The sequence below is a fragment of the Pinus tabuliformis genome, chromosome 7 (genome assembly GCF_031772625.1).
Source record: "Pinus tabuliformis cultivar Carrire ecotype Pingquan chromosome 7, CPIR1, whole genome shotgun sequence".
Classification (NCBI taxonomy): Eukaryota; Viridiplantae; Streptophyta; class Pinopsida; order Pinales; family Pinaceae; genus Pinus; species Pinus tabuliformis.
Window position 1 is genome coordinate 546905062 of NC_142293.1, and position 72089 is coordinate 546977150.

A 72089-nucleotide genomic window follows, 5' to 3' on the forward strand; every position below is an offset into this window, starting at 1 on the left:
AGATGTTGTATGGGTGTTAATATGAGGATAATTTTGCCCCACAAGGATGGCTTTGTTTGGGGCCTTGGACATCATCTAAGGAGAAACACCATTATCATCCCAAGGCGTACGAGTGGTTTTGGTTGGTTTAGTAACCCAACACGACTACCTAAGAATAGTAAATCCTCCTTACTACTGCTGCGTGGTGATCCAGGAAACAAGATCTGGGTTTTTATTGCTTATCAGAGGGAAAGCATTCCTCCACTCAAGGAGTTTTCCTCCTATCCACTTGTACAAACAATAGGCTTGAGTAAGATAATAGGATTAGAAGAAAATCATAGGAAAACATGTGAATAATACGAGAGGTTCAGATTCCAAGATTTTTTTGTAACTTTGTTATCTTCAAAGTTACAAACAACATGTTTGTTAATTGAAGTGATATTTGATTTCAGCGCTTAGTTTAGCTTTCTTCTAAGGTTTTTAAGTTTCCTTGTGTTAACTTGGCCCATTGACCTAGGTGGTCAATATCCCTCTTGTATCATTTATGTTCACATATTTGTTTATGAGCAATTTTTTCTTACAACTTATCTTAACATTTGTTGATGATAGTTGTAGCACTCTTACATTAATTAGATAGAATTTTTACTTTGAATTTAGTTCATTTCCATTACTATTTTTAATTTTTTTGGTTCATTATGTGTTATTCATTAACCCTACCACAAATTGTTTTAATGCATTGGATATGTTCACTTTCCAATTTTCCAACTTCTCATTAGCATCATTGCCATCCAATACCACATTTAGCATATTCACCTTCACATTAGACTGTTTCTTGTAGAAAAATAAGGACACCTGTAGCAGTTTGCAACCCGACTTCCAAGCTTGCCCAAATTCACACGAAACATAAGATAATCCGTGATTCAACGATTTGGGAAACTTTTGAACAGACAGATAATCAGTGATCCGTGTGCTTTGACAATCCGTGATCCGTGTGCTTTGAGAAGCGGATGCACACATTATATCCAATATGGTCGGGGGTATCCTGTAGCATTAACAGGTGAGGCGCATCTGTCAACAACCCTTTCGGACGGCCAAGACATTTTTATAAGCTCTGCATTTAATTCCGTTTTTTTCTGTGAGGCCGATCTTCCATAGTTTTTGCCTAAAACAGGTATGTGTTTAGGCTTTCTGTTTGTTTTATTAAAAAATGTCTCTTTGGATAAATTATTATCATATCCTGTTGCCTGTTCAGATTGTTGGGGCTACCTTTAGATTATATCTTTTTGATTTTGCAGACTTTAAACACATATCTACTAAGCATAGGATGATAAAACGTTGCATTTTCTTGGATCGGATTCTAGCTTAGTTATTTCCTCTGCTTCTGGGCATATGTAACGTTAAGTGCATGTTAATGGAATTTGATTACTTGTTTCTTTGTGTTAAGTACATTGATAAGCAGAAAAACCTTTATCGCTTTCGAAACATCTTCACCATGCACTTTCTGGGTAGAAATGTTAGGACTTCTTATTATTTTCAATGGCATATTACCACAAGTCTTCTTATTTTCAATAGAATATTACCACAAGAACGCTTGAGATGAGAGATACCCAGATTACGTCCAGAAAAGATACAAATTGGTGGTTCTTTCAGTGACCTATCCCTAGCCAGTTTCTCAACAGTAACTTTCACCTTTTTCTCAGGAAGACTAATTTGAGAGGCTTCCATCTTTATACGAAACCACCCTCTTTCTTTTTCATAAATAGAAGATTTTGATATCATTGGGCATGGACTATCTGTTGTAACAAGTCCCAACATAAGTCGTCAAAATGGTCATATATTTTGTTCAATAGCACAATGACTAACCTGCAAAACATAAACCCCGTTTGTTAATAACATCTGGAGCATTAAAAAACACATTTTCCTTCACAATGAAGCAACATAGAAACCCTCAGAATTGAAAATATCCATTCTTACAAGTAGTGGAAAGACTGAACTGTAAGTCCCATCATAAGTCGTCAAAATGGGCATAGATTCTGTTCAATAGGACAATGCCTGACCTGCAAAACATAAACCCCGTTTGTTAATAACATCTGGAGCATTAAAAAACACATTTTCCTTCACAATGAAGCAACATATAAACCCTCAAAATTGAAAATATCCATGCTTACAAGTAGTGGAAAGACTGAACTGTAAGTCCCATCATAAGTCATCAAAATGGCCATAGATTTTGTTCAATAGCACAATGCCTGACCTGCAAAACATAAACCCCGTTTGTTAATAACATCTAGAGATCCTTCTATTAGGGGATCTCCCTTCTACTAATTATTTCCAAAGCTCATATTTCATCTCAAATTCTGGGCTGTTTATATATTGTGTCATCCTTTCTTGTCTTCCTCATTGCAGTCTTTTATTATCAGGTGGAAATGTGCTTCTGAATTGGGTCTACATGGTCTTCTAGCATATGAATGGGACAATTTTATTAAGAATCTTATTCTTAATGGTCTAATATTTTTTTTTTCTGAGTAAAGACTATTCTATTAGGATTAAAAAGAGAAAAAATATTTACAAAGAGGTTTGAACCTCTGAGGGGGCCGTAGCCTGCCCTCTGTCAAAGAACCATTGCAGGTAGCTTTTTTCCTTCTGTTTTCAAAACTGATAATCATAGCCTCAACACTGAACAGAACTATATGGACCAAGACTAAACAGAGCTAAACGCTCCAGAGTGAGCTGCCCTATTACAAAAAACTGTTCTTTACCATAATTACAAAAAAGGAAATCCAAAATTGTACCCTGGAGAATGAACAAATTCATATTGTTGGTATCAGAAGCCATGCACACTGAAAATGACACACGAGATCCAGAAAACCAAAACGGACTTACTGTCCTGTAGCTGAAACCAAAGGTAATTAAACTTGTCGTGGCGCATCTGTAGCATTTTCATTAACCTGATTAGGGGAGCTTGCCCAGGTTACCATCACCTCATCTTCAGCTTCCATCAAGTTGCCTTCTGTAGGAGGCACAAGGTGCAGAACACTGCCAAAGAGGCGCGCTGGCTCACAAACTATGGTCTGTTCTTGAGGAGAGTCCGGCGGAGGGCGAGAAGCCTCCTGTTGACCTTCTTCGTACACCGCAGCAGAAACATTGAGGACAACACCAGCCAAGCTGCTCTGAGAATCACTGGAATTCTGAGAAAGCGACTGTTCCTTGGAAATTTCGTTTGAGCTTGTGAGCTCATCTTCTTCCTCCGAGAAGATGACAGTTATTATAGCTGAGATGAGCGGTCTGTTAAGTTTGCTTTTGAACTTAAACCTTGAGGTATGAAGGGAACTGTTTAGGGAGGGTCCAGAATTGTCTGAGGGCGGAGAGGAAGGTGAAGCAGTAGCTAACGGGGATATACGACGAGGCGCAAAGCTACCACGCCCTCCAGATCCTCCACGGGATCCCGAGTTGCTCCCTCGCCTTGGAATACCCCGACGACGGGCCATAACAGAATACAACAGCGGAATGAAGATGCTAAAGGACTGGGTGTGAGGGAGAAGCAACGCGCTGGGCAATTGTAACCAGATTAAAAACCAGACCTTTGAATGAAAGACCCAGAAGCCCAGCACACATAAGCTAGACTCGGCGTCAAGAAAATACCCAACGGCGACTGAGAAAGCCCAGTACCCAACCCAGACACCTTTAACAAGGACAAAAACCAAATCCCTTCCCGAAATGAACCAGAGGACTGACTTAAGACACCAGACGCAAATGGAGAAAACAAACTTAATGCACCCGACGCTGTCTGAAAGAGGCAGAACTATATACCTGAAGCCGACCAAATGGGAGCAGTTATGAGACCAAGGAGGCTTCCAAATTCGCTGTGTTGCACTAAGACTCTGAGACCATGACCACCAGAGGAGACCTCTGCTAGAAAAAACCGGAAACACTACATTGATGCCTGAAAAGACCAGAACAAATGAACCTTGGAGAATGCGCGCCATCCTGATAACTTCCATCTGCGTACCTCGAGCTCGGGCCTTCATTAATGCGGATTAATTACCTGCCACGAACCGCCTTACCCTTCTTAATTACTCGCCAGTTGCCGACTTCGCGTGCTCCAGCATTAACACCTCTTAAGGACACCCGCATCTGGGTTTGAGTCTTCCTTCGACTGCATATCACTTGTTACTATAGTATGGAAGGTGGAAAGTTGGTTCTCAGAAGCTATGCAAGATATAGAGCCTTCATAGAATTCCCTTCCACTGTCCACTCCTAAATTAGCAAGAAAGTCTGCCAGTTTGTTCCCTTCCCTTCTGATGTGTTTAAAAGAAATAGCTTGATTGTGAATAAGCCATTGCTGTAGTAGCTCGAGTCGAGTTGCCATTCTCCAGCTGCTACTGACCTTGTGAACCGGGGATCCCTGCAGAAGTTTTAAGGCCATGTTTATGATTATTTGGGAGTCCCCTTCCACTATAAGAGGAAGGAGCCCTCGTCCTTGCGCTAGATTAAGCCCTCTCCATAATCCTTCCAATTCCGCTGCATTATTAGTATTCCAGCCTATTGAACCAAAAAAAGTGATAAGGGGAGTACCCTGGTGATTTCTGATGACTCCACCAAATCCCGTTCTCCCAGGATTTCCTTTTGACGCATCATCAAAGTTGAGTTGAAACACATTGACTGGCGGTGGAGTCCAGCTTGCTGTTGACTCTTGATACCTTGAGTTGTTGTCGATAGAAGAATTCGGACTCTGTAATTTTATCTGCCAGTTGTCCCATATAGCTTGTTCCTGCGGTAGTGATGGGAAGTCCTCTTTGGACCAGCCTTTGATGGATAAAGTTTCTTTGATGTTATGGTGCAACCCGGTCCATATCTGCTCAATCGTCAGTGATTGATTTTTAAAAATCCTTCTATTTCTCTCCTTCCAGATATTCCACATCAGTAATCCCTGTATGAGTTGCCATAGTGTGTTTAAAAGTTTGCTCTGATATGGCTCTTGGCTCCAGGTACGAAGGGTGCCTTTGATGTCCCCAATCACGCTGCCTTCCTTCTGACAGCAGAATGTAACCTTTTCCCACAATTTCCTTCCAAGCGGACAAGTTTGCATGAGATGTAGTGCTGATTCCTCTTCCTGTTTGCAGTTGAGACAAATGGATGGACCAGAGAAGCTCCTTTTTCTGAGATTGTCCCAGGTGAGAATTCTATTGTGTGATAGAAGCCATAGAAAAGTAGAAACCTTCGGCCATATGGAAATGCTGAAAAAAGTTTGAAGTAAATCCATCTGGTCCTGGCGCCTTCCCTGCTTTTAGTTGATTCACCGCCATTTCAACCTCCTGAAGACTTATGGGCTTGAGAAGAAGAATATTGTGCTCTTCAGTAATTAATCTGGGTATATTTCGGATAATTTTATCAATAGCCTCTGTTCTGTTTATGTTAGGTTCCTGATTCATCTTCTTGAAGTAATTGAGGAACTCCTGTTCGATTCCTTCGTGGGTTTCAATTTTGGTTCCATGCTCATTGTTGACATAAGAAATTTTATTGATCATTCTTCTTTGCACTGTGGTTTTGTGAAAGAATTTCGTATTCTTTTCACCCTCCTTCAGCCATCTAACTCTCGATTTTTTCCTCCAGAGAGTTTCTTCCTGTAGGTCCCTTTCGAGGATTTTATTTTCTATGGTCTGCTCTTTCTGGGCCAGCTCTTCCGAGCGTCCTTCAGAGATCATTCTTTGCTGAATATCTTTCATTTCTTGATGAAGGATTTCCTTGGCTTTGAGAATGTTGCCGAAGATGGATTGATTCCAACGTTTAATTTCCCCTTTGAGGTACTTTAGCTTCCTTTGGAATATAGACATTTTTGTTCCATCAGTTGGATTAAATTTAGCCAAGTTGTTCTGACAAATTCATAGAAGTCCGGATGAGTTAGCCAAAAAGCCTCAAACCGAAAGGGTCGCCTTATATTGCTACCAGGCCGATTCCAGTGGAGGGCGATCGGCCAGTGATCAGAGCCTGAAAAAGGAAGGATAGATGCTGTGAATTCTCCCCCTAGATGAACTGCATTATCAGAGATCAGAAATCGATCAAGACGCGAAGCTATTTGCATGGGTTCTGGCCTTTTATTGTTCCAAGTGTAGAGGCCGTTATTTGAAGGAATATCTATCAGCCAATTATTTTGAATGAAGTCTTTTAATATAGAGCCATCCCTGTTTATTTTGCAACGCCCTCCTTTTTTTTCCTCCATTGTTGCAATCATATTATAATCTCCTCCTGATATCCATAGCGGGTGTTCCCTCTCTGTATTAAGCTGATATCTGGACTCCTAATGAGTATTTTTTTTTAGCTTTATTAAGGACTGCCACCAGGTTGTCCACTTGTCTATCAGGTATTTTGTCGAAATTTCCTGTTTTACAAGCTTGTTCTAGGCCCAAGATATCTAGCTCACCAATATCTATTGATTCCGTGTCCTCCTCCATGATTTGAGGTTCTTGATGGTATCCATCGCTTTCCTTCTCGTTTTCTGTGTTGGGATCTGTACCATCTATATCCATTTCAGGGAAGCTCCAGGTGTTTGATGCAGTTTTAAGCTTATTACCCCCTTGTTCTACATTCGGTTCCCCTGTTATCGTTTTGGATCCTTCAATCTTCTCCTGGCTAGATCCTTTTTGATTGAAGGGCCTATTGTCTGGATCCGGCATTTCTTCATTGGCTAGGACTTCAAAGCTATTGCTAGTAGAGGGCTTTGATTGATCTACTGGGGGAGTCTTTGTAGAGATTACTGATTTTTTATTTCCTCTTCGGCGATTGAGCACCTTAGTGAAGCCATCCGGCGTTGGGTTTTCCTGGGTATTTTGAACTGAGGGTTTGCTGTTTAAAGGGCAATCTCTGTAGAGGTGTCCTAGGTCATGACATTTTCTGCATCTAAAGGGTACATGCTCATAATCAATTAACTGTATCCATTCCACATCTTCATGAAAAAGACTTACTGTATCAGGCAAAGCTTGTTTAAGGTCCATGTAGACGTAGATCCGTGCATATGAGGTGTATCTGTGCGTCTTTGTTTCTTCTGCTCTCTTGACGAAGTCGCCCAGAACATTGCCTATCGCTTTGAGAGACTCCTCTTCCCAGTATTCCAGTGGCAAAGAATACAGCCTGATCCACACCGGTGCGTAGCTTAGGTCTTCTTTATCAGGGTTGAATCTTTCGATCCATTCTTTGAGAAATAGCCCAGCAGAGTTAAAGAAATAAGGCCCTCCATCTAAAACTCTGTTTCTGTCTTCCAAACAGTTGAAGACCGCCGTAAAAAACCCCTTAGGCCCTAGATGCAAGGTTATGTGTCCTTTTGGATGCCATTTAACATTTATCCATGCTCTCAACGCTTTCTCGTTTGGCCATATTCCAATAAATTTGCCTATGAGAGCATGATCTCTCATATACTGAATCCTGGCATTGATGCGATGGCTTGGTAGCTCTACTTTTGGCCTATGCGTAGCTACTGGTTTGCATGTGGAAGAGCTGACCTTTGGCTTGTCCTTCTGTGCTTGTTCAGTTTGCGTTTGCTGACTTTTGTCTGCGCTTTCATCATTGTACTCCTTATCCCTGTCTGATCCCTCGATATTCCCTTGCTTGTTGTCGTTTGTTGGAGGAGGCGCCCCTCCTTCCCCCTGAGGGGGGCTCATTGTTGCCGCCGGCCAAGACCAGTGGGTTGTGACCTGCTATACTACCGCGTACTGTTCCTGGCGAGCTCTGTCCGGAGGACCTGCCGTCGCAGGTGAGTTCTGAAATTGTTTTAACCTCTATCTCACTTGAGGAGTTATGAGAGGAATATAAAGCTATCCAATGTGACCCATCTCCCATGAGCATTGGTCATAATGACAAATTCCTCATTTGCTCATTGCATAAGGTGAGAGGGTGAAGAAGTGGCATTGAATATAGTGAAATGAAATCACATGGGATCAATTGTCACCTATAAGGCTTATACCTAGTAACGAAGACTTCAGAGGAAGGTCAAATCACCATTGCAAGGCTTCTTGGCTCAAAGGACACTTAACCATGCAGTTTTTCACCATAATCAAGCCTATTTAGCTTTCTATCCCAACCTATTCATAGATCCCTTCTCTTTAAATTAATATTTGTTTATTGCTAAGCATCAGTGGGTGGCAGTAACAATAGTATTGAGTAGGCACTGACAAGTGCACTTAGTTTGAAAGTTGGGAAGTCAGATAATTTGGGGAATCATTATCTGTCAGATCATATCTTCCTCTGAACATCGGAAAATAATTCTTGTTCGGAGTATATCCATCAAGCTATCAGCACTCTGTTATTCATGTATGTATGAAAGTCACCTAATCATACTGCTTCATAAGTAACAAGAGTCATTAGACATCATATTATAACATCACATCTCCCTCACAATGTTTAAAAGGTAAGCTTACTTAAAACATAAGCATTGAGCTATATGCAACCTTCTCTTAATCATATGGTCCATGTGCTGGAATTATCCAATCATAATCATGCAGCTTATATCAAAATCAGTTATCAAGACATGCCTTTCATCAGGAATCATCGGACAAGAACAGTCATTGAAGATTTTATGGCTCCCTCTTAAGCCTTTCTTGAAGTCAGATGAGGCAACAACTTCATAAAAGGTCTGAGTCATCATAGTCCTAGTTGTATCATCCTTCATTGCATCAAATTACCCATTTCATGATGGCAAGGAGAATTTCTCATCAGGCATTCATATATGTAGAACCATTCTTCACAAAATCCTGATTTAATGCAATCAATATATCATGTTCTTTTGCTTATTTTGCTTGTATACTTGCTTCTATTTTTCACAAGGATTGATAGAGAATTGGTCAGAGTGCTATGCACTTCTTCTAGATGACCTTCATGATTGAAGGCTTTAGGTGAGGTTTACTTCTTATCAAAGGTGCGACAATTTCCTTTACTGACAGATCCTTGAGAGGTTTGATTTTGGCCTAGAATTGTTGTTCCTTTGTTGATTCTTGTTTCCACTTGTAGCTGCAAGCTCATAGTAATTAATGATTTTCAGTCGTCACTAGGATGTCATGTCAATCATGTTTCGTGATACAAGATTAATGTAAGGCAAATCAATGTAGGATCACAACCAAGTTCCATCATAGGTCAAAATTTTAGAAGGCTACTTCCTTTATTACAAAAATTGTAACTGTCTTATTTTTTCACAAAATCATTGTCCTGAAGGTCTTTGATTTACTGACAGAATGTGCTTTAAACAAAATCATTTTCTTCAGATGATTGCAAGAACCCTTTACTTTTTCCTGTTGATATTGGGAGCTGTAAAGATCCATACGTGATTTATTTTAGCTCAGGGTAGGCCAAATAACTCTACTGCTCAGATAATATTCTAATGATGTTGATGATCTTGAGGGCCAAGATTGAACATAAATTAAGAAGTATTTGGAGAGAAGTAAACTTAATCCAAAGGCTAAGTAAGTTTTTAAAGGGACTACTAGATTATTGATCACATTTTCACACTTCGAGCTATTGTTGAAAAGGCTAGGCAACAATTCTCAAAATCATTTTATTGTTTTGTGAGTTTCATGAAAGCCTTTAATTTCGTGCCATGGAATTCATTGTTCCAGAGATAGCATGATATTGCAATCTCTGGTCCTCTCATTGTTGCAACTTGATATTATGAGAGGAAATCTGAGATTGTTTTAGGTTGGTTTTGTAGAACTCAAGGACTTCGACTTTATTAAGAGAACTATTGGGCTTAAGTAGGGATGTTCCTGCTTCTTGACTTTATTTGGGATCTGTGTTGATGAGATTAAGGAGTACATTAAGGGGAACACAAAGTTTCATACTGATATTTGACAACATCCATTATTCTTGACAAGTTTCATAATGGAGGTTTGCTGACAAATAATGCTCCAAAATTTGGGGAAGTTTTATGTAATCAGGGTGAAGTACAGCTACAAGAAGAAATATAACTTATTTTCTTATAGAGTACTAGGATCCAATATTATTATAGTTTTTGTGTTTTTACAAAAGAAATTATCTAAGTGCACAAGAGTAGCATGGTACATTCTACAAATTGGATGGGAATGGCAGAGGTGGTGTCCGTGTAACACTACATTGAATCCAGAGCATGGACTAGTACATTTAATATGAGCATGAGTGCAAACCTATTCAAACCTAAGTACATTATGCACCTAGAGGTTATGAAGCTCAAGGATGCATATCATTAGTTGATATAAATGGATATTAGATATTAGAACATGAAATATGAAACCTCAAGATTCTGAACCTCAAGTTGCATATGAGACGCGGGTTTAGATGGGCCTTGGATAGTTATTTAATCATATGAATGAAAAATAGAGTACAACAACATGTGTTACATTGACGCCTTCAATTGTATAGTTCTTGAGGCTCAGTTGCAACTCCAAGGCTCATATGGTTTTGAGATTAGTACACAGTTTCTTAATCTATGTCTTGCCTTACAAGTGTTTGAGAGGGATCTGTAGATTCTTCTCAGTGGAATGCATATATTGTTTGTAAAATTGTTTATTATACGATCATCTAAAGAAAATAAAATTACAAGAATATGGGCTTTAATGCCTCACGGGTCACAAGTATAGTGTTGTTGTGGCCCAGTTTGCAACTCTGAGATATCAGAACATTTGGAGAATAGTATAGGGATTCTTCTCAATGCATGTCCTTTCCTTGTAAGACCTTGATAGGGGTATATAGATTATTGACAATAGAATGCATATTTTTCTGTATAGTTGTTTATTATGTAATCATCTAAAGGACAACAGAGTACATGAATATGGGTTAGACTGTCTCGTAACTGTATAGTTGTTGAGGCTCAATTGTGATTACGTGATCTTGGAAGATTTTGAGAGTATATAAACGCTTCCCAATGTATGTCCTTTCCTTACAAGACTTGGATAGGGGAATATAGAGTCTTATTATTGAAATTTAGATTTTTTATTTTTTTTTGTATAATTGCTTATTATCTACTAATCTGAAGAAAAACAGAGTTACAAGAATACAAGTTTAAATGCCTCAGAAATGTACAGTTGTTGAGGCTCAACTGCAACTCTGAGAACACGGAATATTTTGTGTGGAATATATAGACTCTTATCAATCAATGTCCTTGTATTGCAAGACCTTGATAGGGGTATACATATTTTCTCAATAGGACACACATGTTTGTATAATTCTTTATTGTCCTAATCATATGACGAAAACCAGAGTGCACGAATATGGGTTTCAATGCTTCACAACTTTTAGTTGTGGAGGCTCTATTGTGACTTGGAGAACTAGGAATACTTTTAGAAGAGTATATATATTGTCTTCAATCCATTTCCTTGCCTTGCAGGACCTTGAGAGGGGTATATAGATTCTTCTCAATGGGAAACAATTGCCATTTGTATGGTTGATTGTGATCCAATCATCTGCAGAGCATGAGAGTGCAAGGATTTTCAGGGGATCTACATTCAAAATAAGGCTTGAAGAGAATCTCCACTATCAAATCAACCAAGGGTAGACTTTCTTAAAATGTGCAATCAAAAAACACTTTACTTCTTAATCCTCCCTACAAAGGAATTTTCAATTGCAAAGACTAAGCACAAAGAATACTGTGTGACTAGCCTTTGACCTTGGGTAAGCTAGCTTCCATGACTGTCATGCCATATGTGTTTTTCCAATTAGACCTAGGCATATGTAGCATGAGATTCATGTGATATTATCCTTTGACCATTTTAGTCGCTTTTATGTAAAGTGATTGGGAGTATTAAGACTCCTCCATTCATTATTTAAATCATGGAAATGATACTAGTAGAATTGAGTGAGATTTTGGGTGAGATTCTGTAAATTAGACCTTCTTATCCAACTGAATGTGCTATTATTTATTCTCGAGCACCAGAGGATGTGCTTCCTAATGGATAGAAATAATACCTTGTGAATTTATTAAAAACATTCTCCCAGACAGGCCTGCTTCTACTTATGTTTTGGAAAAAACATATCATCTGATTGTTCTAAACATCAAAACCCAATAGCCAAACTCATTCCTATACCTCTTCAATATTTCTCCATTCCAACTAGGTTGAATGATCCTGAATTCAGAGGAAAAGTACCAGCCTTCTCTTCATGCAATCTCAAAACAACTTTGAGGGCTAACCCACCTTCTTTGGATGAACGGAAGGTATTAACACCTCTATTTAGGGTGCATATTTATGTGCAGTTGCGGCTTTTTCAGCACAAGCATACACCACCGTGATGATTCAGTTTTTTGCTTGGGCTGAGGTGAGAAATGGAATTTTATGAACAATGATGCTCAGTGTTCCTAGAACAGAGTTCAGATTATTATCATCCTTGTTGGCATGTGAAGGTTTGTCATGCCTTGTATATTCTCATGATCTATATGTATTCATTAAGTTAGTGAAACTGGAACCTCCCCATTGACATATTTTCATTGCCAAATTTCCAAATGCTATAAAAAAAAAAAGGTTGAGCAAGGTTGCAGTGAGTGAACTCCAGTGTTTTTGCTGAGGCAGAAGCCATGCTTCTTTCAAATCAAATGTCTAGTGCTACAATTCTCAAGGTACTTTAGGACTTGTGCTCTCTTTCTTCCCCACTTAATGAGGGAAAGGATGATTAGGTACCAACTTATAGATATCATGATGAAAGTGTTATTATAATCACGAGTCTAAATTTAGCTATTGAACTTCTATGGCAACAACTGGGTCTATGCATCAGTAAGATAGTAAAATTGGTCATCGTCTTTGCCTATTGTACCTTTGTCCTCTGATGCTAATGGATTTTTACTCCCTCTACGACCAGGCACATAGAATATCTTTCCATATATTGACCTATTTTTGTAATATGTGCAAAGTTGCAACCTCATCAAATGACACTTACACAGCTAGAATACACCAGTGCTACCTCTAGAGAGATAAGACCAGCTGCAAGTTCATCTGATTCCTTAGTGCTCAAGATACTGGCCCATTGTATACACATAATCAAAGGGAATATCCTTCACTTTGACAAGTGAAACAACTGGTAAACTCAAGGCAGCAATATCAAGATGAGTCCATACACACTACATTATTAGATTGACTTGGTAAACTGATATCCTGTTGCATGTTCAGATTGTTGGGGTTACCTTTAGATTCTTTCTTTTTTTATTGTACACACTTTAAACAAATACCCAACGCATTTCCTCGTAAGCATTAATAAGCATAGTATGATAATATGGGGCATTTTCCTGGATCAGATTCCATCTTAGCTATTGCCTCTCCTTTTGGGTAGATGGAAAGTTAAGTGCATTCTAAGGGAATTTGATTGCTTGTTTCTTTGTGTCAGGATACCTGCAAATGTCCTTGCTGACATCGTGACATCAATGTAAGAGAAGTCCTTATAATCAAATGGGTATTTATCCCAGGAGTTTACTCTTGTGCATTCTCACATTTTCAAGTCTTGCATATGTGCCAGAAATCATAGACAAGTACCCAAACTTGGAAGAAAACTCAAATTTACTATGTAGCTACCTAACCCAATTCCAATTCAAGAGCTACACAACTCAATCAATAATAGCACTCAAAGGGTTATGATGCTACTGAGCTCCATTCCATAGAAACAGAGATCTCAACGAGTTAAAATTCAAGCCATGGACCATTGAAGAGTTAGATCCAACATTCAGTATTGCAATGAGTGTATATGAAATACACCAATATTATCTATGCATTCATAAGCAATATCTGACAAACACCTTTGGCAACTAGCCTTTAGTTTTTACAAGAGATGCATGAGAATATATGAAATAAATCAATCTTATCTATGCATTCATAAGCAACATCTGAAAAACAACTTTGGCATCTAGCCTTTAGCTTTTACTAAAGATGCATGAAGCATTATATAAACAGAATGCAATCTTTTGGGAATTCCATTCAAATGTGGAACATTACTATGGAAGCCAAGTTAAGAATTGATATTAGATCTTACATGCACATTTCATGGATTGTTGTAGTAGTGACATAAAAATGGACTAGGTGAGTTATATCATATATGTCAAAGATAGTCTAAAGTGAAGTATGAAACTGCCAGCTTAGCTATAAACTTGGCTAAATGGTCCAACCTAAAATTGTGATCCTTCCTTTATTGCTAAGCATCAGTGGGTGGCAGTAACAATAGTATTGAGTAGGCACTGACAAGTGCACTTAGTTTGAAAGTTTGGAAGTCAGATAATTTGGGGAATGATTATCTGTCAGATCATATATTCCTCTGAACATTGGAAAGTAATTCTTGTTCGGAGTATATCCATCAAGCTATCAGCACTCTGTTATTCATGTATGCATGAAAGTCGGTCAATCATACTGCTTCTTAAGTAACAAGAGTCATTAGACATCATATTATAACATCACATCTCCCTCAGAATGTTTGAAAGGTAAGCTTACTTAAAACATAAGCATTGAGCTATATGCAACCTTCTCTTAATCATATGGTCCATGTGCTGGTATTATCCAATCATAATCATGCAGCTTATATCAACTTCAGTTATCAAGACATGCCTTTCATCAGGAATCATCAGACAAGAACAGTCATTGAAGATTTTATGGCTCCCTCTTAAGCCTTTCTTGAAGTCAGATGAGGCAATAACTTCAGAAAAGGTCTGAGTCATCATAGTCCTAGTTGTATCATCCTTCATTGCAGCAAATTACCCAATTCATGATGGGAAGGAGAATTTCTCATCGGGCATTCATATATGTAGAACCATTCTTCACAAAATCCTGATTTAATGCAATCAAGATATCATGTTCTTTTGCTTATTTTGCTTGTATGCTTGCTTCTATTTCTCACAAGGATTGATAGAGAATTGGTCAGAGTGCTATGCACTTCTTCTAGATGACCTTCATGATTGAAGGCTTTAGGTGAGGTTTACTTCTTATCAAAGGTGCCACAATTTCCTTTACTGACAGATCCTTGAGAGGTTTGATTTTGGCCTAGAATTGTTGTTCCTTTGTTGATTCTTGTTTCCACTTGTAGCTGCAAGCTCACAGTAATTAATGATTTTCAGTCGTCACTAGGATGTCATGTCAATCATGTTTCCTGATACAAGATTAATGTAAGGAAAATCAATGTAGGATCACAACCAAGTTCAATCATAGGTCAAAATTTTAGAAGGCCACTTCCTTTATTACAAAATTGTAACTGTCTTATTTTTTCACAAAATCATTGTCCTGAAGGTCTTTGATTTACTGACAGAATGTGCTTTAAACAAAATCATTTTCTTCAGATGATTGCAAGAACCCTTAACTTTTTCCTGTTGATATTGGGAGCTGTAAAGATCCATATGTGATTTATTTTAGCTCAGGGTAGGCCAAATAACTCTACTGCTCAGATAATATTCTAATGATGTTGATGATCTCGAGGGCCAAGATTGAACATAAATTAAGAAGTATTTGGAGAGAAGTAAACTTAATCCAAAGGCTAAGTAAGTTTTTAAAGGGACTACTAGATTATTGATCACATTTTCACACTTCGAGCTATTGTTGAAAAGGCTAGGCAACAATTCTCAAAATCATTTTATTGTTTCGTGAGTTTCATGAAAGCCTTAAATTTCTTTCACCTTGCAATATTTTTATTGGAAATGTGTTTGTGTTTGGGCTAGAAACTATGCTAGATTTCTTTTGCTTTGCAATAGTGTTGTTGTCAATTTGGTTGTTTATGATAAAAGGAAATCTAGCAAGTGTTAGATTTCCATCACTTTGGCAATGTTATTGGAAATGTTGTGCTTGTGTTTGGGCTAGAAGTTGTGTTAGATTTCTTTTGCTATGCAATGTTGTTGTTTTCAATTTGGTTGTTTATTATAGAAGGAAATATAACACGTGTTAGATCTCTTTCACCTTGGTAATGTGCTTTTGTTTGTGTTAGAAGGAAATATAGCATGCACTAGATTTCTTCTGACATAAAATGTTGTTATTGGTAGTATGCTTGTATTTATGCTACATGTAAAGCTAGCATGCGTTAAATTGATTTTACCTTGGGACATTGTTGTTGGAAATGTGATTGTGTTTATGATAGAAGTTGTTGGATTTTGTTGGCTTTTGTTTGCCCTACAATGTTATTGTTGCCAATGTGCTTTTGTTTGTACTAGAAGTAAATCAATCGTATGCTAGATATCTTCTACACTGCAATGTTATTTTTGGTAATGTGATTGTGTTTGTGCTACAATAAACTCTAGAATGTGTAAGATTTCTTTTACTTTGAAATGTTTTTGTGAGTAATATGCTTCTATTTACGTTAGAAGAAAATTTAGCATGTGGTGGATTTCCTTCGCCTTAGAATATTGTTATTGGCAATGTGTTTGTGTTTGTGCTAGAAGGAAATCTAGCATGTGCTAGATTTATTTGACCATGTAATGTTGCTTCTAGCAATATGCTTATGTTTGTAGTAGAAGGAATGATATTGATTGTTAGCTTTCATTTGAGGAAACAATGTTTCATTACATACAACATGACAACCATAATATTTTTATTTTTGCATTTATATTACTTTTTCGGAAGTTGTGTGTTTTTGGGGAAATATAAAGTCACACTTTACACGGTTCATTCTTTTAATTACAAGTTACGATGTAATTGTTGTTACAGAATTGATGCAAGCTACAATGGAAAATATAATTTTGGCAAAAGGGGACTATGTTGATATCCTTATTAATGATCAAGTCATTGGGCTAGCAAGGGTTGAATCTGCAGAGTTTGGAACTTATTATGTTGGAAAAAAGGTTAATGTTGTTTATGTTGCAATTTTGATAATTGATCTCATTCAACCACATTTGATTGATGATGATGTTAATGAAGGGGACATACATCCATGGAAGATTGTGGATTTGAGACACCACATAGGTAAATCAAAATATTGAAGCATGTGTTATATATTTTTGATACTATAATAAATGTTCTTTTTTTGAGTAAATACTAACATTATTTACATTTGTTTATAGGTACAAATGTTTCTTCTACATTTTCTATTGGAGACAAGGTAAATCTTCTACAACATGGAGTGAAGGTGGGTGAGGGCTCCATATTCAATACAGAGCTTGGGCATAAAGTGCATGGAAAGATGGTAAAGAAAGGATGCATAGTGGTTAAAATTGAAAATGTGTTAAAACATATTGTTCCTCTACCACATCCAACAGGGTTTGAGCATACACTTGGGGGTGCATTAGAATCTTATGAAATTTGGCCAGAATCAGATTTGGAGCCTCACTGTCATGATCATGCCATAAATATTCCCCAAGATAGGGTTAAATTCATATGTGCAAAGGTTTCTCTTACACATGAATGCATGGGAACAAGCATGTGCATTGCCAAAGGAATGCTAGTTCATGTCCGCGAGGATGACATTGTTGAGGGTGAAACACTAGGTGAAATGGATTTTGGTGTTTTTCTAGAAGAGATAGATGGAAATTGTGAGATATGCAAAATTGGAGATAAGTCTATACATTGTTTGGTTAGATGGCCAATAAATAAGTTGGTGGACAACAAAGGTGTGATATTAAGGGTCAAGGAAAAGTTCAAAGAACCAACCAAAGAAATGGTGATATGGGATGTTATAGAGGACACAAATCCCTTAAACAAATGGGATGGGTACCTTTGTAATGAAAAAGATAGAAACTCAATTGATATGAATGTAACAAGGCCATATAAAAGGATTAAACGAGTTATGGCTACAAAAAAAACTGCAAAATGTCAAACAAAAATAGATGAAGAGAAAGAAATTCGACTTTTGGCAGCAGATGTATGTTGTAGAAAAGATTGTCTTCAACATGTCGATAGGAAGGCCATTGCAGGTGCTAGAAGGGGTATGAGACAAATAAATACAAATTGTATTAGAGAATTTGTCTTGAATTCACTCATGTCAAACACAGTGATGTCAAGCGGCCATGGCCATGGCCATGGCCTACCACCTATTGCTAGAAATGTAAAGGACATGAGATTTAATGGGAATATTATTTGTAAGAAAGCATGGTATAAGATACATAAAATTCCTCAAAGCACATTCTATAACTACCAACATTATTTCCAACATGGACAGATCAAAGCTATTCATGGTAACACCAACACATGCAAAGCACGAGCTCACACAGTGGCAGCTATAGAAATATTGCACAAAATTGTAATGGATAATTCAGATTTTTCACCAAATCAAACACGTCAAGTTGAAGAAGATGGAACATCTGCTCCTTTAAGACTGATTCCTTCGACTTACACACAAAATTCTTTGTTAAAAGAGATCAATGAGGCTCTTCAAAAGCTCAATTACCCATCAATATCACAACCAACAATGAGCAAGATCTGGAATACTAAGTTTCGAGATGTGGCATTTTCAAAGAACACCAACTTCAGTAAATGCAGTGAATGTATTGTGTTGAAAGCACAAATGAAGTCAGCAACTACAAAAGAGTTGGAAGAAAAGGCACGAGGTAGGTTGACGAAACATAACAAGATTGTTATGTGTGGAAGATATTGCTACTATGCCCATAGAATTATGTCAGAGCGGTTTCCAAAGGAGTATTTGAGCATTATCCATGATAAAATGGACAAAACAAAGACATCAATCCCAAGGCTACGTGTCAAATCAAAATCTGTTGTAGGAACAAATTTGGGTTTGTCATTGACAGGTATGCTTACACATGGGCATAAGGCGGGAGGTTTTGGTCATTTCTCCTTACCATTTGTCCATATGGGATCACAATTTACTATTACATCCCTTGCAAAGTGCTTAAGGGACCTTGAAGACCCACAAATGGATATGTATGGTGATCTACTTTATGAAAGTGGAATTTCAAGAAACCCACTTACAAATGCATTACTTGACACCTCTATTTACCCAAAATGTCAAGGGTACAAGGATGATTTTATATCTCATGGAAGTTCAAAAAGTCAAAATGTTGATTTTAAACCTCTTCCTCCACATTTGTTGTTACAGTTGGACAATGCAGCAAGTGATAATAAGAATCGCTATCTTTTCATGTTTCTATCACTTTTAACTGCACTTGGTGTCTTCATCACTATTGAGGTTGGGTTCTTGCCTGTGGGGCACACCCATGAAGACATAGATGGAACCTATGGAAGAATGTCTTCCAACCTAAAAAGTAAAGATATTTATTCTTTACCTGAAATGATGGATACATATCGCATAATTGAAGAAAATAGAGTGTTTCCACCTACACTTATTGACAAGGTCTATGACTTCAAAAGTTTCCTTAGTGGATACATTAAGGAGGGAAAAAATGCACTAGTTGGACATCTTAATGTTCAATACTTCCAATTTCTTATACTCAATGATGTTCCAGTACTAAGGTATAAAGAATCAATTAGAGACTCTCAGTGGTCAGAACCAGTTGAGTTATGGAATATAGATGATGAAAGTCGACCTATAATTCCCATAGGGAAGCCATCTTTCTTAGCTTCCAAACAGAATGATGTCTATTTAAAAGAACTAAAGGAAGGGATAACATCATACATAAAAATGTGGAAAGACACTATTGGGAATGAGGATTCACCAATTGTTACAAAGGAATGGAAAAATAAAGTGGTGTATTGGGAAAAAGTTCTTGATACATTAGATGGAATCTATAATGATCATAGAATAATAGAAGGAAATGATTCATCTTCTGAGGATTTCTGGCCCAAGACAAGGCACATTGTTGATGTTGATCGTAATGCACTCCAAGTAATCTCAAGTATTATGGATGGAGATTTTGATAATGCGATAGATGAACCAATATATGTTGGACCCAAATGCAACAAGCCAAAGCCAACATTCAATCCGATGATTGATGTTGAGAAAGGAAAGATGTTGCTAGTTAGATCAGGAAATGAGGATGCAGGTGAGATGATTTGGATGGCAAAATCCATCTCAAATATCTTTAGGGATAATGAAAGTGAGAATCTTCATGTAAAGGTTGACTGGTGGAAGCTTATGTCAGGGAAATACAATGGAAAATTTTTAGAGCAATATTGGGTACCAAATCCTGATGACAAAGAACTTGGCTCTATTCCAATTAATACCATAGTGTGGGCATGGATGCCAAAGAAAGAACATTGCAAGAAGACCAAGATAAATAAATATGGTGTAGAAGCCATTCTTGATCTACTTGAGCGATTATCTTAAGAGTAGGTTTATATGATACATAAATGTAATCTTTTTTTGGAGGATCTATTAATATACATTCAGACACATTTTCCCATATTTGTTGTATAAATATTATCTTCATATTTTTTTTGAAGGAGTTTTATATTATTTAATAGTTCAATGTAATCATGTGTTATACAAATTACATGACAATGCCATAAAATATTTAAGTTTTCAAAGCTTTATTTGACCAGCATGACTTCTCACCATATCAAATATGCCTAATAAAATTCAATAATGCACCTAAAAACATCTTCTAAACTTGTTATATTAAAACAACAGTGGGGTACCTAATTAGTATTATATTTAATATAAACCATTTAAACTCTTAATGAATAAATGCTAGATGCTTGATATAATGTTTGAGGTGAGTTTTCCTTAATTTTCCTTATTATAATTGATATAATCAAATTCCCTATTTTGTTGCATGTTAATTTATAAAAAAAATATTTTGATCATTGAACAACACAACTAGAATTATAAAATATTTCTACTTATAGATTTTGAAGTGGTGCCAACATTATACTAGTATAATTAATTTGTACTCAACTTAGGAAAAGTAGTTAGTGTCAATTTAAAATGGTCAATAATAGTAAGAAAAACAATATTAATATATTGTTAAATAACTTTATAGGTAAGATTTTTTTTACACAATCTAGTATTCATGGTCATATTTAATACATAAATATAAATGTTAATGGTAATAGAAATAATGTAAGGAATTTAAGTTTTAGATGAATGTTAATATGTTCTTTTCAATATAGTATCCTTAAACATTACAAGGATAAAAACTAAACATGTGTAATAAATATCTTAATCATTTTTCTCTCTTTCTTGTTATATTTGAAAATAATCAAATTGTACTACTTCGTTACTATTCTAATTCATGATTGATTTTGATCATTAAAATGATTAGTAATTGAGACGAGAAGCTCATTTTACAGCCCAATATGGGGGGATGTGTAAGTTTGTCTATCCGTCTGTGGCCGTTTAAAATAAAAATTATGTTCTAAATAGAAAAATATAAAAAAAGAATATTTTGTAAAGTAATTGGAAGTAAAAAAAAATGTGTGAATCAGAGGTTTAAATCTTATAATTTTCAAAAGTAACTATTGAAGATTTATGTTAACTAATTTATGTCAATATCAACTTCATATATATCTATATATATAAAAAAAAAATTCTTATGGTTAAAATTATTATTTGTTCATATATATACTCTATTTAGCTTTCAAAAATGTAGTTTCAACAATTAAAAATAGCACATTGTATCTTTCACTCTAAATGTGTTTGCACTTGAAATTTGATCCCTACATCTGCACTTAAAATGGATCTATGATGGTATATATTGGACACATTACTATGATCATTTGTCATTGAATAACTTTATACTTAATATATAGCTTGCATATTAATATATTATTCATTAAGTAAGCCTCAACCAACTTCGTTTCTTACATAAAAGTACAAATAATAAATAAAAATAAACTATATTCAACATTTAATTTGATCCTAAAAAAATATTTTCTCCTTAACTCTAAAATGGTGCAAACTTCTTACAATAGTATGTAATGATGATGGTGATAATAATGATTATCATCCACTAAGACCAAATATGGTATATAAGAAGTTAAAAAGATATTACTAAAAGTTATTTTGAATTTTAAATTGTGCCAACATTGTTTTAGTAATAATCGTAAATCAACATATACATGATATTTACTATATCGGATTATCGGTTAATAATAGTTACACACACATCATTATTTTCATAAAATAACCTTAACAAACTTATCTTTTTAATATAAACCATAAAAATATTAAAATAGATAATGTAAGGAATCCAATATTAATATGTGAAATATTTTCTTTTTCAAGTTTATATAAATTTGTTTTATAAAGTTTATCATGATAATTTTTACACAAAAAATGGTGAATATCTATATAAAAATTAGTGAACTAAGTGGCTTTCTAATTCCTCATTTCGAAAAAATATAATCTAGTTAAAGTTCTAAATAATGGTATATATTGGACACATTACCAAAAATTTCATTTGTCATTAAATAACTTTATACTTAATATATATCTTGCATATTAATCTATTATTCATAAAGCGAGCCTCAATCAAATTCTTTATTAACATAAGCGTACAACTAATAAATAAAAATAAATTATGCTACTACTCACATTCAACATTTAATTTGATCATAAATTTATTTTTCTCCTCAACTCTAAAATGGTGCAAACTTTCTACAATAGTATGTAATTATGATGGTGATAATGATGATTATCATCCACTAAGACCAACTATGGTAAATAAGGAGATAAAAAGATATTATTAAAAGTTATTTCGAATTTTATTGTTATGCTGAAAAAGCATTAAAAGAAGTGTTTCAATATCATCATAATTTTGTTTAGTTAAACAATCAAAAAGGTTGGTACCGTCACAAATATATTGAAATTTAATTCTAATACGAGTATAAACTCGATGCTTTGAGGGTTTTTTAATCTTCAACCATAATATAACTAGTGTTGCAAAGGTGATAGACTTTTAAATTGTGCCAACACTGCCTTAGTAATAATCATGACTTTTCACATACATGATATTTACTATATCAGATTATAATTAAATGGATTAATAATAGTAACATATGCATCATTATTTTCATAAAATAACCTTAACAAACTTATTTTTTACTATAAACCATAAAAAATATTAAAATAGATAATGTAAGGAATCCAAGATTAAAATGTGAAATATTTTTTTTAGCAAGTTTATATAAATTTGTTTTATAAAGTTTATCATGATAATTTTTACACAAAAATGGTGAATATCTACATTAAAATTAGTGGATTAAGTGACTTTCTAATTCCTCATTTTGAAAAAACTTAATTTAGTTAAAGTTCTAAATTCTAGATCCACTGAATACTTCCATATTTAATGAAATATGTGTTCTATGCTCATCTCTTTATATTTCTATCATATTAGTCATCCATAATTGTTATGGTGATGTCATTAATTCTAACCATAGTATTATGGTGATATCATTAATGTATCTAGGAGATGAGCTTAATGTCTATGTAAAGCAACTTCACAAACATTTAATTGGGAAGCTTCAGATATAGTTATTAATCTATGTTTTCAAAGAAAAAGCTTCACAACTATTTAATTGGAAAGCTTTAGATATAGTTATTGATCTTGTTTTCAAAGAAGAAAGATTTTTGAATTGAGACTTCTATGATCCATAACAAGTTTATGGAAATGTTTTCGGCAATTTGTGAAAAAAATATAATTGTTTGAAATATAGTTTTACCATTTTTTAATTGACTTATACTACTGATCTGATCCTTTTTAACTTCAGCAGTTATCTTCACCTCAACCTCGTTGCAGCCTACATTCATTAATCAACACAATTTGTTATATGGAATTAAAAAAAAAATTGTTATATAGAATTAAAAAAAATAAAAAAGGGAGGAAGAATTAAGTCTAAGCTAAGTTGTTATATGGAATTAAAAAAAATGTTATATAGAATTTAAAAAAAAAAAAAAGAGGAAGAATTAAGTATAAGCCAAGTTGACCCTGGTAGATTTACAAAGCAAGGTATTAATGTGCGGTGATAGTGGACATGTGCCCAGAAATAATCCAAAGGTTATTATTCGTTCATAATATAGTAGATGTTACTTATAAAATTAATTATGAACCGTAAATCGAATAACTTACTTGTCCTTGATTTGAAGTGGTTTGTTTATCCTGCTCTATTCTAAGTGACACTTTTTAGTTTACAACACTGTTGGAAGCAATTAAGTTTTTGTGATTGTACTGATTTCAAATCCCATTTTTAATAATATAGCGGTTACTTGTCCTTGATATGAAGTGGTTTGTTTATCTTGCTTTATTTTAAGTGCCACTATTTAGTGTGCAACATTGCCTGAAACAATTAAGTTTCTCTGATTGTTCTGATTTCAAATCAAATTTTTAGTAATATAGGAGTTTGTATGTATTTTCTTTTTGCAAACCCACGAAAACTAATCGAAGGTTTGCATATGTTTTCAGTTTTTTAAACCATACAAAAAAGTTACATGCAAGATTGTTGAAACTTGACACTATCAACAAAGTATGTAAGATTGTTGACATTATCAACAAAATAGAATTGATCATTATTATACATGACCATTGATTTTTGAAAAGCTAAGAACTTCGGCCTTGCATAAAAAACTTCCTTTGCTTCTGCCATTCGTTGGTGCATAGATCCTTACTCTGTTATGTCGCTCCTGATAATTATAACGTGTGTCTGTTTATCGAATTCCATGACATGAATTTTGGTTCATGTTTCAAGTTCACTTTAATTCAAAACCGAAGTATTCGAAAAATTAAACAAATCCACATCCCAAAACTAAACCATTTGTATGAATGTAGCCTGTCAATGTCTACATCTGCATTTTAGAAAGAGGAATCTCGGGATTTATTATTAACCTTAACAAGACAATCTGTTACGTTTGTATTTACATGGAACTTCCCTGCAAATCACTCACAAATTTGGATTTAGTGATTTACATGGACGCGCGCGTTGACTTTTCTGAGATTTAGTCATGCTGCAATATTGATTTTGCCAAATTTGCCAGGTTAATAATATTTTATGATCGAAATCATTATAACATTTTTCGCAAATAGAATTTCAAACTTTTAGTTGTGGAAGCTTAATGATGAAGGTTACATCAAGCGTTCACTTATCTGAGACTAAGTATTAATGCATATTCCAAGTTCCAATGATTGGGAAGAGTGGTTTACATTGCTGGAGTTAACACCGATTTCATAATGCAGTTGTCTATAATGCGATTTTTTGGAAGCTTTTTTCGTGGGTTTTTCTGGTCAAAATTTGGCAGCAATTTATTGGAACCGCAAGTTTGATAGCTAGTTTCTGCACAATCAAAGCATCCCAAGGCTTTTTAAGGTGCTGAATCCAAATATGCAGTTAAAAAACGATTTTAACTGCAACAAATCAAGATTTAACCTCAATTTCTTCTGCCGGATTCCATCCCCGGAATCTCCAAAAAATCACATTATAGACAACTCCTTTCATAATATCTATATTTTTTTTATTGTTATTTGTCTTTTAGGGTGGGTCCGTACTCGCTTGTTTTTACATAACATACTTTGTTAGGGTTTGAACTAAAAAATATCATCATTTTTATAACACATTATTTATCAAATAATAATATCTAATTTCATACGTCATTTTTTTATTGATCAATATTATAGATAGATTTTGATTATTTGTTCAAGCAAACCCTTATATTATAGATTTTAATATATATTATAATGGATCTAAATACTAAATACATGATAGATGGAGACATCATAATGATAATTATTTTTTCAAAGTAACACGCAAATTTTATAATTTCAAAATTACTGATTACAAATTTTGAAAAAAAAACCAATGAATTTGTTTCACTACCTTATTTATTGGTCATGAGTATGAATTCATATACAAGATCAAAATAAATACTCTTATAATTGTCAAGAATAATTTTGATTTTTCAACTCCTAGTCTTTTAACAATTTTATGATTATTTTAACAAATTGTTAATAAATGATTTATAAAATATTTTTTATTGAGTTTGAAAATTAGTTTAATTGATCCTAGTACTTTTTATTAAAGTATATTTTTTAATAAGAGGTAAGGGGTTGAATTATTTCGATACTTTTAAGGTGAGACTCTGTAGCGTGATGTAGTAGTGAGTCCTTGTTATTAAAGTATATTTTTTATTAAGAGGTAAGGGGTTGAATTATTTGGATGCTTTTAAGGTTAGACTCTTTAGTCAGCATGATGTAGTAGTGATCAATCTCTTGGGTCGCTCAACCATATAGAAAACAAAATTCAATTATTTTTTTCACTCTTACTTAATGGAGAAATGAATCTTGTATGTTTCCTAATAAGTTTTTATACATTACAAATTTTTATTCTTTCATGTAGGTTTTGTGAATATATTAGTTAGCATCATTATTTGTATCATAGTAAATTATTATTTTTTACTGAAACTTTTATTGAGGTTGAGTTTCAATGAGCTTTGACCTTTCATTATAAATTAGATTTTTTGCCAATTGTATTCACTTCTGATGATCACATTTGATATATCTAGTTACTTTTTTTTCTTTCTCCCATGTCTTCAAGAAGCCATATTACCCAAATTGCTTCACAAGTAGCACCAAATACACTTTATATGTAACTTTAGCCATGGACAAAAAAATAGCCAGTTATTTCTTGCTACTCCAAGACACAATTCTAGATCATTTATTGAATGCATATCCAAAGGTTTTTCAGAGTATGAACAAGTTTATCAACTCAACATTGAAATAATTAGTATATTGATTACCAAAATATATCATCTCTTTTAAGCCTCAAATGGCTATTTTAACTTCTTTCTAGTAATTATCATGTGATTTAGACTGAATTGACTAAGTATGATAATTGAATATTTAATATCAGGTTTTATTGTAGTTAAATTGTTTAGACTTCCCAACAAATTTTTATACGAAGTACCATTTACTTGTTTTGTATTATCATTTAGATTAAATTCCGTTATATTGAACATTCTTTTTAGTTACTTTGTATACATATCGAGTAATCAAATTGTTACCATTTTGTCTTCAAATATCAATGCCTAAAAATTAATGCATCTAACCAAGACACTTCGCTTGAGATTCCTATGATAAGTGTCTTTTTATCTCATCAATAAATTTTGTAGCACTTATTATGATGAATAATCATCAACATATAATGAAATCTAAGAAACATTCTCACCTCCCTCATCTTTTATGTAAATATTTGGATCACTTTTACTTTTGATGAAACTTTTCTAGAAAAAGAAGGCGTCAATTTTCATATACCATGACTTGAGAGAATTTTATGATCTGAGAGTTCTTTAAGAGGATATAATGCTTTCTTTAGGCAAGGGGCAAGATGTTTTTGTCCTTGCTTTACAGAACCTTTTCATCAAACTCAACATACTTCTTTTAACTCCAATAAAAAAATGTTGACTTAACTTCCAAATGATCTACTTTCCTGTTATACTTAATAGCTAATGCAAGCATTAATATAATGGTGTACATTTTAGCTACAAGGAAAAACTTGTTTTTTATAATCTATTCCTTTTTTATTGAATCACTTTTTGAAACCAATATAGGTTTAAATTTGTCTACACTACCATCAACATTGAAATTAGATTTGAGCAACCATCTTAAACCTATAAGAATTTTATTTTCAAGCAATTCGTTAAGTTCCCAAGTTTCATTTTTCATTATTAAATCATATTCTTGTTTCATAAAATTCATGCATTCCCTTCAATCTATAACTTGATAAAAGTATTGAAATTTCGTTTACACTCATAACTTGAATCGCCATAGGATAATATTTATACCAAACATGTGTTTGAATTTTCTTTCTTTATCTTCATAATGTATCATTTCTTTTCTAAGTTACTCTACTCATGATTGGTGTACTTAAACTAATTCTATATTCAATGTCACTTATCTGGATGTGGAATATTAGTTTTCTATGCTAAGATCCTCATCAAAATACAAAAATGTGCTTGAGGTTTGTACTCTAAAATAGCAAGTAAAAACATGAGATTTTATGTGTGTTTTCTTATGTTAATTTCATGAAAAATTTAAACATGAATTCAAAACACTGAATGGAAGTATGAATCAATCAGTAATACACTAACCATTGTTAAAGGAGTTCACCCATCCTGGGCCACATCTCCTTGGATCAGCTCTAATGGCGTGACCCTTTCTCATTATGCTCAATGTTTAGAAAAAGAAGAGTACATAAAGTGCTGAGAAATGGAATGGTTAGTTTCTCCTTCAAAGAAACAACTTCTGTAAGAGTTATCACTCCATATACATGTAAACCTACAATCAAACATGTAAAATTTCAGCATAAAAAGACATCTTTCACCAATACTGCATACTCCAACTTCAAAGAGCATCAACAATACCACAGTCCACTTGAATTACATAAACAAGTCTCTCCTCCAAAACACATAGAGAAAAGAGGAATAAAAGATACAACACTGATGTAATAGCTATTTTAGAAAGCCCATGGAGGCTGGAAAACCCCTGCAAGGTCATCTCCATCTTTAAACTTCTCGATAAACTGATTCAACACTCTTGTTGACCATGGAACCCATAGAGATCAACCTGCAAAAATCCTATCTAGAAGTTCTCCTTTGATTCTAAGACATTCTCTAATGAGTCCAAAATGTCCAAAAATGGCTACCTAGCCTCATTTTGCACCAAATTTGGTCGAAAATTGGAGAAATTATGACTTTTGCTAGTTTCCCCACTATGCACTCCACAATTTGCATAATTTTTGGCACCAAACCACAAATTTGGCTCGAAAATCCACTAATTGGCCCACAAATCCATCGAAATCTAGTTGGATTTGTCGGGCAATTGAAAAGTCTTCCAACACCCAAAAAGCGTAGAAAAATTGGTCGTATCAGGCCATATGCCCTGGGGCTAAGGCCCTAGGCCTATCCCTGCGAGCTTGGATCCTTTATCCTCAACGCGCATTCACATGATTCAAACCTGGCAATTAACGTTCATCTGGTGGTTACAATTTATATGCTCATTTGCGTGTTCATATTAAACGGTTTTAGGGACCATTGGGCAAAGGCCTAGCGGTTAGCCTCACCTGTAGTCCCAATGAATTATAACATTAACTCGTTCAAAATATGTTTAAGACCCATGGTGTAGGCGGTGTGGTAAGATGTTGTGATGTGCGTTGGAAGGTTTTGGTTTCGAATAGCGTAGCCTCCACTCGGTCGTTGAACCAGCATTTAGTGGCCTCGTGGGTTTCCATGTAGAGGCCTCCAGCTGGGCCACATGTGAGCCCATGGTTGGCCACTATTCCAACTAATAAAAACCATAAATTTCTAAAAAATCGGAGTGTGCAACTTGGCATGATCTAACTCGCCATCAATAAACCCAGTCATTACAACCTCACCATGCCCTGTTAGTGCCACCTAAGCAGTTCAATCAATGCCACATCAGTAGCACAGACTGCTGACTGGGTTGTCCCTTTTTTCTGAAATTTCGTTGTTTGATAAAGTGAACAAAACTCGTATTCGGAGTCATATGGAGTTCGTTTTGCGCGGAATGCGTTGCGTCAGATTCAAGACGATAAGTACTACGCAGTCGTTCAAGTTGCACACCAATCCAATAACTTTCATTTTTGAGCATAATTTTGAGCACCTGATCACTCCTCCCCACTAGACAATTTTGGACCCCAAAAGATCACTTTCAATTGTTTACAATTTGAAGGTACAATTCCTTTACTTTTCCAAATCGATCCAATTTGTAGTGCCTTGACTTGTACTTGTCTTGGCTCTTTTACGGGCTGAACTTGAAATATAATCTAACCAAAGAATTCAAGTTTAATGTTCTTCTTGGCTTGTCCATGTCACTATGGCCATCCACAACAACATCCTTCCCAAGAAGAATTCCCATGGTCCTCTTCTACAAAATCCTTATCAAGGATAAGAACCCAAAAAGACTTTGACAAATCGACCAAACAAGTTTCACATAGTGAACACTTGTATAACTGAGTGCTTAACACATTTGCAATATACGGAATGTGCTGAAACTACTCATACAACAATTTTACAAGATGGAATAAACTTGACTTCCAAATCTTCCATTCAAGTCAACTATCAACAAGCCAAACTAGCATAACAATGCCAAAGAAAATCATGCTGCATATAAGTGATTTGTTTATGAACATCACTTTTAAAAATTTCCCAACTATGGGAATATGCAAGTAGTGCAAAATAAAGATTTTAGAAACTTTAGCTGGACAAATAGTTGGCCCATTTCTTACTCGGCCAGGTAGATGAACCCTCTATTTGAACTTTTTCTCCTTCTGGAGCTACTTCAGGGATGGTCGCATCTTGCGCCACTTTTTGTTTTGTCACTTCCTCTTCTGGTGCTTACATAATTTGCTTGCCCTTGCCAAGATGTAGTTGTGGAAACAATTTCCAACACTTCTCAACCCAATGCCCATTGATATAGTAATGAGTGCAAAACCTCCTTTGAGCTTCTCTTGGCTCACATGTCTTTAACCTTGGATGAGATTTTCTCTTTTCAGTGTCAATTCCATTAGACATAAACATCTTCTTGATGATTTGTTTCCTTTTATAACACTTATCTACAAGTTAGATGAAAGGAAAAAGGTGCATGGAAACACATTCCTCAACATGTTATTCCAATCAACGTTTTGTTTGCCATTATGAAAAGCATTTGAATTAACATGACGATTATACCTCTTTTTGTTGTCCTTTGGCTCACACTTCTTGAATGAGAAACTTGCATGGAAAGAAGAACTTAGCTCCATTTCTTCTTCAAGTTATTCATCTCTTTTTGGAGATGTTTTTCACTTCAAGTCCTCTGTATACTTGAGGAACCAAGCGGGCACCAATTCTGGATGCAAATCCAAACATCTTGCCTCCTCATGTACTCTCTTATGGCAAAAGGAACACGATTCACTTGAGTTGTCGCTAGAAGACCATTCTTCTTTTGCAACATAGACTAATCCTTCATATTTAGGCCTCTCCTTTTGCCTCAATTGGATTTTTAATGCCTTAATGGTTCACTCCAAGGCCTCCTCCCTTGTAACCCATATTGGTCAAGAGCTTGGATCCAATGCCTTTACTATGTTTTTTAAAGGCTGCAAATGAATTTACATCAACACTTTCATGTAAAGAAGAAGAATGTAAATGCTTACCATTTGCCTCATCTTTTGATTGAGATAAAATCAAAGTCTTGAGGACTTACAGAGGTGGCAAATACATCTCAAATTACTTCCTCCATTTTTTGCAGGGAGCATAGAATTCACAAGCAATTTATGACAAGGTATACACCTCAGTAAAATGGTGTCGTGGAAAGGAAGAATAGTACCATTATGGAAATGGAAAGGAGTATGGTGAAGGAAAAACATTTGCCAAATGATTATTTAGGTGAAGTTCTCTCTTGTGCAACATATATCATGAGTAGGTGTCCAACCAAAAGTGTTAAGAGCATGGTTCCTGAAGAGGCATGGAGTGGAAGAATGCATGGTGTCACTCACATGAGAGTGTTTGGATGTGTAGCATATGAACATGTCCCAGATGAGTTGAGGAAGATGTTGGATAACAAGGGGGAGAAATGCATATATGTTATCCAAGGCATACAAGCTCTACAATCCATCAACCAGGAAGGTCATAATCATCAAAGACGTGCAATTCATAAAAGAGGAAGCATGGGATGGAAGTTTAGAGAAGACATTCAATGTGACAACATGTATACAACATGAGGATAGAGAGGAATTGAGAGCAACAAGTAATTCCTCAACAATGACTGCCTCTACTCCTATTCAACCACAACGAAGTAGGCAACAAGTAACACCATCAACAAATAATAGAACAAAGTCGTGCAGCCAAGCAAGTGCTTCTCCAAGCACACCGTAAAGTGAAACACCAAGTGATATGTCAAGCCCATCTTCCACAAGCATAAGAAGACCAAAATTCAGACATTCAAATGAAATTTATGAGAAAGGTGAAGTTGATAGTAGTGTTGGTCTGAATTCCTTATTTGCATTATTTTTCCAGTTTGACGACCCAATCCATTTTGAGGATGTAGTCAAAGAAGAAAAATCAGTTGCAGCAATGGAGGAAGAAATAGAAGCAATAGAAAAGAATGGCACATGGGAGTTAGTGAACCTTCCGCAAGGAAAAGAATTCATTTGAGTTAAGTGGGTCTATAAGACAAAGAGCAATGTTGAGGGGAAGATTGAAAGGCATAATGCAAGTCTAGTTGTCAAATGATACAAGCACCAACATAGAAGAGATTATGCATAGACATTCGCGCCAGTCGTGAGGATGGAGACAGTGCGTAGAGTGGTGTCGATTTTCACGCAACATAAATGGAAAGTGTATCAAATGGATGTAAAATCAACGTTCTTGAATGGAGTGCTAAACGAGGAAGTATATGTTGTGCAACCACCTGGTTATGAGGTAGAAGGCCAAGAATACAAGGTTTATAGGTGGAGGAAAGCTCTTTATGGGCTGAAGCAAGTACCACGTGCATGGTATAGTATGATAAATGCTTACATGTTGGACAATGGATTCGACAAATGTGACAGTGAGCCTACTCTCTACATCAAAGGGAGTGATGGTAAGCTTCTTATTATTGTCTTATATGTAGATGATTTGATTTTTACAAGCATGGATGATTTCTTCATTGCTGATTTCAAAGAAGTCATGAAAAGTGAGTTTGAAATGATTGACTTGGGGTTGTTAAGGTATTTTTTGGGCATAGAAGTGAAGCAAACAGAAAATGGTATTTTTATTTCTCAAGCAAAGTATGTAGCAGACATTTTGGAGAGGTTTAATATGTAGAACAACAAGCCCGCACCAACTCCAACTGTCATGGGGTTGAAGTTGAGAAAGGAAGATTATAGCAGCAATGTCAATTCGACATTATACAAATGTATGGTGGGCAGCGTGATGTATTTGACTGCCACTAGGCCTGATATAATGTTTGTAGTAAGCCTCGTGTCAAGGTTCAAGGAGACATATTGGCAAGCAGCCAGAAGGATTCTAAGGTATGCCAATGGGACAAAGCAGCATGGTATTCTGTATACTGCAACAAATGATTTTAGGTTGGTTGGTTACACTAACAGTGACTGGGAAGGAAGTGTTGATGATAGAAAGAGCACATCGGGAGATGTTTTTCATTTGGGTTATAGAGTCATTTCATGGGCCTCCAAGAAGCAGATAACAGTGTCATTGTCAACAGCAGAAGCTAAATATATCGTCGCAATAGCAGCAATGTGTCAAGCTATTTGGATGAGAAGAATGTTTAGGGATTTATGCCACGATCATGAGGGAACAACAACTATTTTCTGCAATAACACTTTCGCAATTACACTATCAAGGAATTTTGTTTTTCACAAGAGGACCAAGCACATTGACACTAAATATCATTTTATTAGAGACTTGACTAACAATGGTTTAATTGTGTTGCAACATGGCAAGTCACAGGAACAATTTGTTGACCTTTTCACAAAGCCATTGCCATGTGAAATTTTTGTTTATCTCAAAGACTATTTGGTAATTATCAATAGTGGTAGTTTTGATTAAGGGAGAGTGTTGGAAAATTAGTTCCAACCACCATGTTAAACACATTGACAACAACCATACTTGTCCACTTGATTTTTATAGGTTGTGGATTTTGTTTGCAAGTTGAAAGACATAAGTTCTGAGTAGGAGTACGAGTTCTCCATTCCGCAACACATAAGACCATTCCACAACACACATAAAGCATTTAAGAAGGAATGTGTATTTAATGAAGGGTTGGTAAATATGTATGGTCAAACATTTACTGCACAACTCTTACTTACAGTCCGCAACCTCTGCAAGTTCAGAAAATCATTCATTTTGTACAAGCGCCCATACTATGTCTTAGTATTTTGCTCTGTCCAGTATTAATGAGTCAAAGATATATGTTTAGATAAATATGAATGTAAAATCCTTTTGCATAGTAGAGAGAGAGTCGAGGGTGTAAATCTGAGAAGTAGAGAGGAGAAAATGAGTCAAAGATATCTGTTTAGATAAATATGAATGTAAAATGCTTTTGGATAGTAGAGAGAGAGGAGGTAGGTTGGAGAAAATCGTGGAGCAAATTTTGAAGGCGCGTGAAAGTTTTACTATCTCTTACTTTGAAACCCCTGGTGAAGTGTAAATCGCGGTAAACTTTTATTTTATTGGTGAAGGAGCTGCACTCGCATATGTATGTATTTCACGCATTAGAAACATAATTCAATGTCTATATGTATGTATTTCATGCATTAGAAATATAATCCAAAGTCTTATTGTGTTGCTCCAAGCTTTTACTCTGTTTTTTCGCTAGTTAAATTTTTGTTGATTTTAAGCCTATGTCCACTTGCAATTTGTTCGCCACAACTGAAGATAGATTTGAACTCTGAAACTGATTTATTGAGAGAGACTCATCTCCTATGCCTCCTGAAATTTCTTTCGAGTGATATCAAAGCTCTTGCAAATTTTTTAACAAACATTACTTAGGCAGTACTTGTGCCACTCCTTACCTACACTTTAATATAAAAGTGTCACTCCTTACCTACACTTTGATATAAAAGCATAGAAAAAGATAAATCTATCGCACAATCTTATCCATTTATCAGAAAAATAAATAAATATATAAAATAAAAACCAAGACGTTTATAACTATGTTTTATAGTTATCAACCTTCAAAATATTTAATAATAATTCCTTTTCAAGAATTATCAATTATTTTCAAACAACTTTAATGGTTCATTTATAAAATCATTTCCATCAATTAGCTTCTTTGAGTAACTTAGCGTTATTCAAACCATTTATTAATAATTCATTTCTACTATTATCTATCAATTACTTCAAGACGACTTTAAGAATACATTCATACAATTATGTCTTATGAATTTCTTTCTATGCAATGTTATATTAATTTCAAAGCAACCCGAAATTTTCTGGGAGTTTACTTCAATTTTTTTTTATTGAAATACCTTTATTAAGCATATCACATGACTGTACTTGCGCTATAATTGTCTGGTTTACATCTGTTTGCCATTTAAATCTATAAATTTCCTGGCCTTATAATGGTACATGCAGCATCGATGCCCTTTACCTTGTGTTTCTGAAACCGTGCCAGAAGTTCCTATTTCTACCTCTATTTCTACCTCTATAGGTTTATTAATGCTCTCTGACATGCGTCTTTGATAGTCCGATGTAACACGGCGTTATTTTTTTTTCACCTCTATAACCGCGTGCGTATTATATCTGACTATCAAGAGCGCATGTCAAGACGCATTAATAAACCTATAAAAGTGGAAATAAAAACTTCCCAAAATGATTAGGAAGTTTATGTCAGTGAGATACCTTTATTAATTATCATCAGACTCGTTCTATTGTCACAAACAAAATTAATTTCGAGTTTTGCATTTATTTGTCATTTAAATGTATAAATTTGCTGTCTTTATACAGGTACGTGCAGAATTGCTGCTATTTTCATTGTTTGCACTATATAATTTAATGCTATTTACCTTGGATCATCAAAATCGATGATATTTAGCTTATTTAGGCTCTAAAATTAATGGAAAGAGCTTTACAGCACATCGGGCACCCAGAACTAATGAGTTATGTGCATCGCAAAAGATCACAAAATGATGACTTTGGTGACCATGGCCAGAAAGGCGGAATCTCTTTTAAAAGGCCGTGGTCTAACTAGCATCAAATTTGCTCCGAAAAATATGGAAATTTAGTTATAATTTAAAAATATATATTATAATTGTTTTTATAAATAAAAATTATAGTTATTAATTTTCAACATTTTTAAGTATTCATAAATTTTTAATAATATTAAATTCATTTCTACTTAAAAAAATGATTAAAATGCCTCCTACTTTCCAACCATTTTTAATCAGCACGATAAATTTGAGGCATCAGTTAGCAACACCTTTCAAAAGATCTCAAGATCTTGCTACATGCCATCTATATGATAAAGTTTAATAGCACTGACCATAGTTTAAACAAGAGGGGTTGTGTGGCAGCTAGTCCATGCCCTACGCTGGAGGAACAGGGAGATGTTTTGAAACTGGAGAAATGTACAATGTGAAAATCAGTGATAAGTGCTGAAGTTGAAGTGTTAAGCCTTTCAACTGCTTGAAAAGGATATTTCTGATGTTTGTTTTCATTATAGGCTGGATCGTCTGTAATTACAATGAACCGTTCTATCCTAGAGATGTTTCAAGATCACAGGAATATAGTTTAGTGATGGACTAAACTTGGCGGAACGATGAATCCCTGATAAATTCGCGAGAAAACCCAAAGAAGCCCAGAATCATCCGATCAACAGATCTGTTAGATCTATGGTCATCGTGTGCAAAATAAGCACTGAGGTTTAATCCAGAAATGGACGCATTATTTTATTAAACTCAGTTAACAACCCAGTTAACCTAGACTGTCTGATTAAAGGAGGCAGATCCGATAGCAATCGTGTCGAAAAATGAACGAGTTTTAATATAAAATTCAGACGCGATATTTTATAGAATACGGTTCGATCCAGTTGAGTTCCAGATCACTGGGCGATCCGATTAAAGTAGGCAGATCCGACGGCAATCGCGTCAAAAAATGAGCGAATTTTAATATAAAATTCAGACGCGATATTTTATAGAATACTGTTTGATCTAGTTGAGTTCCAGATCAATCAAATACGTTCATTGTGAAGGGCGCGATCCGACGGTGATCGCGTGGCAAAGATGTACGTGGGTTAATTCAAGAATTCGACCCGAGAAGATTATAAGCTAGGTTTTAATTCCTTTCGGTTCCGTGTGTAAAATTTGGTTTTTGCCATATTTCAGGTAAATCAAAGAATTCTGCTATTTTAGCAGAAGAATGAAATATAAGGTTTAAACAAGATTTTCAATTGTTTTGAGCAGCAATACGGGCTTTCAAAATTTGTAGACCAGGTTGTGTTGGTCATAGAAGCCTTATCCTCCTAAGAGTTGTTTAGTCTCAGTGGAGATATTTCTGAGAGATGCCTATGAGTTTAGAGAAAGTATGCTTGAGTTAATAGAATGTATATTGAAGTAAGATTGAAAGAAGTTTCAACTTCACTAGAAGGAAATCACCGATTGAACTATGGCATGTGGCAGCAAGACCTGAAACCCATCTCCTATGCACACCCTATATTGGATTTATCAAAGCAATTCTCTTTCCTATATTTGTTGGTTTCTATATTGAAGAAGAGTAATAAAGGAGATAGATAGGCACTTGATTCTATTTATAGTAGTGAGTCTAGGCTCCTGAATTTCTTTCTTCTTTAGTCATTAGTTAGGAAGGTTGAATAAGAAATAAATAAGAATATATCTTGAGTATTCATTCCTTAATATAGATACTCTCGTTCTTTCTCATTATGTAGACATAGATGGAATGGAAGAGAAACATTATGTAGATATAGATGGAATGGAAGAGAAATAAGGTCATCTCTAAAGTAAAGCACAGTATGGACAACCTTATATCTTTTATTGCTAGAGATAGTAATTAGGGACTCCTTGTTCAAGTAAGTAGGAATTAGTATGGAACTATTTCTCAAAGTGATTAGATAGGTTCTCTTTCAGTAGTAGGAAGGTCATAATAGTCTTTATGTCTTCTATGTATATTGGTGAGAGGTTAGATAGATGTATGAGATTGTTGATCTATTAGTAGGGTTGATGGGGTCAGGACAACCTTATCTCTTTTATTGCCAGAGATAGTAATTAGGGACTCTTTGTTCAAGTACGTAGGAATTAGTATGGAACTATTTCTCTTTCTTAGTATCCCTTTTCAGTATTATATTAGTTTCTAAGTCTGCTATTTGTAGGTGTAATAGGAGGTTTAGATATTGGCAGATTGTTACTAAGGATTTTTTAACATGGAAAAATGGATAAGTGACTGGGATCTATATCCTCTCTATTCTTCTTTAAAGTGATTAGATAAGTTCTCTTTTAGTAGTAGGAAGTTCATAATAGTCTTTATGTCTTCTATATATATTGGTGAGAGGTTAGGTAGATGTATGAGATTGTTGGTCTATTAGTAGGGTTGATGTCTCCAGTTCTCTTTCCTCTGTTTTTTGGTTTCTATATTGAAGAAGAGTAATTGGGTTCTGTTCTCTTCTTAGCCTTTCTAGATTTGAGGTTCTCTATTTTTTAGATAGAGAAAGTATTAGGAGTTGAGTTTGATTTACACTACAACAAAACCAGCGATTTGCGCCAGATTTTAGTGCAATTTTTTTGTAATTGTGATGAGCAACCTGGCGCTAAATCTCGCTCTATTGTACAATTTTTAAAGCGTCCTTTTTTGCACCTGATTTTGCATCCTTTTTCACGCTAGATTTTGCATCATTTTTTACACCAAACTATGCATCATTTTTTGCGTCAAATTTTGAACCAATATTTGCATCTTATTTTATGACAGGTTTTTCTTCTAGTTTTGTGTCATTTTTTGCATCTATTTTTCATTCTCTTTTGCTTCCTATTTTGTGTCATTCTTTGCTTCCATTTTTGCGCCATCATTTGCATCAAGTTTACACTGTATTTTGAATCCAATTTAACGTCTTTTTATGCATCCATTTTGTGTCAGTTTTTGCATCTAGTCTTACGCCAGATTTTGTATCTAGGCTTACACTAGTTTTTGCTTCTATTTTTGCACCAGCTTTGGTGCCTATCTTTGCACCATCTGTTGAATTTGATTTAGCACCAAATTTTGCATCCATTTTTGTGCCCATTTTTGCATCTTTTTTTGGACCATTTTTTACATCCACATTTACGTTTGATTTGTCTCCATTTTTCCCATCTCATTTTGCACCATATTTTGCATCATTTGTTTCATCCAATTTTGCATCATTTTTAACACCATCTCTTGCATCTAATGTTACATCATTTGGAGCATCCAAATTTTCATTTATATTTGCATCTTATGTTGAGTCATGTGTTGTGTCCACCTTTGCATCTTATTTTGTGTCTAATGGTACATTCAATTTAGAGACATTTTTTACATCTACTTTTGTATTTGTTTTTGCACCAAGTTTTGCATCCAATTTTAAGCTATTTTATGCCCCTTTTTGCACCATTTTTTGTGTCTACTTGTGTCCAATGTTGCACCATTATTTACACCCACTTTTTCATCCAATTTTGCATTTTTTTGGTGTCTAGTTTTACATCGTTTTCACCATCCAAATTTGAAACTTTTTTTGCCTCATTTTGTGTCCACATTTGCATATAATTTTGTGTCTGAGTTTGAGCCTAAATTTGCATTTGATTAGGAATCATTTTTTACATCCAATATGGCATCCTTGGTTTCACCTTTTTTCAGCCCCATTTTGCATCTTGTTTTATGTCTTTTCTTACATCTTTTTTTTTTCCTTTTTTGCGCCCAAGTTTGCATCCCAAATTTACACCATTATTTGCATCATCATTTGGCATATTAATTTGTAACGTTTTTTGCTTCTTTTTAACGCTCAACTTTGCATCTTATTTTACATCTAGTTGTTGTCTTTTTTTGCATCTAATTTGGTGCCCATTTATGTGTCCTTGTTTTTGCCCAATTTGATATCCTTTTGTATGCCATGTTTTGTTCCCTTCTTTGTGTCAACTATTGCACAATTTTTCACTTCTAATTTAAAACACTTTGTATGTCAATTGTTTGCATTTTGTATTAATTCCTAGTTTAACATCCAATTTTACTTTCAATTTTGCAGCCATGGTTACATCCGCATTTGACTTCTTATATAGAGTATATTTTTCTTTACATATATGACCTCCTTTATAGATTCATAGTGAAATATATGATAGTTTCTAAATATCATTAAAGCAGATATCACAATTCAAAATCATTTGTAAAGAAATTTAAGAGAAATTGAAAACATCCATCCAAAAAAATAACAATGTGTCATTAACAATTTTCAAAACATGTATAAAATAGCAACATAATACTAATAAAATCAGTATTATTTTTAATCAAAACAACTAAAATTCAAATATGATTAACAAATTAAAATATTTCATGAATATCATTATTCTACGATAAATTAACAACATACAAAAATCAAACTCATCGTATGATTACAAAATCAAAATGTCTCATTGATATAGGGTAAATTCACAACACCCATCTAAACATAACAATGTCATTCTACACAATAATTTCTTCATAAAAAACAATGCATGTGCATGCCTAGCTACCACCACCAAGATCATCCTCATGATCATCTTGACCATCCTCATTACTATGATCCACATCATCACCAACACCGCAACTATCATCATCATCTCCTCCTTCACCACCATCATCCTCATCCTCATCCTCATCATCTCCTGATATATGTTGAACATAATTTGGATCATCGTCTTGGCAATCATTACCTATAGCATTCTGACAAAAAAAATCAATATTACATGTTAGTATTAATTACATAACACAACGCATGTTTTTGTTATACAATGTTAACCATAAAATGAGGTAAGATATACTAGCAATTGTCCCAAAAGGTACAAAGAGAGGCCGATAGAATTATTAAATTGGAATTGTTGAATTTTTCTAGAAGAGTTAATTGGTTTGTGGAAAACCTTGTTTTCTTGAACTAGATCATTGTGCAATTACTTTTCAGGAACACATTGAATGTCTTATTTCATTTTAGAGTAAGTTAATTACCCAAAATCAAGAAATCTGATGTGTAGAGATGATGACGCTATCATTTGACAATCACAACGTTGGGAGAATACGGTTGGATTTGGTTTCATGAATGAGTTTCAGATTGATATTAATATTTTGATCTCACATTGCTTTGGTACTCTAGAGTCTACACTGCTGGTAATTGCAGTGAGTTGTGTCTCTGTGTATCTGCGAAAGCCTGCATGCATTTGAGATTGGAATTAACTTTTACTGGGTGCTGCCTATTCTAAGTGAATTAATTTCTAATCATTTTTCAGTTTTATAGGATGAGTCACATGACATGACCTTGTAATTGGGATTTTTAATTCTCAGCACTCTGTTTATACTATATGACTCAGTACTAAATATAACCGAACAACTCTAACTGTAATTTCATGCAGACGGTATCAGCAGAGGCTCATGAAATGTATGATACAGCATTGGCAGGATTGACATATTGGTGCCCCGATATGAATATATATCATGATCCCAGATACGTCAACCGAGGAAGACACTCAAATCAGTTAGGCTTAGAAAATAGTTCTAGAATTGACTACATAAAATTTGAGAGGAAGAGTACAGGGCAGTAATCAATTTGTATCTCTTTGGAGATATATTTCTAATATTATGTGTAAATTGAATATACTATAAGGCAGTAATATATATTATTTTTGATATATATTTCTAGTATTATGTGTAAATTGAATATATCATAAGGCAATAATATATATTATTTTTGCGATACATTTCTAATATTATGTGTAAATTGAATATACTAAAATGCAGGAAAAAAAAATTATAAAAAGATTTAGTAATTCACATAAGTACTTTAAAAAGTATTACCACACAATTACAAGCAACCAAGAAACTTGTTAAAAATTAAATTTCATAAATAATAAAATACTCCTCCGGAGATATTACTGCATGGCAGTAATCAATTTGCATCTATTTTGCGATATATTTATAATGTTACGTATAAATTGAATATTTTGAGGGAACTCTCATCTATTATGCGAATCTTTGCAATTACAAATTTTTTAAATGGGTTAATAAAATCAAGATTAAAACAAATCTATGCGTACCTAGAGTTGTAGAGTTGTAACTTGGGGGTAGAGATTGAGCTGTAGAAACATCAGGCAGAATAGAACAGAGCTCACGTCACAAAACAATATATGCGGCTGTGAATTCTTGATAGCAAAGTCCAAGGACATACACTTCAAAGCACATTGGAATGCTGGACTGGGTTCTAATAACAAAGCAGAGGCTATGGTTTTTCTGGATGATGTGGTTTATATAATTTCTCAATATCTCAAAGATCCATATTTATGGGATACAAGATTATTCTGGATCATATAAAAAGCAAGGCTCAGATTAATCAACCTGCATTTCTTGGTTGGTTAAACAAAATTAGTTGGTTAAAAAAAATTCAATGCTTCTGGACTTAACCAGAGAATACCCAAACAATCATACTGGCAGAGAACACAACCAGATTGCAGACAAGCTCTAAAAAGAAATCTGCTAAATATCATGGGAGAAGTGCAGCTGGATATAATCATGGAAAACAAGAATATTGGCACAGTGGAGTGTACGTTTCCTACATAGTCAATTCATATCGTCTATAATCCCCTCTTTTTAATAACAGTTTTGGTTTTTTTTGGTATGCTACAGGATGTCGACATCAGATGGAGTCTTAAATATTACAAGTACTCTATGCATATGGGTTATTATGATTTCAACATTAGTTTAGCAATGGAGTTTAGTTGTTTGGAATTATCTTTTACTCACCTGCTACTCACTCTCATGCAGCTCTTATGTGGTTTATTTACAGCGTTATGTACATGACTGTATTTGTTCTTTCATAAGGAACTGGCTGAACTTACATTCAGGATTATCTGGGTTTATTCTGATAATTCTGGTATATATAATGCCATGATGTACATGGTCTATGTGATTAATACATATATAGCTTTCTTCATGCTGGAGAAAAAGAACATAGCTCACGTCTATGACTGTAAGAGAAATCGCAACCTACATTATCACAAACAAGAAACGGGAAACTAAAGGACAAGATGATAAAAAAAAACATTAAAATTACTTTAAGAACTCATTTACCAGAATACCAAGTATTCCAAACCGATTCTTCTTCCTAGCAATTTTATTATATTCATGAAAAGTCAACAATATATTAATGAACTATTGGCTTTAGCATGCAACAAAACAACAACAACAAATTAACAATTTAATGAAAGTGTTGACAATTGTTGATGCATAGGAAAGGCCTATCGGCCTAAATATCTAATAGCACTAAAAAATAAAATGAAAATATGGTTCAAAAGTATATTGGAAATCCAACTAAGATTACATACCATAGAGTCCATCCAAACAACAAATTCAACCCATCTCTTTTGCTGCAGCACCTCCTTTTCCAAATGATTTGGAGGTCTTCCATATTTTAGTTCCTATCAATCAGTAAATAGGGAGAAATTAGATAACAATGACTTTCTTCTAGTACAAAATTTATTAAAAAAATATCACATGTTTAATATACTTACAAAGGTTGTTATCAATGATTTTAAACCTTTCTGGCCACTACGATGAGTGACTTTTGTCTTGGTTAACCTCGCCTTGGATGCCTTGTCCTTAAACATAAACCAATTCAATTTATTTTCACACAAATACATGTCTAAGATACTTATAAGTATTAATACATTCTAAATAATGTTTAATGAAAAATTCAATACCTGAATGCTCTCATTGCCGGCTTTTCTTTGTGCATCCAACTTCTCATATGATTTTACAAGTTCTTTCCATACTTTAAAAGGTATGTCAGTAAGTCTTTGTTTCAGTCTTTGATCTTGAGGCATTTTTTTAATTTTTCTTGTTTGGTTGCAACGAAACCTCTTACAATTGAGCGACATTTGCAATTTTATCTTCTTAACCGACCAACCGGTACCAAATTCATTCTCTATGTCTTGTACCACCATCTTTTTTAGGTGAAGTGGAATCTTGGAGAATGTGAGGTGAAGATGATCTCTAAATCATTGAAGGCAGGAGTCCTTTAGCCTATTTAAGAATTGTTTTCCTACATCTGTCCTTCTTATCTCCCCTGAGACAGGGTCATACTCTATCTTGGTACCTAAACTACCAATAGATGATGCATAAGCTGAGGATGAACAAGAATTTGCAGTCCCAGGAGTTGCCATCACACAAGATGTTTCAACACAATGTTCTTCATTATTGGTGTTTGATGTCAATAACACTTTTTTCGATTTTTTTCTTGATCCAAGAGAGGATGGGGAACTAATGGATTCTCGTAAAGCTTGTTGATTACCTGGACCTAGTTGATTAGCTTCAGGGGATTTTGTCTTAAGAAAATGGATTAGGGATTCAGCATCCAAAGCTTGAAGTTTTTTGAGTCCTTCTATCCCAAAAACATCTTCAAGCAAGGACTCTGTTATCGGATTCTTTCCCTGTCCAAATTTCAATGATTTACCACAAAGTATAATTATAAAATTATAATTCTAACTTCAAACCTTAAACAAAAAATAAAACATATTATATTATGCAATTATTCTATAAAAACAAAGTAAGCTTACCTTTTCTGATCCACTTTCACCTCCTTCTCCACTTGCCATATCCTCAAAGTAGAAGAGATCGATAGAAAAGGATGTTCTCCCTTAAAAAACAAAGGATTGAAGGTGAATAATCTCAAAATGGCTCTCTAGGGCGGAATTTGCAAACAACTTAGTTAAAAATCCAAGTGACAATTTCTATTTTGACAATTTCTTCCTTTCTTGGAATCAGATTCTCCAGTGCTAAATGATAAAATGGTTCAGCTCTTATGTTGTCATGTATATAAAAGACCTCATGCCATTGTTCCCTCCTTCATGTTTTTTCCTAAAAAAACATTACCCTTTTTACATAATTACAAAATATAAAAAGCAGCGGATTTTTACATACTTACATAATACAAACAACAGATTTTTAGCAATTAGAAATTAGATTTACCAAATTTCCAAATGTTTTTTATCTAATTATAGAACATAAACAGCAGCAAATTTTTACATAATTACATAATACAAATAGCAGCAGATTTTTACCAATTAGAAATTTCTAATTGGTAAAAATCTGCTACTGTTTGTATTATGTAATTATGTAAAAATCTGTTGTTGTTTATGTTCTGTAATTAGATAAAAAAACATTTGGAAATTTGGTAAATCTAATTTCTAATTGCTAAAAATCTGCTGTTTTTATTACATAATACAAACAGCAGCAGTTTTTACCAATTAGAAATTTCTAATTGGTAAAAATCTGCTGTTGTTTGTATTATGTAATTATGTAAAAATCTGTTGCTGTTTATGTTCTGTAATTAGATTAAAAAACATTTGGAAATTTGTTAAAAATCCAATTTCTAATTGGTAAAAATCTGTTGTTGTTTATAAAAGACCTCACTCAAAAACAGTAATAAAAGACTTCATGCCATTGTTTTTCCCACTTCATGTTTTTTTCTAAAAAAAAACATTTCTCTTTTTAACATCAGCATATTTTTATATAATTACATAATACAAACAGCAACAGACTTTTACCAATTAAAAATTAGAAAAAAATTAATTTTTAATTAGAAATTTGAGACAAATCTAATTTTTAATTAGAAATTTGATAAAAAACTAATTTCTAATTTGATAACAATCTAATTATAAATTAGATAAAGATGATGTCCTGGCATCACCCATCCTAGTTAAAAGAAAAGCAATAGATCTTTACCAATTAGAAATTAGAAAGAAATCTAATCTATAATTTGATAAAAATATCATTTCTAATTTAATAAAAATCTAATTTCTAATAATGCCCTAGCATCACCCATCCTAGTAAAAGAAAAAGCCTGGTAAAAGGCAAACCCTAAAAACAGCTGCTAAGAAAAATCTACTAGTAAAAATTTATAAAATATTACTAAGGGACTAAGAAGGTGTTGTTCCTAGAAGGAAGAAGTCTATGCTCGAGAGTTGGTGATGCCTGCATGTTGGTTGGGAGGAACAAGCACTCTCCAATAGATTTCCCAAAGGAATTTGTAAGTTTTTATTTGTGCTTAATAACAGACTTAAGATTATTTTGAAGTGGTATATTGGTTTGTTTTGACAGCAAGGTTATTTTGGTCAAATCATTGTTGCGGTATTTAAAATTACATGAAACTTATATGAGTTTATTATCTGCATTAGGATTCCTTGGAAATCTACCCATGTGAAAACCTTAATGTTGTAATATCTGCCCATTGTGACTTGAATTAATGTTTGGATCTTGATGCTGAAATGACACAGTTGTGTCTTTGCCTACAGTTAAACATATATATTTTGTAATATTTTACAATCGTTTCTGGGGTTACAAAATTTCCTCTCTCCATCCCTACCAATGATGTTGGTATCCAGCTATGCCAATGATGTTGGTATTGGAGTTACCCAACACAATGCTAGTTGTTATGCATATCTCATCAATATGGATTATTAGGAATTTGTTCCACTGGTTGTGGGTGTCAATAGCCCACTAATGGTGTTATGGGTTGCAATCGGATTCAGTCGTTGCTGATTCACATGCATGGGGAACTTGAACCTCTGTAGCTGATGGGGAGCATGACCTCACTAGGGCAGGCTTTCTTATCTACTCTCCACTGTGTCTTGAGTAGTTTGCACCAAATATTCATGGTCCAATACTGGGTGATCATGAGTTGTTTTGCTAAACATATTGAAGGCCAACCCTTTGTTTTGCAAAAAAGTGATGCACTGAATGATAGAAAACCAAGCATACTGTAATTCTCGTTTATGTTTCACTGACAATTTCCATAAATTGCAAGAAGTACTTATTTATTTGCGGTTTGTAAGTCACTTACTGTTTCTTTATCAAATGAAATATAATTGATATCTCGTCTTGCAGAAATAGTACTACATCCATGGTTTGTAAAATGATCACTGATTTATATCAAACCTCAACACTCTAGGAAAGCAATGGAATCTATGACATCATCTCTAAATTTGACACCACGGTAATAGAATTGGCAGTAACAACTTACCAGGCAGCTCTGCTATTGCTGTTCAATGAAGCTACAAAGCTGAGCTATGTAGAAATTAAATTTCAATAAATTTGGAAGATGAAGATCTTATTCAATTTCTGTATTTAGTTTCATGTGGCAAGAACAAGATTCTTCTAAAGGAACCTAGCACTGCAACAATATCTACAAGTGATAATTTTGAATTCAATCCTCCCTTTTCGCACAAGTTGAAAAATATTAAGATTCCACTTACAGATATGAATGCAAATGAGAGGAACAGAGTGATCGAAAATGTAAAAGAAGACAGACATTTCTAAATAGATTCAACAATAGTTCTCATCATGAAGGCTAGAAAAATCTTACCTCAGCAACAACTATTGAGCGAGTGTGTTGAACAGCTCCAAAGCACATTCAAGCCCGAACTTAAAGCAATAAAATCCAAAATTTAGGACTTGATCTCAAAGGAGTACCTGGAACGTGACAATGAAAACAGTAATTTATTGAGATATATAGCCTAATATCGCTGATTGAGATGCAAGTTGAAAACAAATCTGTAATGCAACTTATGGTTAATTTTGTTTTATTTTAGAGAAATAAAACATATCACAGATTGGATTTTCCATGTGAGTTTGATTGACTAACATAGAAATACTCTGTTTTGCGATAGAGGATAGAAATACATAAACTAACCGTGGCAATTCATTGCCAAAATTGTCAACTCCCCCTGATTCAGTCACTAATGGAGACTGCAGAGCATTTTCAAATGGTGTGCCAGTAACAACCTTATCATTATCTTATGTAAGCTCACGATTTGTCAATGGCGTACTACATTTTGGTCCAAATAATGTGTACAAGCAAGGAGATATATCATGGCCCTCAGTATGTCCAAGAGTCTTCAGTGGTGTGTCGAAGGATTCCATCCTCTGTTCCAGTGTAGGTGATGACATATTCTATGAAACAAATTGTTTACTTATCTCTTGAAAGGAAAAAATGAAAAAATGTCACACATACAGTGCACCAACTGTGTACTATGTTCCTTAAGATGAATCTGATAAAGAAGATGAAAAAATATGAAGTTCATACATAATTTAGCTTACCTTTTCAGAATCCATCGCTGCTGTTTCATTTTCTTTGTGTAGATTCTATAACTTCCATAAACTAAGTTGTCCCACCAACCCAGCACGACTCTCCTTTAATGAACTGTGCATAGCCTCATCACTTCCTATGGATTGCCTTGGCCTGTAAACAGAAATGGTATCTATGGTTTTCTTTGTGCTTCCATTAAGTTTTCAATTCATCAGCCTTCTGGAAGGTGTAGCATAGAATGACTCTGGAAGTTGTCAATGTATTGCTCAAAGTCAGTATTCTGTCTACAATTTGGTTCTTTTTGAATCCCCTTTACTAGGAACATTCATATCAGCCAAAATAGTAGAACCTTCAGCTACTTCTCCAGATTCTACAGGATTTTCTGTAAGGAGATTACTTTCAAAATGCTCTGTCCCTTCCAAAACCATAGCATCCTTCTCCATGACAGACACGTAGTCTCCGAGTAGGACATGCAGTGACGAATATTTAGTCTCTGATGTCACATCATTTTCTATAAGCTCAAGCTTTTTCACTGGGGTATCATATTCTAGTCCCTCAACATGTTCAAGCCTCTTCAATGGCTTATCCAGGGAAAGTTGTTGTTTGCACACACCTTGTCTTCTAGAAGAGATTCATTCATACTTAAACAAGGGGATATATTGTAACTTTTTCTAAGTTCTGAATTTTTGGATGGAATACTGGAGTCCAGGCCAAATAAGGTGCTTAAACAAGTTGATATATTATATCCCGGCGTAACCTCATGGATCCTCAACGGAGTATCCAGTTGGGAAGGTTCCTACTTGCTCACCACAATCTGTATATTTTCTCCAACTTCGAAATTTTGGGTCTCTCCAGCTTCCTGGCCATTGTTTCCCTCAATTTTGGCAGGGTCAATGAATCCCTCATGTTTTCTGTTGTTGTCCATATCAAACAATTTTTCTCTAATTGGACCTGCAGCAGTTATGCCATCAACAATAAAAATGCTTTCCTGGCATGCTCCATCTTCAACTTCATTCTTTTCTGCAGCTATATTATATCCCTCTGTAACCTCACCAGTCATCAAAGGATTATCCAATTGGTAAAGTTCCTGCTTGCAGGCAGCTTCTGTAACAATCTCTGAGATATTTTCTGGAAGAGAATCATCAATACCTGAACAAAATAATGCATCATTACTCTCCATAAGATTTGGCTTATCTAATGGATCACTAAAGTAAGTTACCAAAAAAAGAATTCAAGCAAGAAGACATACCAAGGCCTTCTGTAAGCATAGGCACCTTCAATGGAGTATCCATGTTAGAAGGTTCCTGGTTGCTGGCCACTGTGTCTACTTTCACAAGTTGTATATTTTCTCCAACTTTGAATTCTTGTGTCTCTTCAGCTCCATTCTGTACAGATTGTTCCTCCTGGTCATCCTTACTACCATACTTGAAACAAGTCATTCATACTACTGAAATGGAGCAGCCCTACTGCTAGATAAAGCTCAAACTTGATGAAGATCTTCTTACTATTATTCAAAACTTTTTGCAAGGTTATGATTTGAAACCCTGCTTCAACTGAAACCCCAAGTGTAGAAGATAGTTTTGATTTTGAAATGCTAATAGTATAGACAGTGGATGTCAACAATATCACTGACTGCCAGAACAATCTGCCCATCCATATGCTCTTCCTTGCTTATGATATTGAAGATAGGCAAAGGAAATTATACCAATGAGATAGATCAATGCTTCAGAGAATGAAGATCAGTGGATACCCCTAGACTTATTATGGAGATTGAAGACACAGCAATAGTCTGACATTCCTTAGAAGTGAAGTCAGATGATCTTTGGTATCATAGAGATTTGTTCCTTTCACTTCTTCATAGGCACCTTACTAGCTAGTGCCAGTGAGAAGTATCAGTGAGTTCTGAGGGAGCAACATATATTTTCTTACTATGCCAACTATATGCCCTAGACATGAATCTAAACAGCGAATTGTCAGCAATGGTGTCTTCTCACTTAAAAAAAAAAAAACTCAACAGTGCCTTGTGGATCTTAAATTCAACAAGTTTATTTATGCTGGTCTCTGTAAGATTACAGTCTTCATTAGGAGTTCTTTCCATGGTCATATAAGATGATGTCATTTGATGCTATTGGTTAGATTACATATAAACATCGAATTCTCAACAATGGTGTCTTGTCACTTAAAAAATACTCAACAGTGCCTTATGGATCTTAAATTCAACATGTTTATTTATGCTGGTCTCCGTAAGATTACAGTCTTCATTAGGAGTTACTTCCATGGTCATATAAGATGATGCCATTTGATGCTATTGGTTAGATTACATATATATGGAGTATCGATTCCATATTAACTATGCATCAGTGCCAAAATATGTCGCAGAGAAGCAATGTAGGTTGATGCCATTCATTCAAACTGACTTTGTTGTAGAGGAACGTGTCAGTCAACCTGTGTGTTAATGTTATACATAATGCAGAGGAAAAAAGTCTTATACATCGTGAGCCATATGAACTGTGTAGAGCCAAGAGCCATCGGTAATAGAATTTGCAGTAACAACATACCAAGCAGCTCTGCTACTGCTATTCAATGAAGCTACGAAGATGAGCTGTGTAGAAATTAAATTAAATATCTGAGATATTTTCTGGAAGAGAATCATCAATACCTGAACAAAATAATGCATCATTACTCTCCATAAGATTTGGCTTATCTAATGGATCACTAAAGTCCAGTACCAAACAAAGAATTCAAGCAAGAAGACATATCAAGGCCTTCTGTAAGCATAGGCATCTTCAATGGAGTACCCATGTTAGAAGGTTCCTGGTTGCTAGCCACTGTGTCTACTTTCACAAGTTGTATATTTTCTCCAACTTTGAATTCTTGTGTCTCTTCAGCTCCATTCTGTACAGATTGTTCTTCCTGGTCATCCTTACTACCATACTTGAAACAAGTCATTCATACTACTGAAATGGAGCAACCCCGCTGCTAGATAAAGCTCAAACTTGATGAAGATCTTCTTACTATTATTCAAAACTTTTTGCAGGGTTATGATTTGAAACCCTGCTTCGACTGAAACCCCAAGTGTAGAATATAGTTTTGATTTTGAAATGCTAATAGTACAGACAGTGGATGTCAACAATATCACTGACTGCCAGAACAATCTGCCCATGCATACGCTCTTCCTTGATTATGATATTGAAGGTAGGTAAAGGAGGTAATACCAATGAGATAGATCAATACTTCAGAGAATGAAGATCAGTGGATACTCCTGGACTTGTTATGGAGATTGAAGACACAGCAAAAGTCTGACATTCCTTAGAAGTGAAGTCAAATGATCTTTGGTATCATAGATATTTGTTCCTTTCACTTCTTCATAGGCACCTTACTAGCTAGTGCCAGTGAGAAGTATCAGTGAGTTCTGAGGGAGCAACATATCTTTTCTTACTATTCCAACTATATGCCCTAGACTTGAATCTAAACAGCGAATTGTCAACAATGGTGTCTTGTCACTTAAAAAAAAAAACTCAACAGTGCCTTGTGGATCTTAAATTCAACAAGTTTATTTATGCTGGTCTCTGTAAGATTACAGTCTTCATTAGGAGTTCTTTCCATGGTCATATAAGATGATGCCATTTGATGCTATTGGTTAGGTTACATATAAACATCGAATTCTCAACAATGGTGTCTTGTCACTTAAAAAATACTCAACGATGCCTTATGGATCTTAAACTCAACATGTTTATTTATGCTGGTCTCTGTAAGATTACAATCTTCATTAGGAGTTATTTCCATGGTCATATAAGATGATGCCATTTTGACACTATTGGTTAGATTACATATATATGGAGTATTGATTCCATATTAACTATGCATCAATGCCAAAATATGTCGCAGAGAAGCAATGCAAATTGATGCCATTCAGTCAAACTGACTTTGTTGTAGAGGAACGTGTCAGTCGACCTGTGTGTTAATGTTATACATAATGCAGAGGAACAAAGTCTTATACATCGTGAGCCATATGAACTGTGTAGAGCCAAGAGCCATCGGTAATCGATTTGGCAGTAACAACATACCAAGCAGCTCTGTTATTGTTGTTCAATGAAGCTACGAAGCTCAGCTGTGTAGAAATTAAATCTCAACTAAATTTGGAAGATGAAGATCTTATTTGACTTCTGTATTTAGTTTCATGTGGCAAGAACAAGATTCTTCTAAAGGAACCTAGCACTGCAACAATATCTACAAGTGATAATTTTGAATTCAATCCTCCCTTTTCGAACAAGTTGAAAAAAAATTAAGATTCCACTTACAAATATGAATGCAAATGAGATGAATAGAGTGATTGAAAATGCAAAAGAAGACAGACATTTCTAAATAGATTCAACAATAGTTCTCATCATGAAGGCTAGAAAAATCTTACCTCAGCAGCAACTACTGAGTGAGTGTGTTGAACAGCTCCAAAGCACATTCAAGCCCGAACTTAAAGCAATAAAATCCAGAATTCAGGACTTGATCTCAAAGGAGTACCTGGAACGTGACAATGAAAACAGTAATTTATTGAGATATATAGCCTAATATCGCTGATTGAGATGCAAATCAAAAACAAATCTGAAATGAAACTTATGATTAATTTTGTTTTATTTTAGAGAAATAAAACATATCACAGATTGGATTTTCCATGTGAGTTCGACTGACTAACATAGAAATACTCTGTTTTGCGATAGAGGATGAAGAAGATTTCCATGTCACTTGCAAATCACTCACCCAGTTCTACCTTCAAGAGGAGGGACTTTAGATAATGCATGGTTTCTGTGCCACAACTCATCACAGGAGAGAACACTGCTCCACTCATGCTACTGTTCCTTAAATTTTGTTTTATGTTTCAGACAGGGAGTTCCATCCCTTCGTCTACAAGGAAATAACATAAAGTGGCGATGGATCGATATAGAAGTTGAAACTATTAGGATCTAAAGGAGTGGTGGTTTTATCCACTACTCTAGCTAGTGCCTAAAAAATATAAAATTTGGGTTTGGTGGTTGTGAATTCCATTGTCACTGAAGGTAGGTATAGCCTAATTTTGTGTCCACCAGAAACCTATCAATTATTTTTGCTATACTCTCCTTACCCTTCCTTTCATTACACCAATCTTACAAATAGCATGCACTTTCAGAACCTAACCACATTTTTCCAGTGTAAGTGAACACCTAGGATCAATTTCTTCTTTAGCTTTAATGGGCTTCTTCCCCTTACCTTTGTTGGTAGCAATGTTTTTGATGTCGACAAATCAAACTGTAGTCAAAGAGCCCCCAACTCCAATGCTTTTTCAGACTGGTTATGATTTGAAACCCTGCTTCGACTGATACCCCAATTGTAGAAGATAGTTTTGATTTTGAAATGCTAATAGTATAGACAGTGGATGTCAACAATATCACTGACTGCCAGAACAATCTGCCCATGCATATGCTCTTCCTTGATTATGATATTGAAGATAGGCAAAGGAAATTATACCAATGAGATAGATCAATGCTTCAGAGAATGAAGATCAATGGATACTCCTGGACTTATTATGGAGATTGAAGACACAGCAAAAGTATGACATTCCTTAGAAGTGAAGTCAGATGATCTTTGGTATCATAGAGATTTGTTCCTTTCACTTCTTCATAGGCACCTTACTAGCTAGTGCCAGTGAGAAGTATCAGTGAGTTCTGAGGGAGCAACATATCTTTTCTTACTATGCCAACTATATGCCCTAGACTTGAATCTAAATGGCAAATTGTCAACAATGGTGTCTTGTCACTTAAAAAAAAACTCAACAGTGCCTTGTGGATCTTAAATTCAACGAGTTTATTTATGCTGGTCTCTGTAAGATTACAGTCTTCATTAGGAGTTCTTTCCATGGTCATATAATATGATGCCATTTGATGCTATTGGTTGGATTACATATAAACATCGAATTCTCAACAATGGTGTCTTGTCACTTAAAAAACACTGAACAGTGCCTTATGGATCTTAAATTCAACATGTTTATTTATGCTGGTCTCTGTAAGATTACAGTCTTCATTAGGAGTTATTTCCATGGTCATATAAGATGATACCATTTGATGCTATTGGTTAGATTACATATATATGGAGTATCGATTCCATATTAACTATGCATCAGTGCCAACATATGTCGCAGAGAAGCAATGTAGATTGATTCAAACTGACTTTGTTATAGAGGAACGTGTTAGCCAACCTGTGTGTTAATTTTATACATAATGCAGAGGAACAAAGTCTTATACATCGTGAGCCATATGAACTGTGTAGAGCCAAAGACACATCTATATATATACAAAGGATAGTGAGACACATATGTGCAGTGAAGCCTACTATGTCGCAGAGGAACAATGTCTCTATGTCAATGTGATCATTGATGAATGGATGAACAGTGTACAATGTAGTATACAAGAGATGGGAGACTGTAACTGAGAGCAATAACAAGGTCCCTTAAGAACAATAAAGATTTCGAGCGAGAGACTTCCTGTGGCGAGATTCATGTAAAAAAACCTACAAACTTTGTAACCAGTCATTACATCAGAGGGAACAACACATCAGTACTATCATTACAGAGACAATCCATCTTTTATCTGGAACAAAATCATACATATCTTGATGAGAGAACACATTCTTGCAGTCTACAAAATCGATTGAAATGTTTGCTTCTATTTCAAGAATAGAATTAGTTATACCTGAACAAGGGAACATATCATTATTATCTGGAAGCTTCGCTCATTTAATTTGTTCTAGAATTATTGCAGCAAATCATTAGTAGCTGGGTTGTGTCTCTTCAGCTCCGTTCTGTATAGATTGTTCTTCCTCGTCATCCTCTTTTCCCTCAATTTTGTCAGGGGCAAAGAATCCCTCATGTTTTCCATGGTTGTCCATATCAAACAATTTTTTTTAATTGGACTTGCATCAGTTATGCCATCAACAATACCAATGCTTTCTTGATATGCTTCATCTTCAACTGCATTCTTTTCCAGAGCTACATTGTAAGATCCACGTTCTACTTGATCACCATCTGTTAAGGGAATTTTAACATTCTTGGTGATCTGCTCAATTATATCTTCCTCCTTTTGAGGAGTTGAACCATACAACTCATTGAGGTTATAAAACTCATTTCCATTGTCTGAAAAGTTGTCTTGATGCACTTCATCCTCTGAAGCTTGAATGTTCTCATATGTTCCTTGAAGTTCGTTGGACATATCTACCTATCAGGATTTCTCACTTTCATTCAAACTGCATCAGGAGAGCCATCATTTTGCTTTTGAAATATAGTTTCTTCAACATCCTGAGTTTTAGCCATTGAAGCAAGTTCATAATGATCCTTTCTTTGATATACAGAGTCATGAAATCCTTCGCTAGTTTTGGGATCACTCAATTCATCTTCTTGAGCTTCACCATTAACTAGTGAGATGTGACTTTGCTGAACATCATTTAGAACTAAGCTTCTCCTCACTGCATTCCCCAGGTGCTTGACCTTCACTATATGATGCCAGCTGTGACAGATTTGTTGGAAATACTGAGAGGGGGGGTGAATCAGTATTTCTTTTTCTCACTATTGTTTTACCAATTAAAACATATATATTCAGAACACAAGATGAACAGCAAGAATAAATGATTTTATTAATATAAATTGTGCAGTAAAATAGATACAATATATATAGATGGTTGCAATCAGTTGCCAAGCTCCAACTTGGACTTTGGTGAGGCTCCAACCTCCAGAGCACCAACTCTATTTTGCCAAGACACCAATCTTGGACTTAGGAGCACAAACTCTCAAGGACTTCAATTCTTCCTACTTCTGAGGCTTCTACCCCAAGGACTCCAATCCTACTTACTTCTGAGGCACCAGCCCAAGGACTTCAATCCTTCTCACTTTTGAGGCACCAACCCCAAGGACTCCAATCCTTCTACTCTCAGAACTCTTCTCTGCTGAGTTCTATCTATTTATAGCTTCACTGTAGTTTCCAAGCTACAGTATCAATGACAACCAGTCTTCTTATGAATGAGTCTTTACAACTTTGCACACTGCCCACACATAGTCTCCAATAGCCATTTTTCTCTCTGATAATGTCTTCACACAGCTTTAGTCAGTCTTCTGTTAGCTGCACTAAACTCTGTATAAAGAGCAATTTTCTGTTCAAGCTTATGTTCTCATTGTCACAATGAATGCTTCAGCATGACTATTTCTCTGTTGGCTGTTTTTCCCCTTTGACTGCCTACTGTTCTGTTGGTCCTTCATCCCTCTTTCTATTTTGCTGCACCCTCTTTCTGTTCTGTTGGACCCTCATACGGCCTCTATTTCCTCCAGCGTATTTCAGCAACTTTCAGCAGTTGTAACGGCCTTCACAGCGTATTTCAGCAACTTTCAGCAGCTGCAGCAACAGCAGCAATCGCAACACCAACTACAGCAACAGAAGCAATAACAACAGCAGCTACAGCAACAACAGCTACAGCAACAACAGCTACAGCAACAGCAGCAATAGCAGCTCACCCAACAATTCCCTGTTTTTACTGTTTTATACATTCTCATGCCTTTGTCCATTCATTTCCACTTACTCAATGGCTCTTTGGCTTCCTCCTCGCTCGCTTGAGCTTCGGCTTCCTCAACACTCGCTTGACCTTCCAGCTTCCCTCCTCCATTCGCTTTATCTTCCTCATGATTACCTTCGATTGATGGTGTCACAAAAATATAATGTCGTCGCGGAGGCGTTTTATCAAGGCGGAAATATAATGTCGTCGCGGAGGTGTTTCAGCAACGCCGAAACTCGTGTTTCAGCAACGCCGAAACTGGTGTTACAGCAACGCTGAAACTGGTGTTTCAGCAACGCCGAAACTGGTGTTACAGCAACGCTGAAACTGGTGTTGCAGCAATGCTGACACTGGTGTATCAGCAAATTTTTGACAAGTGTTGGTGTTTCAGCAACAGAGAAATTGGTGTGTCAGCAACTTTTCTCCAGGGGTTTCAACAGTGTTAAACAACGGTTTCAGCAATGGTGTATTCCGCCTGCTATATATATATAATTATCTTTTGATACCATATACACTATAATCCTCTTATATAATTATTTGCTCTGATGGCTCTCTGCGTCCTCTGTTTGCTTTTAAACGCATCCATTGCTCCTCCGATAGCTCCTGATGACTCTGATATGCTTCCTTGCTATATGGTTCCTCCTGCAGCTCCACCGATGGCTCTGTGTGCACCTTCTCTTTGGCATATACCGATGGCTCTATATATATTGCTCCTCTTGGCTCCTCTTGCTCCTCTTGGCTCCGATATGCTCTGTCTCCTCCTCTTGAATATTGCCATATTGACATCAATGACAATCTGTGTCCAACAATCTCCCCCTTTGTTATTGATGGCAATATTCTCCTGCCTTCTCCCCCTTTGACATCAATGGCAAAGGAATGCTACGAACTCCCCCTGTCAAGCTGCTCCCCCTGTCCTGCTGCATCTTTATGAATGAACTTTAGTGATGATAAAGAAATAACCCCCATCTTTTGTCGCAGATGTTCGAATGCTTCCCGAGGAAGAGGTTTTGTGAAAATATCAGCTATTTGCTCCTTAGTACTGATATATTCCAGAGCTATGTTTTGTTCAGCTACTTGCTCACGGAGGAAATGATACTTGATTGGTATGTGTTTGGTTCTTGAGTGCATCACTGGATTTTTGCTGAGACTGATAGCACTAGTGTTGTCACAATAAACGGTAATTGGTTGATCTGTACATATGTCGACATCTTTTAGTGCTTCCTTCATCCAAAGTATCTGAGAGCAACAGTCTGCTGCAGCGATATACTCGGCTTCAGTTGTGGATAATGATATGGATGACTGTTTTTTGCTGAGCTAGGATACCAAACAGTCTCCTAGGAAGAATGCATTTCCACTAGTACTTTTCCGATCATCTATATTTCCAGCCCAATCAGCATCGGTGTATGCAGTTACAGTCAGTGTTGAGTTCCTTGGGTACCAAAGACCGAAATCAGAAGTTCCCTTCAGGTATCTGAGAATTCTTTTTACAGCTAATAAATGAGATTGTTTGGGAGCCGATTGAAATCTTCCCACCATTCCTACTGCTTGCATTATGTCTGGTCGTGTAGCTGTTAAGTATAGAAGGGCTCCAATCATTGACCTGTAATGAGTTGCATCTACTAGAGGGGAGTCATCATCTTTGCTCAGTTTGCAGTTTGTGGTCATGGGAGTGCTCATGGGTGCACAGTCCTCCATTCCATATTTTTTGAGCATGTCTTTTAGATATTTGCCTTGAGATATACACAATCCTGCTCTGGTTTGAGATACTTGAAGTCCAAGGAAGTGGGACAGTTCTCCTATCATTGACATCTCAAATTCTTTTGCCATGCTTTGAGAAAATTCATGGCTCATTTCATCATTATTACTAGCAAAAATCAGATCATCGACATAAACAAGAGCAACTAGTAACTTACCTTGATCTGTCTTTATGTATAGATTGCTTCCAGCCACTCCCTTTTTGAAGCCTTGTTGTTGGAGATAGTTATCCAGTCTTGCATACCAAGCTCTAGGAGCTTGTTTCAATCCATACAAAGCCTTTTTCAGCTTACAGACTAGGTCCTTTCCTGCTGTCAGATCAAAACCTTATGGCTGCTCCATGTAGACTTCCTCCTTGAGTTCCCCATTTAGAAATGCTGATTTCACGTCCATTTGATAGATTTTGAATCCTTTCGAGCAAGCAAATGCTAAAAACATCCCGATAGCTTCCATACGGGCCACTGGTGCAAACGTCTCTTCAAAGTCAACTCCTTCAATTTGCGAATAGCCTTTGCAAACAAGTCTTGCCTTGTTTCTGATAACCTGTCCTTCCTCATTCATTTTATTTTTGAACACCCATTTGGTTCCTATTATGTTTTTGTCCTTCGGACGAGGTACCAGTTCCCATGTCTTGTTCTTCTCAATTTGGAATATTTCTTCTTCCATTGCTTTTACCCAATGAGGATCCTTACTTGCTTCTGTGAATGTTTCTGGTTCTATCATAGATAGGAGGGCAATGGCTTTTCTCTTGGGTGAGGTTGTTATCCTTCTTCTGGTCTGCACACCTTCATCTTTATCGCCAATGATCTGTTCTTCTGGATGGTATCTTTCTACATACTTCATCTTTGAAGGAGTATAAGCCGGTTCTCTTTCCTCTTCTTCTTCTTCATCATCTATCTCTTCTTCTTTAGATTCTTCTTCTTCAATGAGAAAGTCATCTTCCTGTTCTTCAATTTCCTTTTCTGGAAGATCTTCGTCAACCTTAACATCGATGCTTTCCACTATTTTCTTCAGTCGAAAATTGTAGCATTTGTAAGCCTTGCTCCATGGAGAGTATCCAAGAAATATCCCCTCATCAACCCGAGAATCAAATTTTCCAGGTGAACCATCATTTATTTTTATGAAGCACTTGCTTCCAAATATTTTGAAATACTTCACCGAAGCAGGTCTCCCTTTCCATAGCTCATAAGGAGTTTTATCACAATTTGGTCTTAATTGAGTCCGATTCAATGTATAGACAGTTGTCCCTACTGCTTCCCTCCAGAATTTAGGTTGTAGGTCTGCTCCACAGCATGGTTCTTGCCATTTCTTGGACAGTTCAGTTTCGTCTTTCAACTACCCCATTTTGTTGAGGTGTTCTGGCAGCCGAGAATTCCCTTTTAATTCCATGAATATTACAGAACTTACTGAACTCGTTTGATGTGAATTCTCCTCCTCTGTCTATTCTGAGACACTTAATTTTTGAATCTTTTTCGTTTTCTATAAGGGATTTTAGATTCTTAAAACACTCAAAAGTTTCAAATTTATACTTTATGAAATATATCCACATCATTCTAGTATAATCATCAACAAATAACACAAAGCACCTTTCTCCTTGGAGTGCTTGATTTCTAGTTGGCCCACACACATCAGCATGGATGATCTCCAAGGGCTTTGATGTACAGTGTTCCTTTGTCTTGTGGCTGGTTCTGGTCTGTTTTCCATGTTGACATGGACCACACACTACTTGCTTTGGTTTGGACAACCTTGGGATGTCTTGTACAGCTTTGATTTTGCTGATATTGACTAGATTTTCGAAGCTGGTATGTCCAAGTCTCTTGTGCCACAACCAGCTCTCATCTGCCTGACTTAAGTAGCATTTGTTCTCCTGAATCTTGTTCAGAACATAAATATTGTCCGGTGTTCTTACTCCTTTTGCCACAAGTTTTCCAGAGACAGAGTTCCTTATTTCACAGTCTTTGGTGCTGAAGACGACCTTATGTCCTTGATCACAAATTTGGCTGACACTCAGAAGGTTGTGTTTGAGTCCATCAACCAACAGAGCATCTTGAGCCTTTCCTTTTCCATTGATCAAAGTAACTGTTCCTCTTCCTGCAATTTTGCCAGTTCCGCTTCCAAAGGACACATTGCCTTCCTTTTTGCTCAGTGAGATAAATTTCCTTTTGTCTCCTGTCATGTGTCTGGAGCACCCACTATCCACAAACCACTTGTTTCCATTATTTTGCGCAAATAGAGCCAGGCCGCATTTGTCCATTACAGAGATCTTGCTGCTCGTCTTTCTTCCTTTGAGTGGGCAGTTTTGTTCATAGTGTCCATTATTGTAGCAGAAAGAGCAAGTCAAGTCAAATTTAGTCAAGGGATCGAATGAGTTGAAGGTTTTGATTTGTCCCCGTCTTTTGGGAGCATATGAGTTGATTACTCGGTCATCTTGCGTTGTCTTTTCACTTCTGCGAGCCATACAATGTCTAGCTTGGTGACCGAAGTTTTTACAGTGAAAACAGTGTCCAAGAAATATGGTTTTGAAGCAACCACGGTTTAATTCGCCTTCCTTTCTGAGAATTACTCCTCCCTCGTCCTTTGGATTTTTGATGGGCCCTTGGTGGAGTACAGGTTTGTATTTGCTGTAGTGTCCATGATTTGACTCCACATTCTTCTTTGGAATAAATCTTTCTTGATTCTTGGAATCTGGGACGCACTTTTGATAAGAAACTTTTTCATCTTTTGGGTTGCAGGAAAGTGCATCGGCATAGCTTTTCGCACTATTCTTAGTGCTTGAGGATTCCCCCTTGAAACCTATTCCAGACTTATCATGTTGAGGTTTTTGATTTTTCAGAATAGTATCAAGTATTTGAGAGCTTTTACATCCCTTTTTAATTTGCTCCAACTCCTTTCTCAGAGATACTACTTCAGCCTCTCGTTCTTCACAAGTCTCTTCTTCTTCCTTAAGCTTTGTTTTCAAGAGATCTTCTCTCCTTCTTATTTCCTCGTTTTCCACTTTGAGAGAGATAATTTTGTTCCGTAGTTTCTCATTCTCTTCAATGGCACTTATTAACAGTTCATCCACATTTCCTTCTTGCCCCGAGTCATCATCATCTGTGAGTGCCATGAATAGTGCTTCTTGGCTTTCATCATGATCGCTTTCCTCATCTGATTTCTTTTTGATGACCATAAACTCATCCTCATCAGACTCATCTTGCTTAGAGAGAAGGTTTTTCTTATTGAACCCTTTCTTTTTATATGTCATTCTTTTAGAATTTCTTTCATCATCACTGTCATGTTTATGAGGACATTTTGCTACATAATGACCTATTTTACCACATTTAAAACAGATAAGAGGATACTTGCCTTTAAGCTTAGATCCTTTCTTCAGCTTTCGTACATATTGAGCCAATTCGGATTCCACATCTGACTCATCACTACAGTCATTCCTTTCTTTCCCTTTCTTTGACTTTAAGGCCTTGAATGCTGCGCCTTTGGAGCTAGGTCCTCCTTTCCTCATTTCATAGGCAGTGAGAATTCCATGGAGTTCATCCATTTTGAGGGTGTCAAGATCCTTTGATTCTTCTATAGCACTTATTTTGGAGTCAAATCTGTTTGGAAGGGACCTTAATAGCTTTTGTACAATAGTACTTTCTTCAACCTTTTCGTCCAATCCTTTCAGGGAATTTACCACTTCAGCTACTCGGAGGAGGTATGCTGCAATATCTTCTTCCTCTTCCATCTTCAAACTTTCAAATTGTCTTCTGTGAGTTTGAAGCTTTGCCTTTTTGACTTTTGAGTCTCCATCGTACAAACTAACTAGCTTCTCCCACATTTCTCTGGCAGAGTTACAGTGCATGATTTTTGTAAACTCAGAATCAGTGATTCCACTAGTGATAGAGTTCATGGCTTTTGCATTTGCAATGTAGGCTTTCCTCTCGTCTTGATCTGTTGGAAGAGTGGAAGTCGCTCGGTATTCAGTTTGACAAAAATGCCAGACTTCAGGTCCAAGGGACATTAAATAGTAAGTCATTCTTTTCTTCCAAAACCCAAAGTTAGTGCCATCAAACAGAGGAGGTTTTCCTAATGCTTCATGATTTCTCATCATGGTTGTTGATCCTTCTTCAAGCTGTTAGGCTAGAATGAAGAAGCCGGCTCTGATACCAATTGTTGGAAATACTGAGAGGGGGGGTGAATCAGTATTTCTTTTTCTCACTATTGTTTTACCAATTAAAACATATATATTCAGAACACAAGATGAACAGCAAGAATAAATGATTTTATTAATATAAATTGTGCAGTAAAATAGATACAATATATAGATGGTTGCAATCAGTTGCCAAGCTCCAACTTGGACTTTGGTGAGGCTCCAACCTCCAGAGCACCAACTCTATTTTGCCAAGACACCAATCTTGGACTTAGGAGCACAAACTCTCAAGGACTTCAATCCTTCCTACTTCTGAGGCTTCTACCCCAAGGACTCCAATCCTACTTACTTCTGAGGCACCAGCCCAAGGACTTCAATCCTTCTCACTTTTGAGGCACCAACCCCAAGGACTCCAATCCTTCTGCTCTCAGAACTCTTCTCTGCTGAGTTCTATCTATTTACAGCTTCACTGTAGTTTCCAAGCTACAGTATCAATGACAACCAGTCTTCTTATGAATGAGTCTTTACAACTTTGCACACTGCCCACACATAGTCTCCAATAGCCATTTTTCTCTCTGATAATGTCTTCACACAGCTTTAGTCAGTCTTCTGTTAGCTGCACTAAACTCTGTATAAGGAGCAATTTTCTGTTCAAGCTTATGTTCTCATTGTCACAATGAATGCTTCAGCATGACTATTTCTCTACTGGCTGTTTTTCCCCTTTGACTGCCTACTGTTCTGTTGGTCCTTCATCCCTCTTTCTGTTTTGCTGCACCCTCTTTCTGTTCTGTTGGACCCTCATACGGCCTCTATTTCCTCCAGCGTATTTCAGCAACTTTCAGCAGTTGTAACGGCCTTCACAGCTTATTTCAGCAACTTTCAGCAGCTACAGCAATAGCAGCAATCGCAACACCAACTACAGCAACAGAAGCAATAACAACAGCAGCTACAGCAACAACAGCTACAACAACAGCTACAGCAACAACAGCTACAGCAATAGCAGCTCAGCCAACAATTCCCTGTTTTTACTGTTTTATACATTCTCATGCCTTTGTCCGTTCATTTCCACTTACTCAATGGCTCTTTGGCTTCCTCCTCGCTCGCTTGAGCTTCGGCTTCCTCAACACTCGCTTGACCTTCCGGCTTCCCTCCTCCATTCGCTTTATCTTCCTCATGATTACCTTCGATTGATGGTGTCTCAAAAATATAATGTCGTCGCGGAGGTGTTTTATCAAGGCGGAAATATAATGTCGTCGCAGAGGTGTTTCAGCAACGCCGAAACTGGTGTTTCAGCAACGCCGAAACTGGTGTTTCAGCAACACCGAAACTGGTGTTACAGCAACGCCGAAACTGGTGTTACAGCAACGCTGAAACTGGTGTTGCAGCAACGCTGACACTGGTGTATCAGCAAATTTTTGACAAGTGTTGGTGTTTCAGCAACGGAGAAATTGGTGTGTCAGCAACTTTTCTCCAGGGGTTTCAACAGTGTTCAACAACGGTTTCAGCAATGGTGTATTCCGCCTGCTATATATATATAATTATCTTTTGATACCATATACACTATAATCCTCTTATATAATTATTTGCTCTGATGGCTCTCTGCGTCCTCTGTTTGCTTTTAAACGCATCCATTGCTCCTCCGATAGCTCCTGATGACTCTGATATGCTTCCTTGCTATATGGTTCCTCCTGCAGCTCCACCGATGGCTCTGTGTGCACCTTCTCTTTGGCATATACCGATGGCTCTATATATATTGTTCCTCTTGGCTCCTCTTGCTCCTCTTGGCTCCGATATGCTCTGTCTCCTCCTCTTGAATATTGCCATATTGACATCAATGACAATCTGTGTCCAACAAGATTTTCTAGAGACAAAGCCTAAAGAACCAACCAGTAACTATGTCTAATGGGAGGCAAAAGGTTCCAAGGTATTTTCCAATGTTAAAGGATACAATAACTGTCTCAGATAATCACAAATTTCTTCTGTTAGAAGTGGCTAGCTAATAGAATGTCTACAATTCCTCTACCCTAGGATAAAATAATGCTAATCTAGAAATAGAGAGTTAGGGCTTATAATAATCCATTCATTAACAATACTGAAAAATAACTCTAAGCACAGAAAGTTTAGGGGATTCCATCAGTTGTTCACATAATGTGTATAAACAGCGCGGACAATGTCAAAGTTGGTGAGGGTAAGTTCAAATGGATCAACTAACCTCTGTGCTGCGTCTTTATAAGCCACACAGATTTGTCCCACTGCCTCCCTGACCCGTGCACTTTCCTTCTCTCCTGCCACCAATAGCTTCAATAGCTTCAATCTAACGATGATCTGGTATTGCTGGCCCTTTTTCGTTCCCATCGCGTCCTTTTCTGTTTTTGGTTATCCTCCCAAGTCCCCTCCTTCCACCTTTTTTCCTATTCCAAATCAGGGTTTTCCCAGAGCGAATGTTCTATGGTCAGCATATTGAAGATGGAGGAGATCCATAGGTTCCAGCGCTAGCCCTTTTTCGTTCCCACCACGTTTTTTCTGGTTATCCTCCCAATTCCCCTCCTTCCGCCTTTTTTCCTATTCGAAATCGAGGTTTTCTGGAGCGAATCGGGGTTTCCTGGCGCGAATGATCTACGAGGTTTTCTGGAGCGAATCGGGGTTTTCTTGTGCGAATGATCTATGATCAGCACATCAAACATGGGAGTGAGATCCATAGGTTCCAGCACTGGCCTTTTTTTCATTCCCACCGCCTCTTTTTCGGGTTATCCTCCCAATTCCCCTCCTTCCGCCTTCTTTCCTATTCGAAATCGGGGTTTTTTGGAGTGAACGGTCTATGGTCAGCCCATTGAACATGGAAATGAGGGCCATAGGTTCAGGTTCCAGTGTAGTTAGGGCAAGCCAAAAAACAATAATCTATTTATTGGCCATCTATATTTATTTCTTGAAATTACAATAATATGTCATAAATACATAAATAAATATATATACATATTCATTATCTCCAATTAACAATTACACATGAAATAAATAAATCAAATAATTATAATTATATATATATATATATATTCATCATCTCTAATTTTTTTTTAAAGAACTATTAACTTAACAACCAATTTTAAAATTCTTTTATATTTATTTTTTAAAGAACTATTAACTTAACAACTAATTTTATAATTCTTTATATATATATATATATATATATATATATATATATATATATTTATAATTAGTTAGTTATACTTCTATAACTAGTTAATTATACGTTTTTTCTAATATTTATATTTTCTATGTATTTATTAAATAGTTAATACTTTTAGCTATCTATTAACTCAACAACCAATTAAAGATTTAACATATTATTCATCAACTTTGGATTTGGCGAGGATGAATTCTAGTATATTACCAAGTGTGTTTTTTTTCAATTGTAGTTCTTACTTTCATGATTAATTTGGTTGTAATTTTTACTTCCACGATTAATTTAGTCTAAGTTCTCTAGGTAGTCATTAATGATCTATTCAGTGCTATGTGGGGGTTTTACTTTTCAACAAATATGAAGTATCTATGTTACATTGGGATCTAGTGACCTTGTTGAAAAACCCTAGCAAACATCTTTGAAACCATTTACTAGCACTAGTTGAACTTGAGATTTCTCAAAAACTAAAAGGAACAAATAAGGGTTGCTTTGCCAATCCACTCATAACCTAATCCACTTTGGTGATGAAGGGAAACCAACTATAAGATATCAAACACCTTCCCTCATGCACAGTGCATAAAGGCTCTACCCCTGTAAAGGTTTGAACATGTGTTGTTTACATTGTAGTGCCCATAGTTGTACCATTTATACTTTACTCCTGTCTCTTTGGGAGGAATAGATCACTTAGGCATCATTTTAGGATTTATTTATTTATGCAATAATTCTTTTAGTCATTATTGACTTAGGTTGGAAATGCCATAGTGTTTTTTTTTCCAATAAGAAAAAAATATTATTTGTGTTTTAATATTAATGCAAAGGTGTAATTTAGATCATCTAACATATATTAAATATGCTTCACATGTATGACATGGTAGTATAATATGTTCAACATCTAATGTTCGCTAAATATTGAAATCTCCATAGGATTCAAACAACGCTATGTTCCTAATGTACATTCAAACTAGATAAGCAACTTGATATCCATGTTAAAAACTAGTATCCAAAATTCAATAGATATGACCCTAATAATCAGAAGTGTAGATCTGCATGAAAAGTTAAGACTTCAACTCAGGTTCAATCATTATCATAAGAGTGTCACAACAATGGTGGAGAATTTCATAATTGAAAATGCAAATACCTAACATGAAAAATAGAATGGTTGAAACAATGGAATAAGAAATAAGACTATAACAATTCCATAGATGACTTTAATAAAAATTGTTATCATTGTTGTGTATTGCAGGTGCTAGGAGAGGCCATGGAAACAAATGAATTTATTTCCAATGAAGACACACAACATGATTTAGGGCATCAGGTACTTGAATATTACATTAATTTATGAAATATAATAAAATGAAATTTAGTTCCTGATCCTTGTTTTCCTAAACCCAGTAATTTATATAGTTTATTATTCAAACTTGAAAAAAAATAATGCATGTCGTTGATTCTTTTAGGTGGAAAATGTGTTTTCAACAAATACAAAGTTGAACCCTTTTACTGTAAAACAACCAAAATATGCACAGAAGGGTGGACAACATATTGTTAAAGCACATCGCATGAGAAAGTGGGTGGAAGAAGATATGACAATTGAGTCTACAAATACAATAGAAATTGGTGGCAATGAACAAGAGGTTAGTCATGATGATAATACATGGAATGAATACTTTGATACAATTGTTATACTTTGTGGGTGTTATAAATAAGTTCAGTTATAAATTAATGGACGATATAAGTACATCATATAGTCTAATCTCTAACCTTGGAAAAAATAATGCATGTATCAATTATTTTAGGTTGGCAATGGAATCAGAACAAATGAGGAGTTTAATCATTTTGATAGACCAATACAAATACCTGCATATGGACGTGGCCTACGCCGTACAATTAAATCACGCAAAAAGAAATGGGTGGAAGAGGATATGACAATGGAGTTTGTAAATGAAATAGAAAATCAACATAATGAACAAGAGGTTGGTCATGATGATACTACATGCATAGATGAATAATTTGAGACAATTATTGTTTTTGGATGTTCCTAAGGTAGAAAATCTAAGAATATGAAATTAATGTGGCTTGTTTTTAAAATAAAGTGTTCAAAAATAATATTTTTAATTTATTGTATATATGTATAATGTTGTTTTGTTGAGTAATTTATTGCGTATATCTTTGAAATGGATCCATGTTCTATATAGTAATTGCTATCTAACATTAAATAATGGTTGCATTTAATTATAGGTAAACGATGTTGATGATACACCTATTAATGATCAAGATCCAACTAGACCATTAAGAATTCAACAAGATGATCCAATTCATCCTTTAAACCATACTAGGAGAAGAAGAGAAGCATTGAAGAGAGCACTACCATGTGAAAAATTTGAGGAATTGATGAAATTAGCATACATTGATGACATGCCATCCACTACTCAGAGTAGAGATGTCGATGAAAATGTAATGCATGAAGAAGGATTGAACGAAATGCTCACAAGTTTCTTTGGGGATGGAAACAATGATGAGGGTGATGATCCTATGCATAATAATGATGATGCTGATATAGAGGGAAACTACCGCCAACATAATTATGATGATATCAACATCAATGCATCAATTAAGCAAGCAGCAAAGATAGTGGTGTTCAAATCGGGTGCAAGTAGAACATCCAAGCTTTCATGCACATTAATATTATTGGAAATCAAGTCATTATTTGGTTGGTCAGACAAGAGCTTCACTACCTTACTAAAGTAATTATTTGAATTATTTTTCTAGTTTTGCACTGTCAATTTGTGTCCTCAATTAGAATATAAGTACTAACTTCATTTAATTTAATTTGAGGTGGATTTTACATTATGGTATATAAACAACGTTATAAATGACATTTCTAACGTGTAGGTTTGAAAAAATAACTTGCAGGGCTCTAAAGGATAAAATATTCCCTGAAGATAATGTGTTGCCATCAACTTGTAGAGAAGCGCGTCAATTGTTAGTCAAGTTGGGGATTGAATATAAGCAAATTCATGCATGTAAAAATGATTGCATCTTATATAGAGATGAATATAAAGACAATGAAGAATGCCCTGTTTGCAAAGAGAAAAGATATCGTACGGATGTACAAGGTTCTACAGTTCCAAATAAGGTTTTATGACACATGCCAATTATTCCTAGACTACAACGGATGATTCGTTGTAAATCTCTTGCACAATTGATGGATTGGCATGCAAAGAATAGGAGTAAAGATGGATTCATGCGAATTCCTATGGACTCCAAAGCAATGAAACATATAGAGGAAAAATGGCCAAGAAAATTCAAGGATGAACCTCGCAGTATTAGGTTAGGACTTGCAATGGATGGAGTGTGCCCTTTCTCTTTCCTAAGCTCAAATTATAGTGTTTGGCCAGTTGGACTGATAGTATACAATATTCCCCCATGGATGAGTGTTAGAAAGGAACACCTTATGCTAACTCTCATCGTTCCAGGAAAACATCAAGTGAAAAAAATGGATGTTTACATTGCACCTTTTATTGATGAGATGCAATTGTTATGGAAAGGCATAAGAATGTATGACATATCACGTCCTCCATCAAATAGGTCCTTCATGTTTTATGGCATACTATGTTGGACAATTCATGATTTCCCAGGACTTGGTGTTTGTTCTGGTAAGAGATCAAATAATTTGCATATTCGTAGTACATCATAATTTATTTTCAATTGAAGTTGTATATAAGTATTACATTATTATTGTTTTCTTATGTAAGCTAGTTATTGATTATAGGGCTACAAACAAAAGGGATTTTTGCATGTCCAAGATGTGCAGAACAATTTGAGGGGCGATATTCTAAAGATCTACACAAAGTTATATATGCAAACAACAAGGTTTTTCTACCACCTGACCATAAGTTCAGAAGCCGCCTAAAGAATCAATTTGATGGAAAAAATGAAAATAAACCTCCTCCCAAGGTTATGGGTCCAGCTGATTGGCTTAAAATGTATGGAGATGCTGAATCAAAAGCTTGGAACCATTTTTTTCGTCATGATCATTCAATTGAGGAACCAGAACAAGTTATGGTTGAAATGCCAAAAGGAATGAAAAAGAAATCCATATTTTATGATCTCCCTTACTGGAAGGATCTATTAATATCTCATTTACTAGATCCTATGCATGTTTTCAAAAATGTCCCTGATTCTATTTTTCGACATATATCTAGCAAAGATAAAGACAATTTATCATCAAGGAGGGATATTGCTGGATACTAAAAAGGAAAGAGTTAGATCAACTAAAAAATGTGATTTGTTCAATAAGAACACCCACTGGATATGGATCATCATTGAATAAAGCTTTTACAATAGAGGGACATATCACAGGATTCAAAACACATGATTATCACAATTTTATGAAGGTATTAACATCAATTAATTGTTATTCTTATCATTTACTTACTAAAACTTATTTTGATATATTATGATAAATCAATACTAATGAACTATAATAATTTGGTTTGATAGCATATCATGCCACTAGCAATAAGAGGGGATTCATGCCTTACAACTGACTTAAGGAATGCCATATGTCGATTGTCAGCCTTTACGAGGTATGTGGTCGCTTGATATTTACAAGGTTTTACATGGTATGAAATGTTCCTCTATATGATACAATGATATATTATATCTCATTCTAAATGTCACTAAAAATTCATACTAACTTAATGACAATATCTAATTAGGTGGGTGACCTCTAAAGAGATCCATGAGTCTGAAGTGCCAAGATGGAAGAAAGAAATCACAGAAATTGTATGTGTATTTGAAAAGGAGCTCCCTACAAGTTTCATGGACCTACAGGTCCATTTACTTATACATCTAGTTGATGACATTGAAATGGCAGGTATCATTTCAACAAGATGGATGTTTTTCTTTGAGAGATACATGAAAACCCTAAAAAGATATGTCCGACAGAAGGCACATCCAGAGGGTTGCATGGCTGAAGGGTATGTACTAAATGAAGCATTTTTCTTCCTATGTGAATTCCTTGGTAAAGATTTTGAAGATGGTGCACAATTTTGGGATCAAGAACGTGCATCTGATATTATAGATGGAGAAAAGCCTCAAACTAGTGGTGTTCAAGAAGTAATTGGTATGTAAAATATTCATTATTATAGTTATTTTAGAATCATTTACTATATCATTTTGGGCTTCCCGAATTGAAAGAATAATATTTTAAGTTTGAATTATACATGTTGATTTTTAATAGGTGTTGATGAAAGTGTTGTGCTCAACAAATTTGTCCTCTACCAAATGGAATTCATGAATAAATGGATTGACATGTATGATATAAAAAGGAAAGAAGTGTTAGAAGCAAGGAAACAATTTAAGATATCAAACCCAAGGAATACCCCACTTCCCACTAATATTTCCGGTCAATAGGGAAAAGAATGCACAATAGAATGGGTTTCTAAACAAATTCAAAACCAAATAGATGAGGAAGGAATAGATGCAAACATAATAGAAGATGAGATCAACATGTGCAGAGGATGTGAAGAAAAGGTAAATTTTGAATTATTACAAAATGTTGCTTGAATACATTAATCACATTGTTAACTATTTAACTATGCACAATCATATTTAATTTCACTCAAGTAAATGGCTTGTCATAGGTGAGGAAGTATACTGCAATGTGGGCATACGGTCATCATTATCGTGTAGAAAGAGTAGATGCAAAAAGACGATCCTTTGATTGTGGGGTCATGGTTGATTTCAAGCAATCAAGTCGAGCAAGTTCAAAAGATAAAAATGTTATTGAAGGGAATCTTCAATACGTTGGAAAAATACAAGAAATTATTGAGTTAGATTACCGCTCTTTCAAATGTATTATTTTTAAATGTAAATGGTATGAAGCATTTGACAGGACACGGAGACATGATATCCATAGTCGATTGTTTTCTATAGATTCATCAAAATACCTACCACTGGATAAGGAGCCCTATGTTCTACCAGTTCATTGTGAGCAGGTATTTTTTCACTAAAACAATATAAGAAATATAAGAAATAATGGTTGTATGTAATTTTGTAATTCATTTTTTATTGTGGATATATACATTCTCATTGATAATAAAATTTGATACCACTAGAGATCTAATATATTTATCTTCTTCACATGTAGGTTTTTTCTATGAAGATATTTTGGATCCAAAATGGATATTTGTCATTCATTATGATCCAAGATTAAGGCATATATTCGAAGATGCCTCAATCAATACAGAGAAAAGTAATGATGACCAACCAAATATAGTTCAAGAATCGGGGAACATAGAACAAATTGGCATCAATGATGATGTTCAAGATGATGATGTTCAACCAGAGGACTGTGAACTAGATGATGGTGACAACATTCCTTTAGCAGTATGGAGAAGCAGGGCTAGAGGTGTATTTTCACAAAATGATAAATTAGATGAGGCAATTCACCATGACAACCAACAATTTCCAAAGGCAAATGATCTTATAGAAGAAGGCAATATTGATGATATACAATATGAAGATCAAATTAATAGATCTGGTAACACTGATATTTTTGATCTAGAAACAACTTTTATTGATACAGAATATGACGAAGGTGAAGATGAGGATGATCACAATATGACTTTAGCAGAATGGTTTAGGAAGAGTAATATTAATTTCTTGCAAGAACATATGAACATTGACAAGGAAGCATTGGAAGACATAGATGCAGATGATAACATAAATGAAGACTTCTAGATAATTTACAGGGTATGTAATTCATGTTTAAATAAGGACAATTATTATGTCCCATTTTGAAATGATTCATTGTTATTTGGTTGTAATAGTCATTTAATTACCATGTTTAGAACTCATAATCTAAATTGGTGTTTTGAATATTCTTATAGGTATACTCATTACTTGATGCA